This window comes from Scardinius erythrophthalmus (assembly GCF_964197995.2).
Source record: "Scardinius erythrophthalmus genome assembly, chromosome: 19".
Lineage (NCBI taxonomy): Eukaryota > Metazoa > Chordata > Actinopteri > Cypriniformes > Leuciscidae > Scardinius > Scardinius erythrophthalmus.
The window spans coordinates 36,256,531-36,328,619 of record NC_138239.1 but is presented as its reverse complement, the minus strand read 5'-3'; the positions used below and the strand labels follow the sequence as shown (position 1 = coordinate 36,328,619).

The 72,089-nt window shown below is 38.3% G+C and overlaps 1 protein-coding gene across 1 annotated transcript; it reads left to right on the top strand.

The window, feature by feature from the left end:
• The first annotated feature begins 38,586 nt into the window (after nt 1-38,586).
• bmp4 (bone morphogenetic protein 4) lies at nt 38,587-49,662 on the top strand. The gene is made up of 4 exons (XM_081394355.1): nt 38,587-38,813; nt 41,909-42,031; nt 43,514-43,869; nt 48,200-49,662. Exons 3-4 carry the CDS (start codon nt 43,521-43,523, stop codon nt 49,051-49,053), a joined length of 1,203 nt encoding a protein of 400 aa, XP_081250481.1. The 5' UTR covers nt 38,587-38,813; nt 41,909-42,031; nt 43,514-43,520; the 3' UTR covers nt 49,054-49,662.
• Nucleotides 49,663-72,089: the final 22,427 nt, after the last annotated feature.

Here is a 72,089-nt window from a genome sequence, read left to right as displayed (position 1 = left end):
AGCATATCATCCCAGACAGCAACATTGTGTCTGTCCAGATCCGGCCCACATTTGGGCCATGTGGAAACCACATGTATCAGATGTGGCCCGAATCTGAGCCGACACTATGTTGCTGTCTGGGATTAACTATGACCGCTCTGAAGCAATGAAGTCTCAAGAGAAGTTTTCTTTTTATATTTTTCTGTTGATATGAAAAATCGGCAATTTAGCAATATAGCGGGTGTATGATGTATGATGCAAGCTTCCAGTCTTTATTTAAAAATATACTTTTTTTCCTGAAAGTTTGAGTTAGAATAGTTTGCATGAGAATAAACACAATGAGGCTGTGAAAGCAACTAGTGAGTAGATGAGTTAATCTGTTCACCGTGATGACGTTTATCGTCCAACAATCTCTGTAGTCTCTTAATAGCAACTGCCATTTGCAAGACAAGTTAAAGCTTTAAAGAATCTCTTGGGTGATTCCCTAAAATACTAAAATACTGATGTATTTTATTTAATTAAATATGGTTGTAATGGGGTAACAGTATAGTGGCGCACTGTTGGCAGCCTTTCAAAGTATTGCCAGTGAAAAATATTATTCTGATCAAACAATCAATGCATCAATTTGCTTACAACTGTTATTCAGTATTAATTATTTCAGATTGGGAGTTGCATGCAATGTGTTTGCTCATTACCTGGCCAGCAGCAGATGAAGCCACACGCAGTTAATGCGACACAGGCCGTGGTGTTACACAGGACTGGCTGGTGACAGTGTGCAGCCCCCTTCCCAGATCATTTATCTGCCTTGGAAACAGACAGAATGCAATTTCCTGAGAGCGGGAAGCCAGGGGTGGGAGCAATGCACATCAAAGGCTCCCAAAAGATATCAGAAACTTGAGTACTGCCAGTGTTGTATACCAGCCATCATCTCTGCTTCTCATCACTAGCTGGCCAGATGGTTGGGCACAGAAATATGAAAACTTTCACTTCATACGCTAAAAACAGAAGAGCATCGATTAGAGATCAGCCGCCATATGAGAACGTTTGTGTAGACTAACTGGTTTATAACACCTGTAAAAAAAATGCCAGTCGATGGTGGCTGAAATGGTGGATGGTGGATGTTTGTTTATAACTATTAAGGTTGAATTTATCTAAGAGTGAGTGCTGCACCTTTTTCTAACTTTCATGATAACACCTGTAAAGAAATTTGAGTCAACCATTATTTTCAACAACTCAAAAATTGTAATGGGTCAAACTGACCTGCAACAAAATATTAGGGGTTACAAACATACCTGGTTATTTTCAATTTTTTTCCAAACTTAATTTATGCATGCCCATCTATAAGACTTGGTTTAATGAAATCATGTGCTGAATTCTTTTGAAAATCTAATAATTAAATTCCTCTTTCTGTCATTCCAATTAAAATAGCAATTAATCATTGTGTCCAGTCCGATTCAAATTTACACTTTAGGGAAGGGGAGCCAATTCTAAAATTCTGTTAAATTCTGAATTTGACCCAACCATAGTAGTCAGTGCTCTCGTGGTTAACATGCTAAAGCTAAAGATGATTGACCTTCTAGTTGAAACAAAGGTGTCAGTCTTGCGTATTCCTGAAATTCCACTCTGGACTTTTTCATTTTCCTGTTTGCTTTTGGAGATGTCTAGAATAACTTGTGTGCAGATTAATGTTTCAGTGAAGACCTCCACGTTCCCCCTCGGCTTTATGTCTGTCACTAATGGCTTTTAGAGGTGAGGTTAACTTTAAGCTAAGAGGGCATGTTTAAAGGATGGAAGCCCTTATCACATCTATCAGAAATATCTTGTCGGCAGCCATTCATTGCTCTTGGGATAAATAAACCAAAATAACTCTACACTGACTGAATGCCGGGCAGATAACAGTTGGCTGCTGGAATCACTCTCCCATTTCCCCCCCCCCCCCTCTGTGGTAACTCACTCTCCATCTCGCTCCTTTTTTCTCTTTTTGGTTTTATTTGGAGGAAACAGAAAGCCCCAGTGTGAGAAGCCACTTGTTATCTGAGAGTCTTGGGAATCAAGCCCTCTGCGGAGTCTTCACTCACCACACTAATGAAAGCTGGACAATTTGTGTGCGTTCGTTCCCAACATACTTAAACCCCCATCTCTAGTTCTCTTCCCTAACCACCCCCCCAACCCTCAAACACTTAAAGTTTCCCAACTTTTCTCAACTAATCCTAACAATACTTTAATAATGTGCGATTCCTTATAGTCTTTATGATGCTAATTCCTGTCACATCATCTACTCATATGCATCGGCCGCTGGTAGTGCTGACAGTGTAGGTTTGATTTTACAAAAAACTGAAGCAATTGTTGATGACCAATTAAATCTTATTGTCATTGCATTTTCAAGCAAAACAATTAAAGGGGTCATATAATGGTACATGCACTTTTACAAGTTGATTGTACTGAAATGTGTGTTGGCAATGCCTGTACACAACCATCATAAAATGATAAAAATCCATCCAGTGTTTTTTTTTATCTTCTTATATGTTTTCCCTTCTCTCAAATCAAGCCGTTCGATTTTGTGACGTCACCAAAACGACGCCCCTCCCGCGATTGTTGATTGACAGCAGCGTTTCAACACAGACCCGCCCTGAGCGAGCTGTCATCATAGTCCGCATTGTTGATACGCTGGAGCAGAATGGCGTCTAAGCGATTGTGGTGTTCTGTTCTTGGGTGTAATAACGAACACAGCATCATTTTGATGTTCCTAAATCCGAACCGCTGAAGACGCAGTGGCTGAGTTTGTTTTCGAAGGGAATATTCCCCACGATCAACAGCAATGCTTTCATGTTTGCGCGAATCATTTCACACACCAGACTGCTTTACAAACGAGGGTCAGTATAAAGCTGGTTTTGCTAAGAAGCTGCTCCTGAAAAAAGGATCGGTACCAACTACCAACTGCTCTTCTTCCAGAAGAAGAAGTGAGTGTAACGTTTTATTAACCTTTATATTAATCTTTATATTAATCTTTGCAAATCGCTAGCACGCTTCACGATGAATGCAGCTAAGGTTTACACTCAGGGTACATTACGGCACGTTTTCTATGTACGACGTTCTCAATCACGCTTGCACACTGTCTACGAAACTTTCGTCCGTAATAAAAAAAATCGGATCGGGTTCGATTTTCTGCGTTTTTCGCATCCACAGCCAGTATTTTGAGAGGTTTTTTGACAATTCAGAGCCACCGTACAAGCGAACGACAAAATCCAGAATGGATAAAATATAACCTGTATAGGCTACAGCTGTTCTGTCTGCCTAGCGCTTCCGCCGGCCGTGTGTGTGTGTGTGTGTGTCCATAGTCTCTGTTCAGGATCGATTGGTTCACGGAAATTGGTGGTCTTCTTTTTAATATGTGGCTCAAACTTTAGCAAAGCATCAAACTGTTCCACTGACATTCTGAGGTAAATTTTGAATCGCTCAGGATAATTTCGCAACTCCTTGATAAGGAGGTGAAACTCTCCTTCCTCTCGGCGCAATCTCAGGATTGGATGGACCCAATATTTCCTCTTCCTTTTTCTCTTTTTAAGAAGAAAGAGGGCAACAAAATCATCCTCATTGCTTGACGAATCCATTTAGTATTTTTTTGCGTTTTTTTACGCAAAGGTTTAATAAATACACATCAGACTCAGTGTGCAAGGTTTCTGTGCGTGACGAATTTTAAGACTGACGAACACGAAAAAACGCATATGAAAATTTCGGACTCGGTGTGCAATGGCCTTTATAATGAACAACGCGTTATGGTTATTGTGTACAGAGGGGCGGGGTGAGCAAAGCTCATTATCATTTAAAGACACATGCACTTAAACGGCGTGCTGAAAACAGAGCTGTTTTTGACCAGGTAAAATTAGTGTTTTCTTACAATACTAATGAGAATTTTTAATTAAAGTATATTACAAGCTTTTAATTTAGACCCTAAAGAATCATATTAGCTTGTACAAAAATGGCATTATATGACCTCTTTAACAGTTTTCTCAGTTAATGCGGTCACATTAGTGGTATTCCAGTGAAATTTCCCATCACAAAGGTCAATTGTCAATAGTGTACCGATGTATAAGACAGAAGTCAATTTAAAACCATGCAGCTTTTTGTCAAATTCTCGTGACCAACTTGATCATGAGCAAAATCTTTGTGGGAAACGCTGTCACCATCATGGAAAACTCCCAAACGCACAGATTCATTTTGAAATGACTGGATTACACCCATGAAATTTCATGAGCAACTGTAAATGTGACCACAACCTGAGGTAAAAAACATAAAAATCTGTGCCCATCATACACTACGCAGTTTTATTTAAAATTTTATTTTGTAAAGTGGCTCTGGCTTTTGGCAACTAGCGTTGACTGGACTGCAAATCTTGGGGAAAAATCTAAAGGAGGTACAACACTGGGCAAATCTTCTCCCCATTAATCTACCAACGACTCTCTCGCTTTCTTTGTGGGGAAACTGACAGGTAAAGACTTAGATGTCACTCCACTTCACTCGAAACCCTGGAACCGTGCGGGAGAGGAAGGCACATGAGTGGCCGTTGACAGTGGATGTTTTTTTTAGAGGAATTGGTGGCAATCTAGTGTCCCACAGAGGGAACGAGCTTCCCTGTTCTGAATATGGTAGTGACTTACATTGGTGTCCAGACATGAGCTCAATGAAGACAAAAGCCGTTGGTCAACGTGAAGGTCTTTGATCCCCCTGTGCGCCCCTCATGCATCAAAGACATTTTCTTAGGTCTTTTTTGTTTGTTTTACCATTTCTTCTCCTCGGTTAACTTTCTATTCTGTTCAGTCTGCCCCCACTGCTGGAGTCACTTACAAAGCATTGAGTGCTGTATAGTTAGGAAGCCACCAGGGGAAGCAGGTTCAAAGAGACTGCAGAGTGCTTCTGTATGGCTCAGTCCCCAGTGAACGGATAAATACATGCATTCAGCTCGCAGGTGCATGGGTCGTTGTTTGAACAGAACTTCAATAGACGCTACAGGAGATTCAAGGGACAGGAGAAGCCTATGTGAAGGTGGAGATACTATATAATGCATGAAATCCACACTGTCTCCTGGCATCATGTGGAAAGCTTTCAAAAGTAGACTGCATTAATATGTGCACAGATGTTTTTGTTTTTTAGGTGCTTAACCAATCTTGTTTGGTCACCCCAGGAGCTCAACCTTAATAATAATATAATGGTCAGTCCATCTCAGGTGGCCCAAAAATGGTAAAGTTGGTTGCTTGGCCATTTTTAATGTTCCAATTTTGTCTCTTCCCAGACAGCAACATAGTGTCGGCCCAGATCCGGACCACATTTGGTATGAGTACCAGACGTGGGCCGGATCTGGTCTGACTATGTTGCTGTCTGGGTTGGTATTGTGAAATCACAATTGTGTCATGGCGAACAACAAATATTGGTCATAGACTTTAGGTTATAGAATTAAGGTTCTTTATTGCCATTAATGGTTTCATGGATAACCTTTAACATCCATAGAAAAAACATCTCACTCTGTTTGGACACCAGTAATGGTCTTAAGTATTCCACTATGAAATAATACATTTCTGAAATCTTCAATGATTTCTGTTTGTTCATTTTCGGATTGCCTTCTCTACAAAGGATAAATGCAATGATGACTTTTTTGTTTAGTTTTTTTTTTTTTTGCAATAGCTGTTGCAATGCAATAATGTGCACACCATAATAAAAAGAGTGAGCGATGCCATTTTTGGATTCCCCCAAAAAACTTTCAGTGTGCAGTTCTTAAAATAACCACTTTTTTTTGTGTGATGAATATATTAAAAGTCTGACGAACCTATTTGTACTATAAAGAACATTTTGTGCAATGGATGAAAAGTTCTTAACTAAACCAACTGATGCAATAAAAAAACTTTATTTTTTGAACATGCATGATGCCTTAAAATGCCATCTAGGTAGGCAGCTCAGTAGGTTTAGGAACAGATCCATTAGTGTAGTCCTCCTTAAATCCACACAATGATTATCTGAGGATTGTCTGAGTCCAAAATCATCTTCTGTTTGGATGCAGATAATGTTAAGTAGAGATTCTGTGTGCAAGCAAGTGTATACTTTGGGAAAGAGGGGGCTTTTAAAATGTGAGGCTTGGACAGGCAGCCTCTGCAACACTAATGGATTAACAGCTTGACCTGGCATGCTAATGGATATTGTCTGTGATGTAATGAGCTTTTAATTAGGTCACCTCTGAGCTTGACCCTCGTGTAATGAGGGGGGACGAGAAGCTGAGCGTAAGAGAGTGGAAGACAGATGACAGCCCCCTGACCTGCATGTGTGAAGCGTCCCGGGCTGTAAACAGCAATGGACATTCCTTGCATTCTCCTCCCAGCATCCCTGTGGCCTTCCACCCTCAACCCTTCTTTGGCCAACTGAGGTTCTGCAATAAAGCTTATCCTTGCAACAGTTTGAGTCACATTTCCTTGACTGCAAATTTAAGCAAGACAGACCTGCTTTTACAGCAGGTGTTCTAGAAGCTTAGTTTCTTTTAACTTAAAGGGGTCATGGAATGCATTTTCAGATCTTTATGCTACTGGAGGTTAGATAATGACGGTTTTTCCGTCATTATCCGTTTTAGCTAATCCCCGGGTTAACATTCTTATTTGTATATTTGTCATGCAAATCAGTGACAATGTCATTGACTGGATGGACGTAGCACACAGCCTGTTTACAAAGGTTCTTGGCGTTGCACATCCTTATATTGTGTATTGCAGATTATCAAGTTTTTCCTGAATTAACTTTTCAGACTATAAAGGTAAGAATGAAATGGTCACTTCTTCGCTCCAATGGACAAGTTTCCATTTCCCCCCTCAAATCAAAACCAAACCATGCGAATATGATGCACGTGATTGGTTGTCGATAGCTAAGCTTCTAGTCGTAACATTCTAACACCGCACAAGTTTGGTCCTGCAATGTGGGATTAACAGCACAAAAGTGGTGCTAATCCTGCATAAGCCGGTTAAAAAGCAATGCTAACCCCACTTCTACATTACAAGTGTAAAGCGCTCCTCTACCTGGGGATAAAAGCAGGGTTTAAAACAAGGATAATCCGGGATTCAGCGCAGTGTGAAAAGCCCTACTGTCACAAACACTTCATTTAAAGTTGTGTGTTTTACTCTTGCAGTTTAGCTCAAAACATAAAAAATTGGTAATGTGAAAGCTGTCGTGTACTGGGGAGCACACCACGGTACCGAACCTAAGACTACCTGTAGGAGGTGGTCTGACTTTGATTGCAATGAAATGCATGATTCGGGTGAATGTGAAAGCATCTCAAACTCGGGTCCACGCTTGTTCAGGAAGCAAAGTTACATGAGCATGTGTTTTAACTGATGATGATGTCATTAGGTCAACAAAACACATCAGTGGTGATGATTTATCTTGGATATGAGCGAGAGTAAAGTAATAGTGCAATCAGAGCGGTAAATGAATGTCTTGCAGTCAGCCGTCTCCTCAAATGAGTCCGTTTGCAAGTAGCAAGGAGCTGCCTTCATGCGATACACATAGAGTAGACGCAAGTGACGTCAACTCTGCTGCACAAAATAGAACCAACTTAATAATTAAAATTACACTGGCCAGACCTGTAATAGATTAAAATTAACCAATGCAACCACAACGACTGCCTCAGAGGACAAAATACTTGGCACTGCGGTAACTTTCAATGCATGATATTTAGAAAAACTGGCACCAGGTTGAAAATAATATTACAAAAATTGTATGTTGTGAAATAAGATGAACAAATGAAAACATTCTCATTCAATTTCTCAGGCACATTGTTAAAATGCATTTTTAATAGTTTGATCTTTTTAGAAGGATACACACAATTTTAGGAGGTGCAGTTAGTCTACAGGGACATCAACAACAGTATCGCTCTTGTGATTGATGGACCAACATGAGTTATGAGCACACCTCCTTGATTTACATACGCAGAAGTGCAAATGGAAAAAACTGTTCCAGAGTCTACTAGTGCGACTGCAAATACACCTGTATTCACCAGATGGTAGTAGAGTGAAAAGACTAGGGTTGGGTGGGAGTTATTTCTCACTCTCTGTAGGCAGAGTTTGTGATACATGTCTTTGATGGAGGATAGCTAGACACCAGTGATATACTGGGCAGTTTTTACAACTCGCTGGAGGGCCTTCTAATCTGACACAGTGCAGTTGCTGTAGCACGCTGTGATGCTGTTTGTTAAGATGCTTTCAATGTTGCAGTGATAGAAGTTCAGCAGAATCCGGGAGGATAAATGAGCTTTCCTTATTTCCTGAGGAAGTAAAGGAACTGCTGCGTCTTTTTGATCAGGATGGAGGTGTTGAGGGTCCAGGAAAGGTCATCAGAGTTATGGACACTCACTGAAGCTGGTCATGCACTCAACTTCCACCTCTTTTGGTTATGATGCCTCTTTTGATGAAATTACCAGCTTAGACAAGGATTTCCATGTTGGTTCCGGCTAGTTAATGTTGATTTACTGCTGATCTTGGCAAAACTTCACATGCCAACCACCATTGTTTTTCTGATTATGCTGATAGACTAAGTAAGGCTTGCTTGTTAAGCTAGTTAACAGGCCTAACCCTAAGCACAACAGCAACTGACTCGGGTCAGCAAGCAAACGTTTAGCGTTAGCAAACATTCAGATGCTGATGAGCAGCGTTTTGATGAATATGCAAATATGAGCTGTGCCCTTTCCTCTTAATAAAATTTCATGTGCATTTGTAAAGCACGTTATACAATAGATTGCTTTAAAATAATCAGCTTTACAGTATTAAACATGAAAATGGTGTCAGTGTTGCTTTTGGATTAGAATTACAAGTTAAATATCTGACATGACAACTCTCTGCATGTTTGGCATGGTAATGGGTATGACGGTGTTGATGGGTTTGGTCTTGGCTTTATAAATCTGCTACGCTTCTGCTGCTTTTGCTGTTATTGCTGCTGCTACAGAGCAAGTACTGGACTTGCTATTGTCAATCCACACACAACACACTGCTGTGAGCAAGTAAGACATGCTGCTGCTGTACAATATAGCGTACATGAATTACCCGTAGCAGATCTATACAGGTGGAGCTGGGGAAGATGGAGGGTTTCTGAAAGCACACAGCAACTGCTTCAGCGAAACCTAACCATGTGAGCTCATTGGCTTCTGATACAGCAGGAACCAATCAGCTGCACCCTATAGAGGATGGTGTGATTGCAAGCAGTTTGAGTTAAGGACCTATCAGCCTGCGCCATCTGAGTTTCATGACAGAACTCTGTATTTCTGCTAATAATGCAGCTCTCCAGTGTGTTCATGTTTTTACTCATGTCTGACCTTGACGGACTGAACAGAAGAAATAAATGATTTCCTCGTCAAAAGACGGGGTCTCAGACCCATACCCACCCATTGCGTAATCGCTACTGACCAATCAAAGGTGATACTAGCCAGAGCAAGCTTTTCCAGAAAGTTCACTGTGGCAAGCTGTTTCAATATTCCGAAATTAACTCTAAACGAACTTTGTTTTGGCCTGGTTTTGCTCAAAATGACATCACACTAGTTTGTTCTTTGAATTCAGGGCCTTTAACAACCACCTAGCAACACAATTGCAATTGAAAACCTCAGCAAAGCTTGAAATAAGATGAGATCAAAAATTAGGTCTATACCCTGAATTTTCTAAACATCAACCACCACAATAGGCCTCTCATTTAGAAAATTTTAGGAAATTTCTTCAGGTTGAATGGATTCACACAGAATCCAGAGAAAAGATCATAAGTAATTTCACAAATGTTTACAACAATACCCTCAATACAATCCACTTTCCTACATTTCCATGTGAGGTTTTCAAAGCTGTTTACACTTTTCAACCTAGGAATGACTTAAACATAGTCTCTGTATCTGTACAACAGCTGGGATAGGAGAAACCTTAACATAAAACATATATCACCTTTAATATTTCATAATGAAATCAAACAATACACTACTATAGGTCATACTAGCAGAGGCTGAAGGCAATCATAAATCAGAGGAATATACCCAGACACCTGCAACATCTGCGAGGTCAGATCAATGATTTTAATGTCCATTTCAAGGCTGAAAACTGAAGTTTTCATCCAAGCTCTGGAGCCGGGAGATGTGTTTCAGTTCTCTCAAGGTCATGCACAGGACGAACCTCATTTCAGTAAAAGTTGGGACATTTTGTAAAAAGCAATAAAATCCCAACCTGTGATTTGTTAATTCTCTTTTTAAGTTTTTTTTTTTTATTTCTCTTTTTCCAATTTTCATAATTGTATTTTGTAAAGATCGACTATTTTTGACTGTGAAAATGCCGGCGGACACAGCTACAGTGAGTTGTTCAAAATCTTTCTTTTTAGTAAACTCTGTGTACACAAACAATGTTGTCAATGCTGGAGTTCATGTGTAGAGCCTCTGGTGATACTTCCAGCAAAGTTTCATGTTGTGTCGAGCCTTTTATTGTTTTAAAAATAGCGTTTTTTTGATGCTCTCATAGAAGTGCCCCAAGCACTCCCATTCACAAGGCAATTTGACCGAAAAACGGAAATACGATCAAACTTAAAAGTGCCATTTCCATTCTAATTATGCTTTTAAACAAAAGGTAGATTAACAAAAAGAGCCTAGATTGCATTTTGGCGAGAGTTACCCTTTAAACTGACTTAAACAGTTAGTTGAATCTTGTATAACATAAAAAAAGTTGAAGTTGAGTTGCTTAACTTATTCTGATGAGTTAAAACAATGCAAAAACATGTTGTCATAACTTATTGATCATATATATTTTTACAGTGAAGTAATGTCCCAAGAAAGCAGCATCCATTTAATACATTTTTAAAAATATAATCATGTATATAATACTGTTAATACACTGAGATGCAAATAGTATAAATAATACTCTTTAAACCTCTGTCACTAATGATTCTTATAATGATAAATGAGTAGTAGTGCGTTATTTATGATGATAAATGATAATAATGCTTTATTTATAATGAGAAACAAGTAATAATGTCTCACCTCACCCAGACTGGGATGGGTCAAGTTACTGATCGCGCAATAGGTGTCATTTACTTGTAAATATGGCTGGTCGTGCTGATGCATTCTTGTGTGTGACATCACAGGCTGCACAGCCCTAACTATTTAAAAAGTTTAGTTTCAATAAGCACTTGTTAGATCGGCAGGAACTCAAAAGAGCAAGAGAAATTAGGCTTCTTTCGATTTTACCCCTTTAAAGGCAAAAAAGAAAGAAAAAAAAAACATATAAATGCGTCTTGTCACTACTCGCTGCCCTCTTGGCCACTTCTGTTTTTTGACATCCACGATATAATTATACACATCATAGGATAATTATACATCTCCTCAGGAATCTGGACAGCTGCCTCTACTTTAGCATAGTCAAACCTATTATCAAAGAGCTTTCTCTTAAGAAACAACACAAAAATGCTTTTTGTTAGAGATGGGCAGATTGTAAAGTATCAATACTTTCATTGTATACTATTGTGCTGTAGAAGCTGGATCCTTGCCTAAATATATAACTCCTATGTGTTTTCTTGTGATTTTATTGCTTTTTTAGAATGAAAATGAATGTGTATTATAAACCAAAAAAAGGTTTTAATTGGAAAAAAATGCTCATCTGAGCAAATACAATGCTGAAAGACACGAGCAGCTTTTACTTGCACTATAAGCATTTTATAGTACATTTTATAGAAATAATGAGAGAAGGAAAGATGCAGATGCAGGATTCTTCAATGGCAGTTTACCATGAACATATATATATTATATATATATATAAGTTATATATTACAATAACTTGTTACCGAAACATAACAAAAATGACACAAAGTTGCAAGTTAACAATGTACAAAATGGGGATGGGAATGTATTTTATGTATTTTAAGAAGTACCTAAAATGGAGAGAAATAGTTAGAGAAAGAGGAGGATGCGGGCTTCCTCAGTGGCAGTTCAATTTGTAAAATAATTTAATATCTACAGAAATGTACAATTAATCTCATTAAAAACAGACAAATATGGAGTCAGAATGAGGAAGTATTACTTTCAGCTAATGTTCTGCCTGTCTTTAAGCATGTTGCAAGATTTATAACGCATAAGTTGTCCATGTTGGACGTGATCAAGCTCGACGTGAAGACACTTTATATGGCCTCAAACATATGGCCAGTATCTGTTTTTGATCATGATTTTTTTTTTGCTTGCAGAGCAGAACCAAACCACTTTATCAAGAGATTGTCTTACAACATGTGTACAAAGCAAAATGATTTGCAATTTTAAACTAATAATTTGGTCTCACTTTATATTGAAGTGGTAATTCACTTCTTGCAAAATAGACTTTCAATTAAATTTGGGTGCCTCTGTGGTTGAAAGGCAAAAATGTTTTGAAACTGGTGCTATCTGACCTGATTAGAGAAAACAGAGAAAAATGGTTGGTGTCTTTCCTTTTGTCAAATAGGTAAGGAAATACCCATAATGCACTGGGCATGTTGCCATCCAAAGCTACTCCCAGTCTGCTATTGATAAACTTGATCAGTCAAATACCACTGTGCTTTAGTATAGGAAATACTTCTCGTGACGGAAAATCTGAAAAGCCTCAGTGTTTTTGTTCAACATTTCAAACTGGATGACAATGAACATTTGAATGTTTTAGGCCAAATGGAGGCTGTCGCGTGCAGGAGAGAAAGCTGTTGCCATAGTATTTTTACCATAAAGCTGTTTAAAGAGTAGACAAAGTGTGAAACTATATTCAGTGATAAGCCTACTCTTACAATAGCGTTTTGTTAATAATCCTCTATCAATCCAAATAGATATACTGTAGCTGTAGTTAATAGAGAACTCCAAACCAAAATGGAGCATGAACTCCAAAAGTTAGGGGTTTCCCCAAAAGGGTCGGACGACAAATGATCCATTGCCCAGAGTTCAGTTACAGATAGCCTAAGGTGGGGGGAAGGGTTAGGGTTAGTATTTGTTGTAGCATTGTAGGAAATCAGCTCTGTGATTGTGTCACACTCCTCAGTCACCAGACCAGTCACCTCAGCACACTACGTTATCGGCCTCACCAGTTCCTCCATAAAAGTCAGCAACAAACACACATCTTGGACTGGTCTCGTTGTTTAACCCTGAACAACTACCCTACTACTCACCTGTGAATACTCTCCTGTGAATGGAATACTCACCAACCCGACTACTCACCTGTGGATACTCACCTGTGAATAGAACACTTACCTACCCAACTACACACCTGTGAATATTCACCTGTGGATAGAACACTTACCTACCCAACTACACACCTGTGAATATTCACCTGTGGATACTCACCTGTGAATAGAATACTCACCTGTGAATAGAATACTTACCTACCCGACTAATCACCTGCGACTACTCATCTGTGGATACTCACCTGTGAATAAAATACTCACCTGTGAATACTCACATGTGAATAGAATACACACCTGTGAATACTCACCTGTGAATAGAATACTCACCTGTGAATACTCACCTGTGAATAGAATACTCACCTGTGAATACTCACATGTGAATAGAATACACACCTGTGAATACTCACCTGTGAATAGAATACTCACCTGTGAATACTCACATGTGAATAGAATACTCACATGTGAATAGAATACTCACCTGTGAATGCTCACATGTGAATAGAATACTCACCTGTGAATACTCACATGTGAATAGAATACTCACCTGTGAATACTCACATGTGAATAGAATACACACCTGTGAATACTCACATGTGAATAGAATACACACCTGTGAATACTCACATGTGAATGGAATACACACCTGTGAATACTCACATGTGAATGGAATACACACCTGTGAATACTCACATGTGAATGGAATACACACCTGTGAATACTCACATGCGAATGGAATACACACCTGTGAATACTCACCTGCGAATAGAATACTCACCTGTGAATACTCACATGTGAATGGAATACACACCTGTGAATACTCACATGTGAATGGAATACACACCTGTGAATACTCACATGCGAATGGAATACACACCTGTGAATACTCACCTGCGAATAGAATACTCACCTGTGAATACTCACATGTGAATAGAATACACACCTGTGAATACTCACATGTGAATAGAATACACACCTGTGAATACTCACATGTGAATAGAATACTCACCTGTGAATACTCACATGTGAATAGAATACTCACCTGTGAATACTCACATGTGAATAGAATACTCACCTGTGAATACTCACATGTGAATAGAATACACACCTGTGAAAACTCACATGTGAATAGAATACTTACCTGTGAATACTCACATGTGAATAGAATACACACCTGTGAATACTCACATGTGAATAGAATACTCACCTGCGAATAGAATACTCACCTGCAAATAGAATACTCACCTGCGAATAGAATACTCACCTGCAAATAGAATACTCACCTGCGAATAGAATACTCACCTGTGTGTTCTCGTCTCGAGCTGTCCAGTCTTCTGTCTTCCTCAGTCTTCAGTGATCATCTCCTCTTTAAACCAGCCAGCCTTCCACTTACCCGTCATCTCCTTCTGCAGTCAGATGAGAACAATGCCAGTTTCACTACAGCGATCATCGTCCCAGTTACTCACCTGTTTTCATCCCGTGTGTGTTTCAATAAACTCTACTTGGATTTTACCTTTGTCTGCATTCTTCTGTTCCATGACAGATTGACATGACCAATGAAATCTTTAGAATCGAAGTAGTTTGGGAAATTATGCATGCGTGTCAAGTTTTTTTATTTTATTATTCCATTGTTTATTTACATAAACTACCAACAGCGTAACAATAAAAAGCATGTTGAAATCGTTTAAGTTACACTTTAAGTGTATTAACTACTATTTAAATGAATCATTAAATGCACTTATTGTGTACATGTTTTTACCCGTATCCCACCTCAATAGCAGCAAAACTGTTTTGCAATATTACATCAACAGAATAAGTAAATTGTCCCAAACAATTATTTTTTATGTAAGTACATAGTAGTTAAAGACACCCGATATAAAGTTATATAACTATTCTGTAAGCTGGAGTAATACACAAGATAAAGCGAAAGGGAAATGCATCAAGTAAATTAGTAAAGAGTAAGAGGTTTTGTGCTGAGTTCCTATGAAGTGAAAATTAAAGTTTTGCTGCTTTTAGCTTGCATATATTAGCCTTAAGATTATCTCTTTTTTCATGGTCTGGTTTTCTGCTCAACTGTATGCTTGGACAAAGCACAGCCAGCACTTTCATTTTCCAACAGATCTAGATAAATGCATACATCCCCAGGCGCCTTCTGGTTGTCCGTATAATGGCTGGTATCTTTTGTGTTTGGTTCCTGGGAGACTGATAAAAGCTCAGCCATAGTGTTGTTATCCATCTTGCTGAAAAGCTGCCATTGACACCATGCACTTTGGAGGAAGTACAACACATTGAGAAGACTTTAAATACCTCCACTTACTTTCTACCTCTTTTCTCTATCTATAGCACCTTCCATCCAACTCACTCCTATCAGGGATTATAATGTACCGTCGACGTACCCTAAGTTACATGCTGAGATGGACAAAAGTGTCTTGTAAAGAAGTAGATATGTGGATGAATGTCACAAAAAGACCTGAGTCACAAAATAAGAAATTTATTTAGTTTTAATTCAACTCTGCCTGAAGAGAATTTCTTAATGTTTTTGTAAAAAAAAAAAAAAAAAAAAAAAAAAAAAAAAAAATTGTAACACATTATTCTAAATAGTGCTTTTCTTTAATTGTCATTACAGTAATAGTCCATATTAAAGAAATTAAAAAAGCTGTAATATTTATAGGCCTGGTTTCACAGACAGGGCTTAGATTAAGCCAGGTTTTAGTTCAAGGACATTTACTGTAAGTAGCTTTTATAAACATTCCTTAGAAAAAAAACATTACTGATGTGCATCTTGAGAGGACACATTGGCACTGATATAAGATATGTCACTGTAAGTTGCTTTCAATTAAAACCGCTCAAACATGCATTTTAGTCTGAGACTAGACTTAAACCTTGTCTGTGAAACTGAGAATAATGATTTTTGATGATCTTAAATAAAGACAACAAACATACACTGCCATCACGTATGTTCAGTGTAGGCAGGGACGAGATGAGGTGAGAATCTAATTGCAGCAAAATTTATTGAAAACAACACAAAGATAAGCCAAACAGAGAATTAAAACCAGGAACATGAGCAAACCAGGAACATGAGCAAACCAGGAACATGAGCAAACCAGGAACATGAGCAAACCAGGAACATGAGCAAACCAGGAACATGAGCAAACCAGGAACATGAGCAAACCAGGAACATGAGCAAACCAGGAACATGAGCAAACCAGGAACATGAGCAAACCAGGAACATGAGCAAACCAGGAACATGAGCAAACCAGGAACATGAGCAAACCAGGAACATGAGCAAACCAGGAACATGAGCAAACCAGGAACATGAGCAAACCAGGAACATGAGCAAACCAGGAACATAATCCAAAGGGCAGGAGTGTAACAGCTTCAAAGAACATTTGAAGACAACAACCAACAAACCAAGACTGAAACACAGGGAAATATATACACAGGATAACTAGAGGTTAACAAGACACACCTGAAACTGATTAATCACTATGACAACTAATGAGGGTAACCATGACAACAAACAGGGTGGCATAGCAAATAGAAACCATGGGGAACAGAACACACTTCAAAACAAGAGTCCATAACCACAAAACCATGACAGGGGAACACAGACTGGGATCATGACAATTTATAAATAATTTAAAAATACAATATATAATATGTATTATTGATGTAATAATATATGTTTTTGTTTCTTTTCTTTTCTATTATATTAATGAATAATTAATGATTTTTTTTTCCGGCAACTTGTCACAAAATATAAAAAAATTATTTTGAGGTGATTATGACCCAGACATATTCTCAATTGTTTTCTATAATAATTCTATAGTCCTGAATCTTATGAGATATACAGTTTGTATTGTTTATGAAACAGCAATTTTTTTTTCCCACACTGGAAAAAAAAAAAGTTACTTTGAATCAACTTTTTTTTTTATACTCTAAAATTGTTACAGACAAATGTATTCGTTTTTCTCAAATTATATTTATGATATGTTTCAAAATGTGTTGGGGACAATATTGACCCTAGCAAAAAGTGGTGTGCACATGTCCCACCCACAAATCCCTCCTATGCAGGCAGGTAACTTTCCCCTGGCATCCGCCAAACCCAGACTGGCACATTAGACTGGTAAACAGAGTAGTGTGATTCACTACTCAACAGAACACATTTGCACTTCTCTATAGAGTCCAGTGGCCGTGTGCTCGACCATGGAAACCCATTGCAGGTAATATATTGGTACGTAGGAGAGAAGACCAAAAAAAGTCAAAAATCTTGATAGTGTGCAGGATTTTTTTATTAGATCAATATTGAAATGCACTTTAAATGGTCATATCTTTCTTGCCTACAAGACGTGCGGTCATCCTTCACCTATGGCTGTCAGAGCACATTCAATGAGGAGTATGGCAGCTACAAAAGCCTTAATGTCATGGGTGTCCCTTCAAGAAGTGTGTGTGTGGTGGGCTGGTCCTCTCCGCATACATTTGTGAGGTTCTATAACCCGGGTTTAGGCTACGTCTACATTAATCCGGATACATTTGAAAACAGTGTTTTCGTTTAAAAACGCTCTCCGTCCACACTGGCGTTTTCAGGCGTTTTTCAAAAGTTTCTCATCCACACTGAACACTAAATTCACCTTTACTGCGCATGCATAAAACCTCACAAAAACTCACTGAGATTATACAGATGGAAAAATAAATAATAAAGTTATCGCGTAATGACAGGATCGTTTTATTTAGCAAAATATCTCATCATTCACTGAAGCGTCCAGGTCGCTCTCACTCAGCATTATATGTTTGGTCTAAAACGCTAAAACTGCTCTCATGTTTAGCAAATGTGAGTGAATTCTGTCATCTTTGCATGACTGTGATATGAAGAGTGTGGAAGGGAACATGTTTTAGCAACAGCGTAAAAGTGAATAGCACATAACAGGCACAATACCGAGAGAGAAAAATATGCATTTTCAAATGAAAACGTATTAGAGTGGACAAGGCCCAAGGCTCCACACCGGGATCTCAGGTGCGGATATCCTATATTCCTGCTCACTATGATTCACACTAGGACAGGCACTAGTCAGTCTGGTGTAGGTATTAATGTTCCCATAGCATCAACTTCTGGCACACAGTGGAGTTCCCTTGAAAGGGAACATCTCGGTTACCTGAGAAGGGAACAAGATGCTGTGTCGCCCTGCTTTGGCCAATCAGAACCTGACATTGTTTGGTCCGGGTGTATTTTATTGATTAAATGCCATGATGTCACACGCTATGGGCTGATGTCCCGCCGTGCCAATGTATTTCACATGTGCTTCAATCACGCAGAGGCGTTCCCATAGCGCCAACTTCTGACGCAGCGTCTTCTTCCCTTCTAGCCGTATCATTACAGCAGTCTTCAGTGTCACATGATCCTTCAGAAATCATTCTCATTCTTGGTGATTTACGGCTTAAAATCATTTCTTATTATTGTCAATGTTGAAAACTGTTTTTAATGCTTAATATTTTTGTGGACATCATGATATAGTACCATTCAAAAGTTTGGGGTAAATAAGATAAAAAAGAGAAATGAAAACTTTCCTTCAGCAAGAATGCTTTAAATTGATCAAAATTGACAGTAAAGACATTTATAATGTTACAAAGGATTTCTATTTCAAATAAATGCTGCTCTTTTGACCCGAGTATTCATAGAAGAATCCTGACTTTCTACGAAAATATCAACTGTGTTTTCAACATTGATAATAATCAGAAATGTTTCTTGAGCATCAAATCATCATATTAGAGTGATTTCTGAAGGATCATGTGACACTGACTGGAGTGAACTGAAGACACTTTGATCACAGGAAAAAATACAGTTTACTATATATTTACACAGAAAACAATACTATCAAAGTGTAATAATATTTCAGAATTATTTTACTGTAATTTTGACTAAATAAAATTCAGCCTTGGAGCGACTTTAAAAAACATTACAAAATCTTACAGAGCCCAAACTTCTGAACAGTGTGTATTTCCAGATTTCGAATCCTAGATTTTCAAAGTGGTCTCAGTGTATATCTTAAGTTTTCCTCTCCGCTCGAGTGTGTCCGGCTGAGACGGGCCTCAGCACCTGCATGTGCTCACTTTGAAAGATGTTGCAGGCAGAAGAATGTGTGCGGTAAACACAAGGGAGCTGTGTCTATAATAAATCAGCATTATAGGCCTCCGATGGAGGTGATATCAGTTAGATTTATGTTGACAGATCTCTGCATCCTCAGCTGCAACATACCGCTGTCCTTCCATGGAACGGGGAACGGCCTGGATCAGTTTAGCAACAGTATGGGACTGCTGTATGAAGAGGATGTGTTATCGCTGTATGATTAAATGTCATTGGGTTTGTGTATGCATTTATCAGCTCAACGTATAGCTCTAAATTATCTGTTTTGTTTTGATTTTTTTTAACAAAACATGCCAATACCTCATTCAAAGGCAAACACCAATTATTCAGTGTGAACCTGAATTTGTTTGACATGTATTTAAAAAAAAAAGAAAAAAAAAGAGTTGTCCTCAACTATTTTGAATGTTAAGAATAGAAAGATACCAGCTAACCAGCCAGAAGGCCATGTGCTATTTTAGTATCATTCATATACTCGTATAGTTTTTGTTAATATTTTGAATTAGATTTTATTTTTCTAATTTTAATAATGTGGGTAACACTAAAAGCCTTTATGTATAATGCGTTATAAAGGTATTCACAATGTATGTTATTTTAAGATTCAGTTTGAGTTATTTTAGTACTTCAACTTAAACTAAACGAAAATGAGAAATGTTGCCTTGGCAACTATAGCTGAAATACAGCTATTTCTTGTTGATGTTTAGGGTTTTTTTGTAATAAAATGTTTGTTTTTTAAGTGGAGGAAGAGAGTGAGGGGAATGTGATTGCTATGTCAAACCCACAACCTTGTGCGCACGGCATCAAAAAATTGATAGAATATGTCACATAATATAATATGAATTGTTATTATGACCAGTTATGAGTTGCAGCAAAAACAGATTTCTGTAGGAAACACTGAAGATTAAAGGGATAGTTCACCCAAAAATTAAAATTCTGAATGTTTTTTTTTTTTTTTTTTCTGTAGAACACAAGAAGATATTTTGAAGAGTGTTAATAAACAGCTTCGGTTCCCATTGACATCCATTATGTACAAATAATACAATGAAAGTCAATGGGAAACAAAACTGTTTGATTATCAGCATTCTTCAAACTTTTGTGTTCAACAGGGAAAAATAAAATCATACATGTTTGGAACGACAGTAATTGTTGACAGAATTACATTTTTGGGTGAACTCTCCCTTTAACATGTCCACGCCGACTGAAGTGGAGGTTGTTGTTTGTAGCGAGTCTGTAGTTAGTAGTCCGTAACTAGGTGTGCCTTGGCTTTGCTCCCAACAGTGAATATGGGATGAGAGATAATTAGAAGGCACACTGTGGGTCGGGACTCAGGAATAGGTGTCTGGTCACCTTGAGACTGAACCTGGCAGCTCTAGCAGGACGCATGAGCAAAACTGCATGTGTTGTACATAAACCAGTGTGGTTCCTGAACTGGCTGCTAACAGCTCAAGCCCTGCTGAGAGAAACACTGTGTGGAATATCGGTGGTGGGAGAATCTGAGGCGTTTCCATATTGGTCTTATTGCATTATTTTACCTCCTTTTCCGGCTTCCAGCTGATCAGGCTGAGTGCCAGCAGGGAAACCGATGCAGTAATGCAACAAAACTGGCCTTGAAGCAAGTTTCAATCACATTTGTGTTTGTTCTGTTGCCATGCCAACAGTCTGGCCTCATGTTAGCACTTCCTGAGTGTTTTTTCTCCTGTGTGGGAAAACCAGTGAGTTGTTGGTGGGCAGAGGTCAGGAGGGAATGAGCTGGGGTGTTAATTAGTTCATTATATCTTCCAGAAAATGAAGCTCCTCTTCTGATCTTTATTAATATTACATATGTTTACTATTATATTAAAGTCCCCCTGTAGTCAATAATTGTATCCCTTAAAACTCATCTTTGATCTATGAAATTATATATTTAAACGGTTTTCCTTGATTTTTTTTTTCCATGCCTTAAAATAGCTTGAATGTAACTCTACACCCTTGCCTCATTTAGTATACGCGGTTCTATAAATATGCAAATGAGCCCCGCCTCCACTCACTCACTCAGCTCAGAGATCCACTGGTTGACGATCACACGTTGATCTGATTGGTTACAAGGTAGTTTGTGACGTCAGAAACACCAGCGATTTCAAAGCGTGTTTTTGAGACTGTCTTTGGTTCACTGCAGTTTTAAGGAGGAAATACTCAGCAGTGGTGTCGACTTATGAATTTACACATGGTTTGTCTTAAAGCATATTAAAAACACCACATGACATATAAACAACATTAAAAGCTGGATTTTCACCACAGTTGGACTTTAAGTTATATTAGGTCAGCTTAAAAACCACTTTATACACAATACTATTTTTATCTTTGGATAAAAGAATCTGCTAAATGACTAAATGTACTGTGTAATTTGATAATTTACTACAATTAATTTCACAGACTGTATGACACGCCTACTCTAATATCTGCAGTCGTCCCTAAAGTCTAATTTAATAAAACCACCATCAAAAGATCTCTGTTATAAGCGACCTTGCTTATTACTGTAATTTTTTATATATTCAGTTTTATAATATGCCACAGATGTATTCCATCTCAGAATTTAAGTTACGTGCATTGGTGGGCTGTGATGTTCTAATGATAGTACTTACACACATTAAAGGTGAGAGATCACCGTGGCCTTGATTCATGCATCCACTGTCATATTCAGTCACGCTGTGTTTCAGACTGTGAACTGCAGGTCAGTTTCCCCTTTTATATGTGTTACTGCAGCTCATTACCAGTGCAGTAACTCACATAAGGGAAAGGAGGTGATGGCAGGCCATGCTAAACCTGCTGCAGGGCAACAGTCAAGGGCCGACACTTCAACACAGTCTTACTGCCCTGATATGGAGGATTTTCAGCCTCGTCTACATAAGTACAGAAAATAAGCGAGGCTTAGCCAGGCAGAACCATTGAAAAAATCATCCAGAAAATGCCCTCATCACAAGCACAATAACCCAAAATACAAAGTTTGGTTGGTCGTCCAGGAGAAAGTTGTTGGATGCAAAATGGTTAGTAATGGGAATTTTAAAGGTGACATATTATGCCCCTTTTCACAAGATGTAATATAAATATATGGGGTCCCCAGAATGTGTCTGTAAAGTTCAAAATACCCCCCAGATCATTATAATATAGCTTGTCAAATTTGACCTTTTTTGGGTGTGAGCAAAAACGCGCCGTTTTTGTGTGTGTCCCTTTAAATGTAAATGAGCTTCTGCTCCGCCTCCGTTCAGAAGAGAGCCGATCCTTTACACAAGCTTCAGATACTCCAGCAATAACAAAACATGTGAATAATCTCATCCAAAATCTCAGAAATAACCAGTAGCGAGTGCAGCTTTACAGAGAAACTCAGGAAGAGGTTAAACTTTTAGATGCACCAGGATGTTTCTGAATGGTAAGTGGAGACATTGATGTAGTTGTTGTGGAGTTACATTGATTCATCTGTTTCTGTCTCATCTGAGGCTGGGACTCTAGTGTTCAGTGCTCGTCTGTACGACAGAACAGTTTACATGGTTTGCTCCAACTTTTGCCATTGTGTTAGAACTGGTTACACTGTTGTCGCTTGCGAAAACCAAATGGTGTCGCCGTGGGACGGGTGGAAACGTGCAGATTAAGGGCCGGTAATATTATAATAAGATCCCCTTCCTACGTCAGAAGGGGAGCGGAATCTGATCGGTTTATTTTTTGACATGCCTACAGAGAAACGCTTAACAAAACAAAGTTACTGGGTTTCACTCTTCATGTTTTCTGGGTTGGTAGATGCCAGGCACGGTGCCAGGATTCCAGTTTTGGATGGGCCAGACCAGGGTGGATGGGCCTTAAATTAAAAACGTTAAATTAAAAATGTTATCCAATCACTGTCTGTTTAACATAATAATAATTACTGACTAATATACTGTTATATTATCTGTGGGTATACATAATATAGATTTTAATTAATAGCTTGATGCACTTTAAATATTTTGAAATGTCTACTTTTTAACGAAAATATTCAAAACCAAAAGAAATAGGCTACTCTCTGATTATGTAATCAGAATACAGCAACACAGAAAACACCAGTTTATTAATAAACAATTAAATGTCTCCTTGCTATTTTAGACACATTCATAATCATACTTTTACTGGTTCTTTGTGGCAAGCTTTATGTGTGTGGTCGAGCGCTTGAGTGCGGCTACGTAAATGCTCATTATCCTGTAGGCTATATAGCCTATTTAAGTAATTAAATTAATATAAAGGGGCGATTTGTCCACTAATTGTTTAAATGAACAACTACTAGTCGACTAGAAAAAAAACTTTAGTCGGAGGCAGCCCTTATTCCACATATTTTCGAACCAGGGTTGAGCGAGCGACCCTCGGAATGAGCGAGCGGAGCGGAATATTCAGAAATCGGAACAAACCCGAACCACTGTCTGCTGAACTTGCGCAGAAACATCAAAATAGACATAACCAGCTTTTTAAAATTGTTTAAACATTTAGACTATTTTAGCACAAATTATGAGCTTATTAAAATTAAAATCACCCATAACGCTGTGCCTGGTAGATGCACAGGGGACCCGATTATAGCACTTAAACACGGAAACAGTCAGATTTTCATGATACAGTATGTCACCTTTAATGCCAACTTCCATTTAATGTCTACTGCAAGGTTATAACAGTTAAACTAAAAAACTAAACCAAAAAATGTGTTACTTGAAACAACTGTAAAATACAATTTTTATCCATAAATCAAATCAAATATAATAACCTTAAACTTACTTTCCGCTAGTTGTCAAGGAAACATCTATTTTTTTCATTTAGTTAAAATTTTTTGTACTAATATAACTAAAACTGAAATACAATTAGATAGTATATCAACATTAAAAATGACAAAAACGCACACAGAACTACTAAAACATTAACTAAAATGAAAACATAAAATATAAAAAATAGAATCTTAATGTAAAATATTAATAAAAACTATAATAGTATCTCAATTATACAACATATACAATCATATGTTGCTGTTTGAGCTTGAAGAAGCTCTGCAAAGGGAGTTATTCTCTATATCAGAGACACTGTTTCTGAATTCTCTGAAACACCTCCATTGTAGTCTTGAGTTTTCTTCCGGGAACGAACACGTCACGATATAGAGGGTTTGCATTGACGTCACTTTCCCGCGGGAACACACTCCCTCAGCCGTAGTGGCAGAAGAGCTGATGCGTGACTGGATTTAACAGGGGACACTGTGAAAACGCGAGTAAAACAAATGATTATCAGTTTAAACTAAAGGTTGGACTCGATATAGTGTTTCTTACAACTTACCAAAGATCCAGTGATCCGTGGATATCGGCATGCAGCAGGAATCGTGTTTCCTGATATTTATATGAGCTTGATTTCGACGCCGGGGAAATACATAAAGCAAATTTGTCTGCACGCTTTATATAAATACAATATAGGTCTAAATCCACGTGATCACTTATAATTCAATGTTATATAAATCATCATATCGTCCAGCCCTAAAAGTTTTTTTTTTTAAACATCTAATTATTTAATTGATAAGTTGTTAATACAATATATAACAATACAATATATAGGGTATGATTTTAACACTAAATTCAGTATATTGACACAAAAATGATAACCCCAAATCCACCTTTCTCTGCCTGGATCCAGTTGTTTCTGTGAATTGCAGCGATAAATGTGCTTCTCTGTTCTGTAGCTTTCAGCGGTCTGTGAAAATATACCAAAGAATTCTTGTCAAATCTAGTTGTAAAGCCAATCGCAAAGTTCTTTCTCATTTTAGTTCTTTTCAATTCAATTCAATTCAATTCAATTCAATTCAATTCTCTCAGTTTTGCCACTCAGTGGGGGTAACTGCAGTCACTCCGGCCGACGGTGACGTCACGCACATACTATCTATTACTTATAATTCATACGCAGGATAAAGGGGCGGGGCCTGGTTGAGTTGGTTAGTAGTGTGTTAAACTGTCGGTTATGGTAAGGGACGGGACATTTCCCAAACACACTCAAAGAACTCGACCAATCACAACACACTGCTCCAGCCGACCAATCAGAGCACAGTGTGCTTTTCAGAAGGAGGGGCTTCATAGAGACAGGAACTAAACAGAGCGTTACTGACAGACTGGGAAGAGAGGAGCCGCAACAATGGCGAATATGAGGAAAATAATCAAAATTCAAGCAGGAAAACCTGTTCTAGTAGAGCCTGAAACAGCATCAAGGGCCCTATCATACACCCGGTGCAATGCGGAGCCAGGCGCGATGCAAGTGTTATTTGGTAGTTTCAGCCCAAAGCAGTTTTCATTTTCATCATGCTGTTGTTTAAATAGCAAATGCATTTGCGCCCATTTGTGCACCTATGGGCTGCTGGTCTGAAAACGAAGTGTTATCGGGCGCATTGTTGCTATTTTGAGGAACTGAAATAGACTGAGCCATTGACTGACTGAAACCTGGTCTAAAGTCAATGATGCAGTAGATATATTTTTTTGTTATTTAAAGAGCGCGTTAGTAATGTGCGCCTTTAGGCAGGTCCACAACACTGCAGCACAAAAACATGCCAAATATTAAAAATAAAAGAATTAGAATGTAAAAGATTAATATTGTGTACATAAAGATATGGTGGAATGCGTCTTGTCCCGTAGATGGTCTCGCTTTAACCTCACACACACACACACACACACACACACACACACACACACAGCTTTAACCTCGTGCACGAGCAGATCCGTTTCCTCTCTGGAGAAGCGTTCAGTTTTTCTGCTTGCAGATCCCGTCATGTAAATAGCGAATCCGCCATGGCGCGAGCGCAACTGGCTTTTAAAGGGAATGAGAGATGAGACTCCATTACTCATTAAGAGAATTGGGACAACCCTTTTAGACCTTTTTTCCCATCGTTAAACTAGCAAAAGTGGATTCGGACGCCCTAAGTGCACTTGCGCCGTGCGCTTTTGATCATTAAAATAGGGCCCAAGACTATGTTAAAGAGGCATAATGTGGCATTTAATATAATCTAATGCTTCTGGAAATAGCACGTTTGTTGTGGGTCCGATAACATGTTTATGAGCAATTAATAATGAGTAAATGAGTTTCAGAATGAATACAGCAGTTGTGCAGCAGTATGAATTTTTACATTTTTAGTTCAAATCACAATTCTGCAACTCTATTTGTTAACTCTGCATTTTGCATGCCACACAACCTGGTTGTGGTAAAACTGTATTTTCCTATTACTGAACTAGTACACCCCAACAAGACCCAAAAGCACACTCAAAGAACTATGTTGCCTCAAGCCCTGCCAAGTTTTCTGACCACTCCCAGAGTTTAAGCAGCACTCAGTCTGGTAATAACATGCTAGCTGGAAAGAAACCTGGGAGGGACTTGCTTTAAGGAGCTGTCCTCCTTGTTTAATTATGTTTCTGGTGTTTGACCTAAAGGCTTCAGGTCTTGCTGGTTTGTTTTTTTCCCATAGTCCTTCACATAAAACACATTGTGTCCCACTGAGAAATGATAGCGTGGAAATGCTGTGAGCTTTAAACTGCTGTTTTTAATCTGACAGCTGGACAATGAGCGCACATACTGAAATTAAACACCCAAATCTCATGAATGCAAATAAAGTTCTGAAATTGCATGTTGTGTTGTTTTTTGGAAAATAAACTATTTTGTATATAAGAAAATAAAATATATAAATGGCACAGGTACACAGGGTTGACACCACAAACAATTGTATTACATTTCTTGGTGAAATGGGCCAGAAAATCTATTAAGCAATTGTATTATGTGTATTTAATAGCACTGTATAATATCATCATTAATCAAGAGCTGCTTGTTCAACAGATGTCAAGTGATTGCTTTTTAAAATCATAATTATTTACTTACAGAGTGCCATGGAGTATCCTTCTAATAGTCCTAAACCAAATGCAAATATCATCGTAAAACTAATTGGAAACATTTAACTTAAAGCCTTGATGTATAACGTATAAAGGCATTGATAATTTACATTATAATGCATTGTCTCTTTTCATAAATAACTGTAACCAAAGTTAAAATGCATTATAAAATTCTTGTTCCACCTGAAATTGGTTATTTGTCATGTGTTTCAATTAATTATACTTTTATAAAAGTGTAACAGTGAATAGATAAGTAATATAATATGTGAAGCACCATGACAGTTTAATTGCCCATTGGGGATTAATAAAGCTCTAAACTAAACTAAACTAAACTAAACTAAACTAAACTAAACTAAACTAACTAAACTAAACTAAACTAAACTAAACTAAACTAACTGAACTAAACTAAACTAAACTAAACTAAACTAACTGAACTAAACTAACTAAACTAAACTAAACTAAACTAAACTAAACTAAACTAATTGAACTAAACTAAACTAAACTAAACTAAACTAACTGAACTAAACTAACTAAACTAAACTAAACTAAACTAACTGAACTAAACTAACTGAACTAAACTAAACTAAACTAAACTAAACTAATTGAACTAAACTAAACTAAACTAACTAAACTAAACTAAACTAAACTGAACTAAACTAAACTAAACTAAACTAAACTAAACTAAACTAAACTAACTGAACTAAACTAACTAAACTAAACTAAACTAAACTAAACTAAACTAATTGAACTAAACTAAACTAAACTAACTAAACTAAACTGAACTAAACTAAACTAAACTAAACTAAACTAAACTAAACTAACTGAACTAAACTAAACTAAACTAAACTAAACTAAACTAAACTAAACTATAATGTATGGTTACAATTATTCATGAGAGCAATGCATTACAAGGCATAATTAATGCATTAAAAAATTATTTTATAATGCATTATACATAAAGGCTTTAAGTGAAAAGTATTACCGAGTTGTATCATTGCATTCTCTGTTGTGTTATGTTTTGTGTGGCAACTATAATTTTGGTGTGGTTTTAAGTGCACAACACACAGCTGTTGTAAATGAGGACGTACTTCTTCAGCTGTAAACATTCAAGCAGCATTTTCTTGTTAGTCAGCGTAAAGGCTACTTGAATCCGTCGTGGATTAATTGTCTCTTTATTTTGTATGTCTAGCGAGGTCTAAAGCGTCGACTGCTATGTTGTCCTGCCAAGGGCCCGTGGTTCACACACACTGAGATGTTAGCATATTCCGACTGCTTGGAATTCCTTCCCGCCGTCCAGAGAGCACACACTGTGTTTTAAAACTTGTTGGGCCCTTTCAAGTTTTATTTGAAAGTATGTAATTACATTCTTGAAAAAATAACAGGTCTCTGGAGAGATTTATATTGAGTATTAAATGTCAAGGTTTGAAAAGACACAGTTAACACTCGCTCATCCACTTAAGAGCTTCTCGATGGCCTGAAATGTTAGGAGGGCTTAAGGATATGGATGTGCAGTAAAAATAAATAAGCTGAGGAAAAAAGAAAGAAAGGTAGAGCAGACAAATATGGGTGCAAGGAAGTGCCTGACCTTCCTTAAAAGGTTCGGCGAGTTTTTTTTCTTCTTGGCTTGTAGGCCTAATGCTTGTTGTTCTGGAGTTTGTTCGAAGAGTTCAAGGATCTGGAGTTCAAGATGCACAGTGTTTATGTGAGTGATCTTTTATTACAAAATAGACTGTGATTGAATGAGCTGTAAAATGTAAAATGTTGATATGGGTACTTAAGTCCCAATTCAGAAATAATATTGGAGAGAGTTGTTCCTCCCGCCGCCTCCTCAGACTCTATGCTCGCGCGGGTTGCCAGATTGAGAACACGCAACAGGAACGAGCACAACTTAAAATGATTTAGATACAAGGATTTATATGTGTTTTAATATGCCTCTGTTGAGAGCATTTTAGATGGATGCTGAGACTTGTTAGGTCTGGCAGAATCTGCGATCTCTCACCCAGTTAATTTACTGGCTTCATGACTGCAGTGTGCTGTGTTTTCCGCCAACTGGCAACCCGAGGTGTCAAAATACTATTGGGTAAATTGGCAGTGAGTCGGGTCACTAAGTCCAAAACAGACATTCTGACACGGAGCGCAAATTTCATTTCAATGTAGAATAACTGGCTGTATCATTGTTTTTCGGAGAAACAAGTAGACTACGTGAACTTAGCATCCTAAATATCTGCAAATATGGTATTTTCATGCTTTAGTACAGTCAAAAACAATTACATAGACCACCTTTAAGTTATGAAAACGTTATTTCTGAATGTTCTCTGGACGTTCAAAAAAAAATGATTCTTGGTAATGCAAACGTTATAAGGAAACATTTTTTTTTTCAAACTGTCAGGATCACGCCAGGCTCTCCCTTAAAGCTGCAGTCCGTAACTTTTTTTGTGTTAAAAATGATCCATACCCAGTACATAACCAGCCAGTGTTCAACACTCTCTGCTTGCCTTAGCTCGACTCAAAACGGTAAGCTTGTAATAATGTTTTTAACTCCAGTGGTACTGGTGGATTTCTGTGGGAAATTTGAGCATGTCTTTGCATCATTACGTCACATCTGTACACACAAAGAAGAGTCTCGGCTAGTCGGCTATGAGTGTGAGGATGTTGGAGGTGGAGATTTATAACCTTTTCTCACAGCACAATTAAACTTATCAATTTGATGGCGGATCCAGAAAGGTTCAAACGACAATCACCAGTGACAACTGGACATTCACCCGTAGTAAAATGCAAAAGACTTCGGACTTCGGAGAAAAAAAGAGACTGCAACCGGCCCATGCAAAAACACGGATAAATATCAGAAGGGCATTTGACAGGTGGTGTGAACTCCGTGTTTTGAAGGGGTTCAAAACGGACGCAGAGACGGCTTTTTTTCTGCTACTTCCAAAAAGTAAAATCTGTGATTGTGAACGCCAGTATCCACACCGACTGACAGCCGCACATTCTCCTCAAAACACTGGATTCATCCGCTCTTTGCCGTGCCGAGGCACAACCCACGTAAAGTTGATAATTCTGCGAATAACTGCAATTGCAGATTTCGAACAGAGATGGCAACAAAGAGGAAAAACTGCGGACTGCAGCTTTAATCATCCGACTGTCACGTTCACCAGGGTACCGGACTACATTTCCCATGATCCTCCCTGGAACTCAATCACACACACCTGACACTCATCCAACCTCATCACCAGCACTATAGATAGAGCACACACACTATCAGTGTAATGTGTTTGTTCTGTTTGCAGTTTGTTAATTAGATCATATCCTCCTCAGTCTGATCCATGCCTGTTTGTCCCCTGTTTTACTCCTAGTTATTCTCCTGTTTGTGTTGATTAAATTAAACATCTATTTGAGGATTTCCTTCATCGTACTCTTCATATCAGCCACTTACCGTGACAGTCAGTCATTTTCTGATGCCACTACTTACCTGCAACTTACCTGCCTTATGTCCTGTTTGCCACAATCTCTATTCCTGTTACCTCATCCAAGTCAGTCTTCAGTCTTCTCAGTTATCTCCAGATCTGCAAGTACTCCAAGTTGTTCTCCATCTCCTGTCTCAACGTGTTTCCATTGTGTGTGTGCTCATCCAGATCTTTAAGTTAAAGACTTAATCACAAACTGCTATTCGCACCATCCAGAATCTCAAGTATCACCACTTACTGGTGTATTGATTGTTCCTGCCCAAATAAACACCTTGTTTGAGTTTTACCTTGTTTTCCTGGTCATTTCAGTCTGAGTCTGTACGTGACACAAACATTATGGGAGCATTACTTTTGATTGTTCTCTGAATGTTCTGAAAAATGTTTTGTGTGTGTGTGTGGTAATATTTTAAAGGGGCTGTTCAACCAGATCATGTTAATTCCATTCCACTGCACCACTTTTCCACTGTTTTTCTATGTAAATGTGCTAGACTGATGTGTTTGACCATTGCACGGTTAAAATTACAACTTTCAAAAAACGCGTCTTTAGATCTTGCGCTTTTTTTATTGTTCCACGGCCGTGTCGCATTTGACCACAAAAATGCGTTCTTTGCAGCACAATCTCATGCCAATTCATCATAACATTTTGGCAAATTGGTGGCTAATTTATATAAATTCATACATAGATCTGCTTACGCCTCAGTGTTTCAGGGTGTGGTTGGGGTGGGGTGGCCTTGGTGAAAAACAATATGTAATACTAATACAGTGATAATACTGACTAATTATCAGTATACTTCAAGTGTGTTAATGATTAGTTAACTTGAAGTGTGCTAATTTAAAACAACTCATTTTGTACTAAGCATATTTTAGTTGTAATTAAATTGTAGTAAAGCAAAACTTTAAGTGTATTTAGTGTACTAAATTTGACCAACTTCAAATATACTTGATATACTTTAAGTATATGCCTGTGTAGGGACTAACTACATGCTTAACTAGTGATATTAAAGTGTACTTTATTTATGTTACAAGTACATGACAAATTCATTACGATTGTCTTCGAAACATACAAGCAATATACCATAAGTGTATTTATGTATTTATTTATTTTTTGTGGCCATTTTCACCTTTTATTAGGATAGAACAGTAGCTAGACAGGAAGTGAGGTGGGAGAGAGAGAGGACGGGATCGGGAAAGGTCCACAAGTCGAGTCTCGAACTCAGGTCTCCTGAAGCACGTCGGCACACTTGCCCACGAGGCTATCGTGGTGTGAATTGCACACTTTGTCTTCAATAACAAATTTACATTATTAGACAAATAAAACTTAGCAATACTTTGTACAAAATACTATTGTATGTATACTATAATGAATTTTGAAATTATAACCTACTTTCAGTGCATTGTTACAATGATCATTTCCAGCACACAGTTAAAATATACCTAAATTATGGTGGTTCGCCTCATATTTGCAGGGGAGGACCTTCTCTGTAAATATCGGCTCATTCGCTTTACCCTCTACGTCGATCCATTGTGGCGTTCCACAGGGATCCATTTTGGCCCCCTTTTGTTTTCCATCTACATGTTACTTTTAGGCTCAATATTCAAGAAATATAACATAAATTATCACTGTTACGCTGACGACCTCCAATTATATCTCCCAATCAAACCAGGAAATGACTTTTCATTAGACAACCTCTTTACATGCCTTAACGAAGTCAAGACCTGGATGACAAATAACTCACTGCAACTGAATGAAAATAAAACTGAAGTACTTCTACTGGGTCCTGCTGCTACCAACAACTCCATTAAAACACAGTTAGGTCCCTTAAGTAACAACTTACACAATCATGCAAAAAATCTTGGAGTCTATTTTGACCCTCTTCTCCAATTTGACAAGCATGTAAATGCAGTTGTAAAGAGTAGCTTTTTTCAACTACGATCTATAGCAAAAGTGAAAAACTTTTTATCTAGTAAAGACCTTGAAATTTAGCCTAGAAATCTAGACGCACCCTAGCGGCAGCAAAATGTATTTCGCAGCCAGGGTAGACACTCTCAATAAACCTTCTAGCTACAAAAACCCAAATTGGGTCAGGCCAATCACGTCGTGTATAGAGTAGGCGGGGCGGGCTTAACATATGATGACAGAGTTGCGACGGTTACCTGGCTGCCACTTGAAAACAAAGAATGGCGGCTGCTGATGGAGAACAACGGTCTTTCGAATCTGCTTTGGCCGCGACTCTGGAGGACTTGGAGTTAAGTTTTTCTTTGAGAAAAGAGCAAAGAACGGCACTTAAGTCATTCTTAAAAAAAGGAAGATGTGTTCGTCGGTTTGCCGGCCAGATATGGCAAAAGTTGAATCCATCAACTAGCTCCGCTGTTGGGAAAACGCTCTGGTTGGTTGAAGCGCTGTCCTATTGCGTGCAGAGGGAATTCGAAAGACAGCCGTTTATCCCGCCCCTCGGATTGAGCCGTGACTATGGTGAGTTTCCAGACCTAACATCTTGATGTAGGTCTGGCTTGCCAGGCTACTTGAAATTGTGATTCATGCACTAATTTCCTCTCGATTGGACTACTGCAATTCTCTGTACCTCAAACTACACTGTCTCGGTTACAAATGGTTCAAAATTCAGCAGCCAGATTGCTAACAGGAACTAAGAAAAGGGATCATATCTCCCCTGTTCTTGCCTCATTGCATTGGCTACCAATAAAATTTAGAGTTGACTTTAAGATCCTCATTGTTGCATACAAGGCCCTACATAGTTCGGCCCCAGATTATATTTATGATCTTATTAGGTCATACACAGCCTCTAGGTCACTAAGATCTTGTGATCAGTCACTTTTAACTGTCCCACGCTCTCTGTGTAAATCAAAAGGTGATCAAGCTTTCTCTGTAGTTGCCCCAAAGCTCTGGAACAATTTACCTTTAAATATTAGGACCTCTCCATCTCTGGTTGCTTTTAAATCCAGCTTAAAGACCCATTTTTATTCTCTTGCATTTGAGTAATATTGTGTATGTATTTTAAAATAACTTGGTGTTCTACGTTATGTATGTACTGTATGTATATACACTGAATGGTTTTGATATTATCTCTCTTTTCTTTTTTCTTTTTTTCTACTAGCCTACTACTTTTTCTCTTATTTTGTTTTTATTCTGTTTTTTTGTATTATACTGTAAAGCACTTTGGATCAACTACGGTTGTGTTAAACTTGTGCTATATAAATAAACCTTGACTTGACTTGACGACTAATAAAGTGCAAATAAATACACTTTTAAAAAATAAACTGAATTTTCACTTCAAGTATATTTTTCTAAAATATAAAAATAAAATTTAAAGTGTGTTCAAAGTTGCATTGTGAAAATAGGTAAAAGCATGATGCTAATATACTTTTAATATATTTAAAGATAGTATCATTTTTGCTAGTATATTTGCAATGTACTATTGAAAAAGGGAATATATGTCAAATACAGTAAAGTATACTTTTTTTCACTTTATGCTTTTTTCTAATAATCATACATTATTGTCTGATTCACATCATATGAATTCATATGAAATCACCTCCTTGTAAAAGTGATATTTTCCTGTATGATTATGGTTGTTTTGTGTGAATGGCCCCTTAAAGCCCAGATAACTTTGAACGAATATTCTATTAATGTAAGTGGAAGAATGTTTGTTCATAACTTCAAGAGAGCATTGCCAGATCATTAGTTCTGAGAATTATCCCTGATATGGGGAGGTTTGGTCAAATCTGGAACAATCGCTGTAACTGTTTCCTCAGTTATTGCTTTATTAGTCTGCTACAATGACAACACTTTTGCCTTTCGTTTGGATGACATGTACATGCATAATTTCTTGTGCTAAATGTTTATTTATTTTACAAGGAAACATATAGTCTAAGCATTTGAATATCAACAAAAGTTTAAATAATATTGCTCTTCATGCAACATATACCTCTAGGTTTCAGCACCAACCGTGACGATTGCTTGCGAGTGTCAATGCATCCTCTTAGATTAAAGGAAGGTTCTCAAGTGCCGGTCCATCTTCTGATAAAAAGAAAAAAAAGCTTTTAAATCTTTAGAGAAATTTCTCCTTTGTGACCTCCGGTGGTCCAGCAGGCACTGCAGAACATTTCAGAAAGGGTCTGGACAATGTTGTGGCAAGAGTGTCTTCCAACACTTACAAAGCAAACTAAAAAAAGGTCTGGGGTCCAACACACTTCAGCAAGCAACTCTGATAAGTCCATCCACACATCTTCTGCCCAGCGGTCCCAGAGGAAGAGAGATAACCGTGTGTTGGACGGAGAGAGACACACATCTGGCTTCATGGATGTTTGACAGTCGCAAAGATGTGACCGCTTAGAAGGCCACAACACCAAGCAAGTTGAAGGCCTTAAATTAAAGAATTTCTTAATTAAAATTATGAAAAAAAAAAAAAAAAAAACTATGTACAATTTTTTTTAGCTTGTAATCATCTATTAAAGGCTTAGAACTGCAATATTTTTCAGTTGTTTAGAAAAAAAAAAAGGTAAAAAAATGGTTCACGCTCATTGTTGTGCTCTATATTGCACAAGGAAATTATATCCATATATTTGGAAGGACTTAATTTTTCTTGCAGTCAAAATGTTTGCACTGTTTGTCATCTTGGATGTTGTGTAACACACATCTCACAATACTGGCTGATGTTTACCTCTTTTTCCATATATCAGGTCATAGTTTGTCCAAGTCTGGCCACTTTTCAGCCAAAAACATGACATGCAACTTGTAAACTTGTAAAGGAGTGTGTTGCATTGGTGGGTTTAGACCAGTACAGATGCTGGGATGTTTCTGCTTCATTGAGAGAAGCTGGCCTAGTGAAAGTGCTGATCACTCATCAGCGAGCGTGTCTGCACTAGCGACTGGCTTCCAGCTCGTGTCCTGACCAGGGGAAGATGAGTGTTTGATGGTCTGTGTTTGAAGTCTTTGGTTATGAGCTGCTGTTATAGGTGAGTGTCATTAACCAGCCCTGCAATACCATTACAACTAAACCTGCACATCCAGTTCTCACAGCATTTACATAGCACACCTCAGTTACACACTAACACACACATAAACACACACTACGAGTGCTGAACGCCTTCCCAATGCCTTTTGTGCATCTTTTCTTTCAAACTGGGTTCATTAAATAGTTAAGCTTATAGTTGACAGCATTTGTGGTGTTATGTTCATTCACACAAACACACTAGAATTTCATCTCGTCCTCCTTTACTTCAAAAAAGCAAAAGTCTATGTAACGAGACACACTCAGAATAGAAGTGAATGCGGCCAGTTTATGGAGGATCTGAAAGCAGAAACGTAAATGTGTAAATGTAAATGTGGCCCAAATCTGATTTCTTTTGCTCATATGTGACTCAGATCTGTTTCTGATATAATAAAATGATTGGCTGTCCACATTATGTATCGCAACTGCACAGATCCGATTTGTGTGTCCATGCCGCTCTTTCTTTTTCCAGAATATCTGCATTGGTTTCTATGGCAATGACGTTGCGTAGGACTAGTTTACGAATATTAACTCTAAAACATAGCAATGCGATGCATAATTCAAAATACGGGTAAAACACCTGTGTGCAATCAATACGGAAAATTCCTTCATATTAATACAGTATTATTTTTACAGATTTCTCTTGGAGTGAAAAGTAAAGAGAAAGAGAGACCATGTTGGACTGAATTACTGTGGTATCAACATTATGCAAGAAGTGCTGTCGATTAAACTGAACTTGTATTGAACCTTCCTTTAAGTCAACATCTGACTGTAAAACACCAACTGTTGTCAAAGTGTGGCTTACAAAGAGATCTTTATATAATTGAAAAAGAAATGTCCTACAAGTAAACATGGAACTGAATGCATAGCCCATTTTATTTGTGTTTAGATGGGAACCAGATATTTGATGCAGAAAAATAAAAATAGTGGGATAAGTTTGGATTGATTGGGTCATCAAAAAGACAACATGAACAAGTCCATTCAAAAAGAGAGAGAGAGAGAGAGAGAGAGAGAGAGAGAGAGAGAGAGAGAGAGAGAGAGAGAGAGAGAGAGAGAGAGAGAGAGAGAGAGAGCTTAGGGATGTCCACTGAAAATGGAAGTGATTTCAGAGGTTCTGGATAAAGATTACGAAGACAAGCTCAGACGAATCTTGTAGAGATAAGACCAGGAATGTGTATTAAGAAAGTAAACAGGTTCCGTTTTGAATTACTAGCAAAGAATAACATCCAAAAGAGATGTTTCTCCAAACATGAAGACATTTCCTTCACTAAAGAACCAGAAGGTGGGTTTGAGGGCGGGACGGTGGCACTTTATTGCTGTGTGACTATAGCACTAGAGCCAGACAGGTAAATACTATGGTAATGAGGGTGTCTGCGAGTGCTTCTCCACACAGCGGGGGTTCAGGTAATATCACAAGGGCAGGAGGTCAACCGGAGACATAGGAAACAGTGACTGATCTCACTGCAACTATAAGGGTTAAATGACAGTGATCACACATTTAAGATTAGGCTTATCGCTGGAATGGTGTAAACATACTATTAGGTTTTTAATATTTTCAATATTATGACTTTATCTCAATCAACATCTTTTTAATTTTCACTTTTTAAGGGGAGTATACAAAGAAATCCTATTTTAAAGACTTTATTTTTTTATTTTTCACCCTATAGAAAAACATGTATTAAGCCAACAAACTGATCTTAGAACTTTTTAACAACAATTTCTATCGTGCTGAGAGCCAGAAAAAAATGTTGCACTTGAATTTAGTATTTTGTTCCATGTCATTACATTGTTAGAGCATAAGAAACAAATCGAGAGCATAATAAACAAATCCAGATTTAAAAATATATATTTATTATTATTATTATTATTGTATTTTATTCATATGCTATGTCCACTAGTCGACTCAGTTGTTTAAAAAATAAAACGACATAAAAATACCATGTATAGGAAAAAACAATGGGATTTTTTTTCATTCACCAATACATTTTTAGGTTTTAGGATTTTTATTTTTTTTTTACCAAACTTTGTATAAAGATGATTCTCAACTATGTTATGAAAAATATAACATATTGAATTGATATACCATTTTAATTAATGTGGGCCATAAATGTGTTGTGCCATTCAATATAATGTAGCTATAGCCTACATATCGTAACTAATTGCACGTTCTAGGGGCAACATGTAATGAAAAGAAGTGTAATAATGGGAGTAATAATTGGTGACATTTTCATAATAATATCTAATATTTCATAGGAATTTTGTATATAATTTCATCTGTTGTGTCTCCATAAACATGCTGTAAGTCCTGGTGTCTCTGCAGTGGACATGTATGAAATCAATGACATGTTTTGTAACAGAAAGTCATATTTTGATTGGAAACCCCATATCATTTTTCTGAGAAGTTGATTTATGACATTGTTTTTAATTATTCTGATTTAAATTATAATTATCATATTTCCATAAGACTGCTAATTGTAATCACTATATTAATGTCAGGCATTTTAAACACCAAGCAGAGGGGAGTTTTCATGTTGAAACCTCCAAACATGTGGTATCTCTGGAAAACACTGAATGTGCTCTTTTAAAACTGTGAGTGACATGTCCTATGCTCTCAGGGAAATGTAGGCTACTAAAATATAATGTTCATTACAGTGGACAAAAGTCTATTCCTGGGTCCCAGGAATATAAACACGCTGTTCCAGTCTCAATGCAAGTGTGTTGAACCCATGCGAATATATTGCATGCGTTTGCTAGCGCTCATTATACTCCATCAGATTTAGCAGTGCATGAATGTAACTTACAGAAGGAAATAGATCTCGTGTGTTTGCGTTCTCTGGGGTTTATCTGAGGTGTTGGGTGAAGTGCGGTGGGTTGAGAGAGTAGGGGAGGAGGCAAAGGAACTTCATTGGGCGGTCACATAAAAACTGCCAGGAGAACTGGATGCGGGATCAGTCGGTGATGTTCTCCGTTCTCGCATATTCCTGGAGCTACAGATCCACTGGACTTCTTCTGCTGGCTTCTTCTTCTTCTACATGACGCGGAACTAATGACCTAAACATTCCCTTCAGCCTCGGACTTTTGTTATGTGAGGCGAACTCCGTTGAAAACTCCGATTTACGTCTTCTCTTCAGGAATACCGTGCGCATCTCTACCAATGGTAAGTTGGCATGTCGTTGAAGTCAGCTTTCATTAAGATATGGTCACATAGTTAGAAGTGGTTAAATGACTTTATCTGAGGTATATGGTTATTTAAAACCCAATTATACACGTTCAATGCGCTTTTTGGACATTTTGTGTGTAGCTATATGGAAATCCTTTACTCCCCATCTTCTTTGCAGGCGAGACATCTAACTAGAATGCTCCCATTATAATCCACAAACCTGTCTGTACGTCGAGAGACGCAATTATTATAATCCACGGGAGCTTTCTGGATTGTCGCGTGCACGATAAGAGAATTGTACTGGGTGTACTGGGAATGTTACACAGCATTAAATATGTCAGTATGTTGCTCAGTCACTCTGGGGTGTTTATGGTAAATGTGTTTGCAAGTTTACCACCAACGCGTGCAAACACCTGACCGCACACACACACACACACACACACACACACACACTGGGCTGGATGTTTGGAATAGAGCTTATATGGCTTTTCAGAAAACAGAAAATATATTTTATGTTTAATTTATATTTTACGGTGGTGGCTAATACCATGTTACTACAAGTTTAATTGCTGTATGTTGTCACCTCTTAACAGTTATGGTCGTAGCTAACAAAAATGTAACGTTTTGCTAATGTTCCCATTATGAAAACGTCTAATGTTTTTTCTTTGTTATACGACATTTCATTTTAGAATTTTGCAAGCATTAGTGGAATTTTACTTTGGACACAAACGAGTAGTGACATTTATGTACAAAATGTTACATGCACATCCAACTAAGACGTATAAACAATGTATAAAATAACATTTTTGTGCTAATGTATTGAGAACATTATTAAAGACCAGATAAGTTTGAACATTACTGGAAGAACGTCTGTTACTAACATTGAGAGATCCTTGCCAGAATGTTAGCCAGAGCTCTGATAGCTGGGAAAGCAGCAACATATCAAGATTACTTCTGGAATCTACAACAAAATTCTAGATTCTACATGTTCCAAATCACTGTGACACCGGTTTCAGTGAAGAATCCAATTCAAACACATCCCTAGCTCAAGGATTACGCAGCATTTATGCTGTTGTTTTTATCTCAAGTTAGTGTTAAAGAAAATAGTCTTAATTTGAAAAGTGAAACCAGTCTCCAGTGTAAGAATGCACTAGTAAATTTGACCTCCACGAATGTGTTGAAGACTTGTACTTTGTCTTAAATGACTTGTAGTGAAGAGTGGTGGCACTCAGTCAAGCATAAGAACACGTCTGAAAGGTTTTATGAGGGACATTATGACATAAAGAGACACAGCAACCATGAGCCATTTGGCAGGGATCTTTGTCTTTAGTTCAAGGAGGTGGAAAGCAAAAGAAAAAATTAGATACTCTAAATATCTTTTCAGACCAAATACTTGACTTTAAAAGTAAACTGTTGCAAGAGTCAGACAGTCCACGACTGATTACAGATCAACAGATGTTGTCGTCTAGACTCTAGAGCAAGGGTCTTGAACCTTTCTTAGGCCAAGAAATGGCTTCTTGTGGAATTTGCTTATAGTACTTTAATACTGTACTTGCATACTTTGTTATTATGCTGATTATATTACAAAGCCATTAAAATCCTTGTTATTGGTGGACAGATGTGTACATTGTAATGTTTTATTTTAATGTGGGAGAGACAACGACACATTTAGATGAGTTGTTTTCTTAACTTTAACATCGTCATTCATTTTAATGCATGTTTTAATTTCATTCTTTTGTTTTCATAAAAATGAGTTTGGGATCAAACAATAAGATTACGTATGTACATGTCCTATGAACATGATAGCACAGAAGGCTATACGCTACTTTGCATTAGCTGCAATCAAGCTGTCTTGTTTTCTAAATGCACATGATGCTACTCAGGCTTCAAGATTTGATTTCTGAATAAAACTTGTCAGAGGTTAAATCCTAACATTGGCTGCTCAATATTGTCTGTTACTCCCCCATACCCTGTCCCACACATCTGAAGAACCATGTGCATAACCTAATCTCATTACGCAGGGTTAGGGTAGAGCAAAGTCGAGCACTGTGAGCTTTACACGGCTCTGCCAAATTAAAGGACTGTGAACCCACACTGTGCAAAAGCACATGCATTACTCTCCATCTTCAAACACATCAAAAAGGGATTCTGTAAATATTTAGGGCAGTATCTGTAGGCGTTTAAACAAGAGTAGGTGGTCTGAAGAAACCAATTGTTTGTGCTTTGTTACATGTTTTCTGGCATGGCTGATCAAAGTCTTTTAGTTACGCTCATTTTTATGGTTTGCTCTCGACATAATGAACTGTTTGAATAGCATAGTTGTTAAAACTGCAGACATTCTGAATCTTTTTAAAGGTATATCACTCTAGAATGACAAGCACTAGTATCACAGCCAGTGAAGACGGGGAGAGAGAAATAACACTCGTGACCACACACACACACACACACACACACGGTGTTCTTGTTAAAATGCATCATTCCTGCTGTAATGGTTGGACTTGGTCCAGTAGAACTAAGTCCAAGAAATGACAAAATACAACTATTGAGTTCAGCTGTGGTTTCAGTGATGACGTTGTTTTCTGAGACCTTTCCCAAGCACTTGTGATTGTTATTAGTGCATTTACTCTGTGCACGGATAATTTGTTGAAAATCACATTTGTGGAGTCGCACGGTTGCAACCAAGATATCTGTTAAACGCACTCTGCTTTTGGCACGTATTTGGATGTTACGGGTTAACAAACCAGGACGGTGCCGCTTGCATGCCCAGTCTGGGTTGGGGGATTTTTAAAGACTCTTTAAGAGGGACTTGTAAGAAGACCATCAATAAAAGAGGCAGTTCTGAGATCCCTTTGTTGACAGACAAACCTCTATTTGTATGTAAATTGGGAATTGCCGTCCTTTCAGGTGTTCACACCTGGTAGTCTTGTAAATGAGCGATGATAACGTGTTGCACAGGCAGCATTTTAGTTGCTTAAAGGTGTCTGGCCTAAACTTGCATTTTGCTCTTAGTGAAAATATACTCTTGCCTTGCAATCATGCCATGCTTATTCTGAAATGTTTCCTCTATTTACAAATAAACCCTTGTCTTTCAGGAAAAGGATCTCACCGCAGTTCTTAAACAGCCTTGCAGGACGACGTAACATTCGCTTGAGGAACTCGTCCTGCATCACCTCTCAACAAACATGGACTGTTTTCCCATGCTTTATTTTCTGTCGGTAAGTGGACTACGCCTATCCAGTCTTAATTGTGTGATGGGGTTGTTACATTTTTGCTGCAAATTAAAAGGCTTAGTCATTCTTCACAAAAAAACAGTGGTCAATCAGGAGTTTTGCTTTAAGCTGTTTTATCTTGCGGTTTGTGCACTTGAAAATTGTAGGCTGCCATCTTTGTTTGACATCAGTTGTGACTGCCAAACTGCTGTTTGGTTTGACCCTTAAAGGGATAGTTCACACAGAAAGAAATTCTGACATCATTTACTCACCCTCACATCAACTTTATCTCAGTGTCCATAAACTCTTTATTGAGGTTCTTTATTCGCATCGATGTTTCCATGAAGAACCTTTAACATCCATGCAGTTTTTTCTACTTTACTGGAAAAAGCTTCAGATTATTAAAACATTCTTTGGATTAAGACAAAATGGTTCTTTGGGGAACCAAAAATGGATCTTATATGGCATTGCTGCGAAAACTTTTGGAACCTTTAGTTTTAAAAGTGTACAATGAAAGTCAATGGGGTCCAAAGTTTTTTGAACCCCTTTGAATATATTTTCTTCTCTGAAGAAATGATGACATGAGGGTGAGTAAATGATGACAGAATTATATTTAATTGTTTGGTAAATGATCCCTTAAATTTCTCAGCTCATTTCATTATATTGTTGTAAACTATTGAATTATAAACAAGTTGTGAATAAGGTGTAAACATACTCTGTGCATGTAGATGATTTGAAACGCTTTTACAGTACTTTTAGAGAACTTTTTAGTACTATTATTGGAGTAGTTTTACGAATATACTATTTCTAGTCCCAAATTTTACGTTTAATTTAATATGTTACTTGCCAGTTCTTTGTAATTACTTGTGAAATTTACTAGCAACTTCTGTGTGAAATTTGTTTCCAAGTAAAATTTTCCAGTGTAGTTTTGTACATTGTTGCATTCTGAATCGGATGCATTTCAGACTATCATGATTGTTTTAGTTCAACTACTTTCATGGTTGAGCAAGAGTTTGAAGTGAATGTTGCTCAGTAAGTCAGTGGAAAGATGCGGAAAGATTTTGTACTCAAAATTTTGTACATCTAACACTGAAGTCACTTTACAATCAAGCAGATTTCTGTTGGTCAACGCGTCGAATCCAACTTGAACCATTGCGAAATCTTTGTGGGGAAATTGTTTGAACAATGGTAAATTAAGTCAAAATGTTCATAACAAGCTACTTGAATAAAAACACATAGTTATTTGAAGGAAACTTTGTCGCCCCCTTGAGTATGGAGGTCATGCTAAGCTTGTGTTCAACGAGACTCGCAACTCAGCCTTTGAATACTTGCATAAAGCCTGTTTCTGACCTAAATGATAAAATTGACTTGTTTTTGTTGTTTCTGGAAATGTTTTTGGTGTGCGGTTTCATCATTGAATGTGACAAAAAAGAGGCAAACATTCACTGAAGTCTTGCTTTTCTGTTTCCTTGTTCAACCGCCCACCAGAGACATCATGATTCCTGGTAATCGAATGCTGATGGTTATTTTATTATGCCAAGTCCTACTGGGAGAGAGCAGCTATGCTAGTCTAATACCTGAGGAAGGGAAGAAGAAAGTGTCGGCTCAGCACCTGGGTCAGAGTCATGAACTGCTGCGGGACTTTGAAGCCACGCTCCTGCACATGTTTGGGCTTCAGAGGCGACCGCGACCCAGCACCTCGACTGTCGTGCCCCAGTACCTGCTGGACCTGTATCGACTGCAGTCGGGGGAGGCGGACGAGGCCGGAGCCCACGACCTCAGCTTCCACTATCCCGAACGCTCCACCAGTCGGGCAAACACTGTGAGAGGATTCCATCATGAAGGTAAAACTGCAGAGATAGTTATGACTTATTCGTGCAGTAACAGTGGCCTTTTCAGCTGTGCAGTATGACGCTCTGCTCCACTGTATGGATTGTTTAGGTGAGATACACTACTGGTCAAATGTTTTAGATCGGTATGATTTTTTATGTTTCTTCTGCTCACCAAGGCTGCATTTATTTGATAAAAACAATTAAAAAAAACAGTATTATTGTGAAATATTATGACAATTTAAAATGACTGTTTTCTATTTTAATATATTTTAAAATGTAATTTATTCCTCAGATGAAAGATGAATTTTCAGCATCATTACTCCAGTATTCTAATATGCTAATTATTATTCTAATAATTCTTTGATGAATAGAAAGTTCAAAAGAACAGTGTTTATTTAAAATAGAATATTTTCTAACATTATAAATGTCTTTACTGTAACTTTTGACCAGTTTAACTCATCCTTGATGAATAAAAGTATTGATTTATTTTATTTATTTCCCCAAAAAATAAAATTAAAATTCTTACTGACCCCAAACTTTTGAACGGTAGTGTTTAATGTTACAAAAGCTTTCCATTTCAGATAAATGCTGTTCTTTTGAACTTTCTATTCATCAAAGCATCATGAAATAAAAATATAAAAAGCTCTTTTCAACATTGATAATAATCATAAATGTTTCTTGAGCATCAAATCATCATATTATACTGATTTCTGAAGGATCATGTGACACTGAAGACTGGAGTAATGATGCTGAACATCAGCTTTCATCACAGGAATAAATTACACTTTACTATATATTCACATAGACAACAGCTGTTTTAAATTGTAACAATATTTCACAATATTACTGTTTTTGTTTGTATTTTTAATCAAATAAATGCAGCCTTGGTGAGCAGAAGAGACTTTTAAAAACATTAAAAATCTTACCCGATCTAAAACTTTTGACCGGTAGTGTACATGTGACTGATTGATTTAGTTATTTGGAAATGCAGCATACACTGAGCCCAAGACAGATTTCCCTAAGGGGACAGTAAAGTATATTGTATTGTATGTATTGTACTTGCCCAGCCGACAAAAATAGGTTCTAAGAACGCTTTGTTTGTTTGTTTATGTTTCCATTCAGTTGTGAACGTTCAAAATGTTACATGAACGTTAAGAGGACATCATGTTTTATCATTTTGCAAACATCATGGGAACGTTAGTTTTGAATGCTCTCTGAATGCTCTGATGCATCCAACTAAAACATATCAGAAGAAAAGTTGTCAGACGTGTAAATGTTGTTGTGCCTACATTTTGATAACATTATTATAGACTAGATAACTTTGAACGAACATTCTATTAATGTTACTGGAGGAACGTTTGTTCATCACTAAGTTCTGAGAACGTTGGGATAGTTTAAACTCAACCCAGCATTTAGAAAGAATTTTAAAAAGTTTATACTTTTTCATGTGGATCCTGTTGAGGGACTTTCCTCAACATGTAATTATTTTTAATGCTATACTCTACAGATTTCTAAATAAACTCCTGTTGCCAACCATGTGGTCTGCTAGGCGGACAGGATTCCTAGAATAAAAACGTTCAGATTCAGGGTGACAGAAGGCCATCGGTATGCTTAAACAGTCTATTCTCGTTATTTTATGTGTTTTATAACCTTCGTACTTCCACTGTAAATGTGGTAACGTGCAGTTGTTCCCTTAAGTCAATTTTATTCCTGATTGAACCCATAAAAATGATTTTTGCTGGTATAAATTGATGTTTAAAGATTGATTCAGTGATGTTAAATCATATTTTTTTCTTGAATAAAACCAGTTAATTAAGATGATTTACCTTTTTTCAGTGTAAATGAATCAGAGTTAATTAAAAATTGCGGAGATTTGTGCACTTGTGCAAGATGATACTTTGTACCAAATTTAAATTGTTACATCTAAATGTTCTAAAGGTTTTTTTCTTATTATATATTTACCGATTACACCTTAAATTTATTTGATTTAATATCCAAATATTTATTTTCCCAAAGACAAAACATTCATACAAAGTAAAAAAAAATAATATATATATATATATATATATATATATATATATATATATATATATATATATATATTTATTATGAAGACTACACTTAATAAATACTATCCTTAGACACCAACCAAAAATACTTAATGTACAGTAGTTCAATGTATAGATAGATAGATAGATAGATAGATAGATAGATAGATAGATAGATAGATAGATAGATAGATAGATAGATAGATAGATAGATAGATAGATAGATAGATAGATAGATAGATAGGTTGTGTTAGTCAATTGTTTATTTAGTTTACTTACTGTAAATAAGAACAACTTCAAAATACCTTAAAGTTTATTATGTCTTTTGAAAATATGCCAAAAAAATCCTGTTTTTTTTTATCATTTTTTTTTTAAATAAATAATTGCTGCACTTCAACAACACTCTGTCAAGTGAAAATATTATTTAAACAAAAGTGTTTGTTTTATTTATTTTCTATGAGGAGTGTTATTTTGAATATCTGTTGATTACTATTGAAGAAAATTATTTTAAAAAAATAGCTGGATGACAATTAAGCCTCGTTCAGACTGTCAGTCCAAATCCGGATTGAAATCCGATCATATTTAGCAAGTGTGAACAGCAAAAAATCACATGAAATGCGATTTTACGAATCCGTTTTGAGCTACATTCATAAGGGATTTGAAATCCTATTCAAATCGCATTTCTGGATATCAGTTTCAGTCCGACCACTCTGATCGGATTACGCGTGGTTTATGTGACTTTCTCACGCTACATAAAACCTAAACATGTCAGACGTTGTTATAGAAAACATGCTGAAAGTCGATACACATTGTCATGTTGTAAATAAGACAGCATCTGTATCGCAAACCCCTCCATGTTGCTGTTGCTAATGTTGTTTTTGTAAACGAACGAGCGCCACGGGACACGCAAATCAGATCCGAACAGTTGCGATACTTTGTAGACAGGCAATAATTTTAGATCAGATTCCAATCGGATACACAAATAATCGGATTTGGATGGACAGTGTGAAGGCACTTCAAATCCTGTTCCCTGAGATCTGCCTTTCTACAAAGTTCAGTTCCAGCCCTGATCAAACACACCTGAACCAGCTAACCACCTGAACCAGTAAGATCCTCAGGAAAACTGGAACATTAGTTTGTTGGAGCAAGGTTGGTCTGAACTTTGCAGGAAGGCAGATCTCCGGGAACAGGATTGGACACCCCTGATGGATGGGATAATAAAGAGTTTGTCGTCTGTATAAAGAGTTTGTTGTCTGTATTATCACAAAATTAATCCCGATTGGGTGATTAGTTCCATGACTCGATTATCATACAGACCAATACCAATTAAGTGAATATTAAAAATTGGTGATTTTTGCCTTTATTGTGATAGGATAGTATAGAGTGGACAGGAAGCGAGGTGGGAGAGAGATGGGCAAAGGTCCACGAGCCGGGATTCGAACTCGGGTCACCCGGAGCGCAACGGCGGCCCATAAGGCTATCGGTGCCGACAATATTAAATTATTTTAAATATTTAAGAACAATCTTGAAAGCTTCTGCTGAGAAGAAATAAATAGGTTGGCCTAGCAACAAGACAAACATGGCAACAATATTACGTTATTAATTTTTATATCATTATTAATCTGAAAATCCAAATTACTCAGCTTCCTTTATTTTATGTTCTGTGAGTCTCTTGCCAGTTTCTTCTTCTTCTGAATGATGTGTTCAGTGGAGACTCTGGAGTTTCTAGCCGTCTATTCAATAAAGAAACACTGAAGTCTTTCTCTTAGTAAGCTGATATTTAAATGCTTAGTTTTATGATCAAAATGTTTTAAAACATGTAATGTAATGCAATACAATGATGATTGAGAGATGAACAAATAAACCTTCCTCAAAAGCCTGATGATCATATTTGATACGCATGATTTTTCTATAAATGATGTATGATAATCAAGTAAAGCGAAGCTGCTTCAGTCCAGCTGCAATATCACTAACAATATCAAAGTTATTCTTGCGTTTCCTTGATAAATCAGGGCAGATTTGACACAGAAAGACTCGTGAAGCTCGAGCTGAAGGAGGACGTTTGTACAATTATACTGAAAGACTTTTACTTGATAAAAGAGTCTAAACTATCAGTCAGAATTTTTTCTAAAAACGTATGTCTGGATAATCAAGTAAACCTCAGTTTTTCTCTAAGTTTTGATCATTTAGAGGCCTTTGAAATCTGCATATGAAACACTTTGCAGTGGATTTAATAGGGTTTGTAGGGTCATTCGCGTTTGGTCTTGAACTGTTCTCTGATGTCTCTCCTCTAGAGCACATGGAGGAGTTGCAGTCAGACGGCTCTCAGGAGACTCCGCTTCGCTTCATCTTCAATCTCAGCAGCATCCCAGAGGAGGAACTCATTTCCACCGCAGAGCTGCGTATCTACAGGCAACAAATAGATGATGCAACCTCAGATCCTGCGCACTCGGGAGACGAGGGTCTCCAGCGGATAAACATATACGAGGTGCTGAAGCCTCCGCGGGCCGGGCAGCTCATCACGCAGCTCCTGGACACGCGGCTAGTGCGCCACAACACGACCCGGTGGGAGAGTTTCGACGTGAGTCCCGCCGTGCTGCGCTGGACCCGTGACAAGAGCTCAAACCACGGGCTCGCCGTGGAGCTCGTGCCCCTGAACCCGAGCCGGCGTCACCAGGGACGCCACGTACGCGTGAGCCGTTCCCTGCATCCGATACCGGATGAAGACTGGGACCAGCTCCGCCCACTGCTAGTCACGTTCGGGCACGACGGAAAAGGTCATCCGCTAACGCGGAGAGCAAAGCGAAGCCCCAAGCAAAGAGGCCGAAAGCGCAACCGCAACTGTCGGAGACACGCGCTTTACGTGGACTTTAGCGACGTGGGCTGGAACGACTGGATCGTGGCTCCTCCGGGATACCAGGCGTACTACTGTCACGGCGAGTGTCCGTTTCCCTTGGCCGATCACCTGAACTCCACCAATCACGCTATCGTACAGACGCTGGTTAACTCGGTGAACACCAACATTCCCAAAGCCTGCTGTGTTCCCACCGAGCTCAGTGCGATTTCCATGCTGTACCTGGACGAGACGGACCGGGTGGTGCTGAAGAACTATCAGGAGATGGTGGTGGAGGGATGCGGATGCCGCTGAGACACGGGACACATTCACACCCGTATGTGGACACTTATTTATAACTTCTGTGTTGAGATGTGTGTTTGTCTCGATCATATATTTTGACAAAAAGTATATATAAATATATATTTATATCAACATAAGTAAAAAAAAAATGTTTTTAAAAGTGTCCTTATTTGAATTATAATTCAGCTGTACAGCTTTCCATAATGTATATCAGACTGTATAAGGGTTTTTCTATGTGCTAGAAGAATTAGAAGCCACTAAAATTTTATTTACTGCTAGTATTTATTTCTTTAATACAATATTCATTCACGAAAATAGAAATGCGTAGCCAACGAACCCCCTATTTGATCAGAACGCATCGTTTGTGTACTTAAAATAGAGCACTGTGTGAAATCCTAGGAAAACTGATTTTCTTCTGTATCAGTAAAAGGAATCAGATTTGTATTGATGTGAGTTAATGTTTTGCATCAGCATGTGATTTACATGTTCCCAAAATAACTTTGTTGTTAAATAAATTGTGAAACATTCCAACAACAATGTGAGATTATCAAAGGTAGTGTGCTGTTCTGTTTCAGAGGTTCAAGAACTAAAGGATGATATTGGCTTCTCACACACACTGGAAGGCAGCCAGATACATATATATATATATATATATATATATATATATATATATATATATATATATATATATATATATAACAAATTCAGTTTTAAAACCTTGTGTATCTGTCATCTTCAAACATATTTTGTGAACTCATGAACTGAAACGGCATTGCTTGCATTTTAGCAATTCAAACCTCTGCTATATGTTTGTCATTAAATTGCACACTTTTAAAGTATTTTCATTTGCATGGTTCAGTTACGCTTATCACAAACGGTTTATACATAGATATGATATAAGGGGAAAGGTAATAATTTATTTCATATTATACATGTCATTTGTTATGGATAGCCTAATGTGTGTGTGAGTGTGTGTGTGTGTGTGGGGGGGGTGTGCTTCTATAGATCAACATCCAAATATGTAAACAATTATCTGTTTTATCAAATATGCCATGATAAAGTTCTATAAAGTTTCATTATAGTAATATTAATTTGTGTTAATTATTTTGAACCAAGAAAGAAAGATATCCATTTGAAAAATCAAAAAATCTGTCAAGAACATTAAATCTGTTAATGACAATTAAGCACATTTTATGCCACACTTATTATTTTAATGGGGAAAAAACATGGTTACACTTTATTTTATGGTGATGTATAGTTACATTGTACTTCCTCAGATAAGTACTGAGTAATATTAATTAACTGCAACTATAGAGTTACGGTTAGGGTTAGAGTTTAGTTTAGGGTTAGTTACTTGCAATTATGCATAATTTACTGTTATTACTATAGTAAGTAAATGTAGTAACGTGTAAGTACGTCACCTAAAAATAAAAATGTTACCAAGGTTTTTTTTTTTTTTTACCATAATACAATAAAAAATGACTATGTTACAGTAATGATTAACTAATCACAATGATCACCTCTCATGAAAATAATGCTTCGGTGCAAAAAGTTATTAATTTTCAACTTTCATCTTGGGGTGAAATGTAATCCGGACGAGCATTTGACACTGTATGAAAACAAGTTGACTGGCTTCATCCAGCACTGAAGAGGAGATCACAGGGTTTAATGGGATTTGAGCTGTCAATCAACACACCTCTCTGAAAGTGGAAGGCATTTTAGTCTAGATTAAGAGAAGACAAGGTTTGCATACCAACAAAATTGTATTATTATTATTAATAATGAATATGCAGTCATTATATAATTAGACAAAGGCCTGCACTGCAGAAAGCTAAGAGGGAAATGTGATTAGATAGACATGACACTGCAAAGATCATACCTAAAGAAACTGTTAACATGACTCTGATTTTATAACTAATAGCCTAACAATATCAGCATGTTACCCGTGGATTCCAACAGAAGTAGCTCCACATTTCCACAGCAGTCATCTTCCAGGTGATTTCTCTTTTGGATACGTAACAATTTATTTAAAAAGCCCCTTTTGATTTATTTTATTTTGTAGGTTATTTATTTAGTTTGTTTTATTGTGATTTTTCTGTTTTGGTACTAGCTAAGCTCTACCTAAGGCTGAACAGTTGCGGTTATATTCAGAGATATGCTAATGTATCTTGTTTGTTTGTGTTGTTGAAGCATAGTGAAAATGAAAGCATAATAAAAGAGTCCTCCTCCAGGTGCGGCCTGCAGCTCCAGCCCGTCTGACCCGCACAATAGCGGCTAGACTGCGTGACGCACGCGCACCGCTGAGTCTGAATGGGAGTGACACTTGCGTGGATCTGGCGACGCGACGCGAGCGCAAATCAAAGGTGAGACGGCGTGTCTCCATCAGCAGATTGAATACAGACGCCTGTCAGGCTGTAATCACTCATTTACTGCCTGTATTCCAGCACTCCAACGGAAGCCCTTTGAACTGTCAATAAGCATCACTGTCCGATCATCTTTCACCCTTTTGTTAAATGCTTTTCTGCTTCAAGGCTTAAATTGACCAGATCCTCTCATGCTACTTACAGCTCGCGCGAAAATAAACACGTGTCAAAAATACTGTTAGATTTCCGTCATAATTGGATTCAGTCATAATTGGGTCTAAAAAGAATCTCTAAGAATAAAAAAAAATGTATCTAAGGATAAAGTGAAATGCCAATAGGATCCTTTTATTCGAAAGTTTCAGTGGATATTGTAGGCCTAATCATTACACTGGACATCTCCATTAGAATTCATTAGGAAATTATGATGGAATATCCTGACTGCTGTAAAAAAAAAACATTGATTTTGGTTTCTGAAAACATGTGGTTGTTAGTCCAGTCAAAACAATCCTGTCAGAAATTAATTGAATAATAAATCTAAAAAAATACAAAATAATAATAAATATTCTTTTGTCAGTAACGTTTCCTATGTGATTCACTACTTATGTAATTAACAAGATTTGACTCAAATAATTGTTACCAAAATTAACGAAATTCTATTAGAATGTTTGTAAACATTATTGAAAGATATGCCCATGTCCTTATTTTTATTTTATTTTCAATATTTTTATTTATTAATTAGTTTAGATTTGGTGAAAATACAACTTATGGAAGTGAGTACACCCCTCACATTTCAGCAAACATTTTAGTATATCTTCTCAAGGGACAATACTATAGAAATGCAACTTGGATTTATTTTAGAGTGGTCAATGCGCTGCTTGTATAGCAGTATATATTTACTGTCCTCTGAAAACTACTCAACACACAGCCATTATTGTCAAAATAGCTTGCAACAAAAGTGAGTACACCCTAAGTGATAATAGCTGTACGTCGTTTAACCATGCAAAGCCACATGTCCTATTCATCATGTTCATGTTTTTGTCTTGACAGGACCATACAAATTTGTGTATCTTGTATAAGAGCAGTTAAAATGTGTGCTTTGAGTACAATTCTCTAATACAGACCACTGGATGTTCAACATGGCTCCTCATGGCAAAGACCTCTCTAAGGATTTGAGAATTAGAATTGGTGCTCTCCACAAAGATGGCCTAGGCTATAAGAAGATTGGTAAAACCCTGAAACTGAGTTACAGTACAGGCCAGAGTCATACAGAGGTTTTCCAAGATGGGTTCCACTCGAAACAGGCCTCGCAAGGGTCAATTAAAGAAGATGAGTCCTCGTGCTGTGAACAGACGCATGATCGTGCCAGCATTGCTTTAGAGGTTGCAGAAGCGGAAGATCAGCTTGTCAGTGCTCAGACCATACACCGCACACTGCAACAAGTCGGTTTGCATGGCCGTCGTCCCAGAAGGAAGCCTCTTCTGAAGCTGGCTCACAAGACAACCTGTCCAAGAGCATGAATTACTGGAACCATGTCCTGTGGTCTGATGAGACTAAGATAAACTTGTTTGGCTAAAAAGGTGTCCAGCATGTGTGGCGATGCCCTGGTGAGGAGTACCAAGAACATTGTGCCTTGCCTACAGTCGAGCGTGGTGGTGGTAGCATCATGGTCTGGGGCTGCATGAGTGCTGCTGGTCCTGGGGAGCTGAGCTTCAGTGAGGAAAACATGGATTCCAACATGTACTGTGACATTCTGAAGCAGAACATGATGCCCTCCCTTCAGAAACTGGGCCGAGCGGCATGATAACAACCCCAAACACACCGCCGGGATGACGACTGCCTTGCTGAGGAAGCTGAAGGTGATGGAGTGGCCAAGTATGTCTCCAGACCTGAACCCTATTGAGCACCTGTGGGGCGTCCTCAAGCGGAAGGTGGAGAAGTGCCACGTGTCTAACATCCATCAGCTCCATGATGTCATTATGGAGGAGTGGAAGAGGATCCTGTGCAGCTCTGGTGAACTCCATGCCCAGGAGGATTAAGGCAGTGCTAGATAACAGTGGTGCTCACACAAAATATTGACACTTTGGACACAGTTTTGACATGTTCACTTAGGGTGTACTCACTTTTGTTGCCAGCTATTTTGACAATAATGGCTGTGTGTTGAGTAGTTTTCAGAAGACAGTAAATATACTGTATACTGCTATACAAGCAGCACATTCACTACTCTAAAATATATCCAAGTTTAATTTCTATAATATTGTGCCTTGAGAAGATATACTAAACTGTTTGCTGAAAAGTGAGGGGTGTACTCACTTTTTTGAGATACTGTATATATATATATATATATATATATAGTACATTATTAGCAGATTTTCTGAAACTGGATAATACAGTCTGTAGCGGGGTTGAAATGATGTACTTTACGTGGCTTTAACCTCATATTTAGAGCTGTTTCCTAAATATGATATTGAAAAATAAACTGTATTTGCTAACTTAAATATTGGTCTCGCAATGGCTCTCCCTCACCCTCTTGATGTGTGGAAAATATGACTTAAAAAAAAAATTCTCCAAAAAATGTAAAAATTTTCATGCATTTGTATGTTTCCTGAGATTACTCATTTACAGCGATTAACGTGTAAAAGAAGCAGCATCGTGTCTAATCTTTGAAGAGGAAAAAAGCCCAGAACATTTGTCTTCTCTCTTTGCTAAGCTTTAGTCAAATTACCTCAGCCTGGAGGTAGAGGCTTGCCACTTTTCCTTTGAAGACTATATCAGACACAGGTTTGTCAGATGAGGGAAGGTAGGAATTTCATTTTGAAGTGGCTTAGGGCAGAGGCCGAGATTTTCCAAAGTTTCTTGGAGCAGATGCACATCAACTGGCCTCCCTCCATCAAGATAACACTACTTATAATCACACCAAACTCTCAGAAAGATGCCGAGAGTCACCTGATACAGTTTAAACTAAACAAACAACAACTCTGGAGAAATCTTTGAAAGATTTTTAGTAAAAGACTGGCGAAAGAGCCATGAAAAGTCGGTGCCAAATAACACTTTAGTGCATAGTGGCAAAAATTATAACCAAGTAATAATTGTGGAAAAATTCTTACAAAATGCTTTTATTCATAGGCACAAAAAAGCTATTTTGTCAGTGCAAAGACTAAATGTTTTCGATTCACAACATCATCAGTATCACGCACATCTGAGTGCAAGTTTCTCCTCTTGTTGGAGGATTGGTTTAAAAGTTGTTAGTGTAGATAAAGTGCTGTCCGTCAGTAGATTGAATGCGTGTTGTTGAGTGAGAGGTTTCTCTCTGTGCGGTCCTCAGCTCAGACTTGTTTCATCATGCACCTTTGCAGCACCTCTTACTAAGAAGTGGATATGTGGCTTGTTTTGATGCGAGGATCAGTTGGCTAGTAACGGCTGATGTCAGTGCAGGTGGAGGTCAGATCCTCTTGTTTCACTCCCCCGCTCACTGTGCCGTATTCATACCCGGCCCCAAGTGTGTGGAGTGGGAGCCAAGTGGGTGATACACTAGAAGCGGCTGCTTTGCATCTTTGCAACTGCAGGGTTATTCATGTCACACAGCCTCAGCCTGGTCTTTTGCTCTGGGGTCTGAGTCAACTACACTGAACAAAATTATTTGAGATTATTATTGTTTGATACTGACCCCCCCGGACCCCCCAATACAGTAAAACTGCACATTTTAGAGTGGCCTTTTATTGTGGCCAGTCTAAGGCACACCTGTGCAATAATCATGCTGTCTAATCAGCATCTTGATATGCCACACCTGTGAGGTTGGATGGATTATCTCGGCAAAGGAGAAGTGCTCACTAACACAGATTTACGAACAATATTTGAGAGAAATAGGCCTTTTGTGTACATAGAAAAAGTCTTAGATCTTTAAGTTCAGCTCATGAAAAATGGGGGCAAAATCAAGTGTTGCGTTTATAAATTTGTTTAGGGTAATTCAACTGAAGACCCAGCTAACAGGGAATGCTATCAGAACTTTGGCTAACGATCTGTCAAGGTTCTCTTAGAAATGAACAAACGTTCTTCCAGTAACATTAATAAAACATTCATTCAAAGAAGATTATCTTTAATAATGTTCTTAAAACGTTAGCAAAATAACATTATATATACAGTATATAGGAAAGTTTTTACCTGAAACGTTTAGTTGGATGTTTGTCTTGTTTTAGAATGTTCAGAGAACATTCAAAAGTAACGTTCCCATAATGTTTGCAAAATTATCAAATGGAATGTTCTCTTAACGTTCGCTTAACCAAACATTAAAAAAAAATACGTTTTGAACATTCAGAAAACATTCAGAAATAAAAAATGAACTTAACGTTAGTAAAACCTTCTTAGAACATTTTTGTTAACAGGATAGTAGAACATTTTGGCTGTTGTAGACAGAATAATCTTTATTCTAATTCACAAAACCAAAACACAGGAGATCATGGGAGATTATAGTAAACGCAACCACTAAAAATTGACGGGCAAACAATATCGGACAAAGTAACTGAGGAATCTTAGGGTGTACTCACACTAGGTGAGCACGTTTGACCCTCCAAGTCTGGTTCGTTTGACTAGTGTAATCGCTTCGTTTAACCGCCCCTGGCTCGCTTGGAAGAGGTGGGCCAGAGCACGGTTCAGTTTGGATCGGGCGTGGTACGCATGTAGTGTAACAGTTACTACTTTTCTGTGCGCTACTGTCATCATTAGGACAGCAAACATCTATTATTATTACTTAGATAATTCAAGTGAATCAAGTGAAAATTGCTGCGTGACATAAATTATAAATCTATTAGGCAGTGTATTAGTGAAAGTGTATTTCTTCATGTTTTCTTCAAAACAAAATGTTACATCGTAAATGATGCAAGCGTGCTCTGACAAGGAAAGTTAAGTGTAATGTGAATTAAGGCCAGCGGGGGAGTGGGGAGGAGGGACAATCGTGCCAGGGCTCGGTACAAGGCAACCGTGCCTAGTGTTAGTACACCCTAAGGGTATAGCAGGGAGATAATTAGCAAGAATAGAAACAGGTGTGACTATAATTAAGAACCATAGGAACTAATGACAGCAAAAAAAGACAAAGAAACACAGGGAACAGAATGAAAACAAAACCAAAACAGAGCACACGTGGCATAACGACCACTGCAGATTTCTTGCAGAACGGGACCAGCGGGGGCACAGGAGACTTCATGCTGGACAGGACCAGAGGGGGCACAGGAGACTTCATGCTGGACAGGACCAGCGGGGGCACAGGAGACTTCATGCTGGACAGGCACAGGAGATTTCATGCTGGACAGGACCAGAGGGGCCACAGAAGATTTCATGCTGGACAGGACCAGCGGGAGCACAGGAGACTTCATGCTGGACAGGACCAGCGGGAGCACAGGAGACTACATGCTGGACAGGACCAGCGGGGGCACAGGAGACTTCATGCTGGACAGGACCAGCGGGGGCACAGAAGAATTCATGCTGGACAGGACCAGCGGGAGCACAGGAGACTTCATGCTGGACAGGACCAGCGGGGGCACAGGAGACTTCATGCTGGACAAGACCAGCGGGGGCACAGGAGACTTCATGATGGACAGGACCAGCAGGGGCACAGGAGACTTCATGCTGGACAGGCACAGGAGATTTCATGCTGGACAGGACCAGAGGGGACACAGAAGATTTCATGCTGGACAGGGCCAGAGGGGGCACAGAAGATTTCATGCTGGACAGGGCCAGCAGGGGAACAGGAGACTTCATGCTGGACAGGACCAGTGGGTGCACAGGAGATTTCATGCTGGACAGGACCAGCGGGAGCACAGGAGACTTCATGCTGGACAGGACCAGCGGAAGCACAGGAGACTTCATGCTGGACAGGGCCAGCAGGGGCACAGGAGACTTCATGCTGGACAGGGCCAGCAGGGGCACAGGAGACTTCATGCTGGACAGGACCAGCGGGAGCACAGGAGACTTCATGCTGGACAGGACCAGCAGGGGCACAGGAGACTTCATGCTGGACAGGACCAGCTGGAGCACAGGAGACTTCATGCTGGACAGGACCAGCGGGGGCACAGGAGACTTCATGCTGGACAGGACCAGCAGGGGCACATGAGACTTCATGCTGGACAGGACCAGTGGGGGCACAGGAGACTTCATGCTGGACAGGACCAGAGGGGGCACAGAAGATTTCATGCTGGACAGGGCCAGCAGGGGCATAGGAGACTTCATGCTGGACGGGACCAGTGGGGGCACAGGAGATTTCATGCTGGACAGGACAAGCGGGGGCACAGGAGACTTTTTGCTGGACGGAACTAGCGGGGACAGGAGAAACAGGAAATCATCCTCCTCCAAATCAAAAAAATTCTCAGAGGCCAGACACAACACATCCACAGCAGTGGGGATGTGAGCAGGGCTTCCCTCGATGCCCTTGAACTCCGCAAGCAACCCCAGGGGTACAGACGATGTAGCTGGCTCACGTACCTTGTCAGACGTTTTGCTGGGCTCGGGATCCGGGGTGATGGATGTCTCGGTCCTCCTTTCAGGCTCTGGCTCGTACATCGCTGCTCGCTTGAGCTCTCCATCTACGTTGTGCTCTGGCATCCGCTCTGTGCAGCAGGGTGATGGTTGGCTATGCTCTGGATCTAGGGGCGGGGCTTGTGACGGCCTCTTCAGCAGGACAGATGGTGTACGGGGACCCGCAGTTCACCAGCACCCACTCCACAAACTCGGCGAAATTCCCCTGAGGACCTTTAGTTTCCGCATTGAGGTTTGTGAGGTAGAACGTGCACAAGGAGCATCCGGGAAGGAGCATCCGACTGCTGGTAAGTCCATTATCTTTTACCCGCTTTGAGAGTCCGATATTCTGTAGCATTTTGGCTGTTGTAGAGACGCACATGACAAAGTAGTATACAGAATAATCTTTATTCTAATTTACAAAACCAAAACACAGGAGATCATTGGAGATTATGGTAAACACAACCACTAAACAATGATGGGCAAACAATATTGGACAAAGGAACTGAAGAAACTAAGGGTATATATATATATATATATATAACAGGGAGATAGAAACAGGTGTGACTATAATTAAGAATCATAGACAGCGAACACGGGCAAAAGAACAGAGGGAACATTACAAGACATTACAAGACTTACAACGAACATTTTCTACTTTTCCTCACTGAGAAGCACTACTGCTCAAACCTCATAGATACAACGCGGACTGTTGAGCAGACACGTCTCAAGCCTATTAGTGATCCAACGCTGGATACTCCTATAGGTTACGTCCGTGGATCATGGCTGAACGCGTCTTCTCCACACTCACTTACAAACAAACATTTTTTTTTTTCGCCTATCGTGCGTCTACTCTACACCCGTACCACTAAAAAGACGGATTATATCCAAGAGTTTAGTCATAAATTAGTATTAATACTGATAGCATCACTGGTAGCGTCGTTGCTAACTTACTGTCCATCTGTTAAAATGGCGAATATATCAGATGTAAGTAGTCTACCTTTTGGTGCAGGTGAAGACACATTTGAGCTGCACGCATTGCAGTCCGAGCTGGAAGCTGTTAAGAAACAGATCCACAACCTTTTAGTGAGACAAGCCGAGCTAAGAGACCGGCGGTTAGCTCTTGAAACATCACGCGCCGATGCACACAAATCAGAGATTAACCTTACTAACCCGCTGATTCCGACCTCGTCTACTCCGTGCGTTACTCAGCATCGGTCCCGTGCGCCGAGGTCGCGCTCAGCCATGGTCTCGTTCACTCCGGCTCCAACATGCCACCACGAAGCCTGGATGGTTCCGCAGCGGAAGACGCGAGTCAGGTCTAGACCAAGACTCTCTCCGACCCTCCCGGTTTTCGAGTTATCCACACAAAACCTCTTCTCCCCTCTTCGCGAAACAGAACGCAATGCTATGATCATCGGCGATTCCATCGTTCGACACGTACACGCTACATTAGGTTTTTGAAATCGCCGCTCGCGTTCCCGAGATTCTGAACAGTGACGAGCGCGTCGGAACTGTGGTCCTGCACGCAGGGGTGAACGACATCAGGCTGTGCCAGACGGAGGTTCTGAAGAAAGACTTCAGGAATCTGATCGATACGGTACACAGCACATCGCCCGAAACAACGATTATTGTGTCAGGACCGCTTCCCACGTACCGACTAGGACATGAAAAGTTTAGTAGACTATTCGCGCTAAATGAATGGTTAATGTCATGGTGCAATGAGCAGAAACTGCTCTTTGTAAATAATTGGAATCTGTTTTGGGAGCGTCCTAGGCTTTTCCGTGCCGATGGCTCACACCCAAACAGATTCGGATCGGATCTTCTGTCGGATAACATCAAAATGTTAAATACCGTTAGATGACTAGTTACCAAAAGTCCAAATCATAGTCTCTGCTGCACCAATTTAACTGATATAAATACTAGTTTAGAACATTGCATAGAAATTGTGTCTATTCCTCGTTTAGTGAGATCAAATAATAAATCTACTGCAGGATCTAGGAAAAATCTAATTGTTATTAAAACAGAAAATGTTGATATTAGTAAACAAAAACAATTTCTAAAGCTAGGTCTTCTAAACATTAGATCACTCACACCTAAGGCAGTTATTGTAAATGAAATAGTCACAGATAATAGCTTCGATGTACTTTGCCTTACTGAAACCTGGCTTAAACCAAATGATTATTTCGGCCTAAATGAGTCTACTCCATCTGGATACTCCTATAAGCATGAGCCCCGTCTGATTGGTCGTGGCGGCAGTGTTGCAACAATCTATAGAGATATTCTCAGAAAACGGGTTATAAGTTTATTTCGTTTGAAGTACTTGTAATAAATGTTACGCTCTTAGATGTTAGAAAAAAATCCCTATTATCTCTAGCCTTGGCTACCGTATATAGACCGCCTGGGCCTTACGCTGATTTCCTAAAAGAGTTTGCAGATATTCTCTCAGATCTATTGGTCAATGTCGATAAAGCATTAATTGTTGGAGATTTTAACATACACGTAGATAATCCAAATTATGCGTTAGGGGCTGCGTTTACAGATTTATTAAATTCCTTTGGGGTCAAGCAAAACGTCACCGGACCAACTCATCGTCTTAATCATACACTCGATTTAATTATATCATATGGAACCGATCCAACCGATATAGATATCATTCCACAAAGTGATGATGTCACTGACCATTATATGGTAACTTGCATATTACGTACTGCTGTAATATGTCATGCGGCGCCACGTTATCGACCAGGCAGAACAATCCTTCCATCCACCATAGATAATTTCTCAAATTGCTTATCTAATCTGTCTCAGCTGCTCAGTGAACCCAAACAAACAGATGAATTAGAAGAACTAACTAGCACTATGAGCTCCATTCTCTCTGGAACACTGGATATTGTTGCACCAATTAGATTAAAAAAGGTCAGAGAGAAAATTAAAGCACCATGGTACAACAATACTATGCGCGTTCTAAAGAGAGAAACCCGTAATTTAGAGCGTAAATGGAAACAAACTAATTTAGAGGTCTTTAGAATCGCGTGGAAAGACAGTATGTCACGTTATAAAAAGGCCCTAAAAGCGGCCAGGGTTGAGCACCTCCACAAACTAATAGAAAATAACCAAAATAATCCAAGGTTTTTATTTAACACCGTGGCTAGGCTAACAAATAAACAGACATCACCCGAACAAAATATCCCGTTACAGTTTAGTAGTAATGATTTCAACTTCTTCACTGAGAAAATAGAAAACATCAGAACCACAATTGTAAACGTTCAATCCTCAATCGCGCCTTATAACTCAGCCTCGATTATCACCCCGCAAGAACAATTACAGTGCTTTACAGCTATAGAACAAAAAGAGTTAAATAAACTTATTTCATCTAAAACAACAACATGTTTATTCGATCCTATACCAACTAAACTACTGAAAGAAGTGTTACCTATAGAGAGCCTCTCCTCAATATTATTAACTCGTCTTTATCTTTAGGTTATGTTCCAAGAACATTTAAACTGGCAGTTATGAAACCTCTCATTAAGAAACCACAATTAGATCATAATAATCTAGCAAATTATAGACCCATTTAAAATTTTCCATTTATGTCTAAAATACTAGAAAAAGTTGTATCCGCCCAACTGGGCTCTTTCTTGCAAGAAAATGACATCTATGAAAAGTTTCAGTTTGGATTCAGACCGCATCATAGCACTGAAACTGCGCTCGTTAAAATCACAAATGATTTACTTTTAGATTCTGACCAAGGCTGTATCTCAATACTAGTTTTACTTGATCTTAGTGCTGCGTTCGATACTATAGATCATACAATACTCTTAGATCGACTACAAAATTATACTGGTGTTCAAGGACAACAATTAAGCTGGTTCAGATCATACCTATCAGACCGCTACCATTTTGTCTATTTAAATGGAGAAAAATCGATCATAACTTCAGTAAACTATGGAGTGCCGCAGGGATCTGTGTTGGGCCCTCTATTATTCTCAATATATATGATGCCACTTGGAAATATTATAAGGAAACATGGAATTAGTTTCCATTGTTATGCTGATGACACTCAAATCTATATTTCATCACGGCCGGATGAAAACGCTAAATTATCCAAATTGACAGAGTGTGTTAAAGATATAAAAGATTGGATGACACGTAATTTTCTTTTATTAAATCCAGACAAGACAGAGGTAATACTTATCGGTTCAAAAAAAATGCCCACAAAACCTCTCACACTACAACTTTAACGTCGTAGGATGTCCTGTTACTTTATCCTCTACAGTAAAAGACCTGGGTGTTATACTCGACTGTAACCTGTCTTTTAAAAATCATATTTCATATGTTACAAAAACAGCCTTTTTCCACCCTAGAAACATTGCTAAGCTACTTAACATGCTATCAGTTTCTGATGCAGAAAAGTTAGTTCATGCATTCATGACCTCGAGACTAGATTACTGTAATGCTTTATTAGCTGGTTGTCCTGCATCCTCAATAAACAAGCTACAGTTAGTCCAAAATGCCGCCGCTAGAGTTCTTACTAGATCAAGAAAATATGATCATATAACACCGATTTTATCATCACTGCATTGGTTACCTATAAAGTTCCGTATTATTTACAAGGTATTGCTACTGACTTATAAAGCCCTAAACGGCTTAGCTCCAGTCTATTTAACGGATCTTCTATCGCCCTATAATCCATCGCGCTCTTTAAGATCACTAAATTCGAGGCTTTTGGTCATACCTAGGATATCCAGATCAACCAAAGGAGGGAGAGCATTTTCACATTTAGCTCCAAAACTCTGGAATAGCCTTCCTGATACTGTTCGTTGCTCAGACTCGCTCTCCCAGTTTAAAACTAGATTAAAGACGCATCTTTTCGGCCAGGCATTCATATAATATTTTTAATCTTACAGTTCAAACTACAATCCGGCCTCTAGTTCATAAATGCCAGAGGAGAACTGGCCCCTGACTGAGCCTGGGTTCTCCCAAGTTTTTTTTTCTCCATTAGGTCACCTGATGGAGTTTTAGGACACCATTAGGTCACTTGATGGCGTTTTTTGGTTCCTTGCCACTGTTGCCTTTGGCTTGCTCAGTTGGGGATATTTTGGGGATATTTTATTTTATTTTATCAATCAATAAATTCCACTAGAAACAAACCTTGTTGTATTATTTTAATTTAATACTGTGAAGCTGCTTTGATACAATCTGTATTGTGAGAAGCACTATACAAATATACTTGACTTGACTTGACTTGAACAGAATGAAAAAACAAAAACAAAACAGAGCATACATGTGTCAGATAGAGAATGAGGGAACTGAATGACCACTGCTAAAACTCAAAGGAACATCTAAACTAAAAAAAAAAAAAAAAACTAGTGTAAAAACACTTTCACTCTAAAATTGCTATTAAGTTTCACAAAAAATTACAAAGAACCTCAAGTAAAGCAATTTTTTTACACATATTATTCAGAAGAAAAAAAAAGAGAAAACCCTGTTTATTACTTAAGCTGTGAAGTTGTTGTCCTTTTTGAAATGGCATTGTGGATTGGAAAAACACAGAATTAGTAAGTGATTTTACAGCATGTATTTTAATGTTTATTACCTGCTCCTGTTTACTTTCAATGTAGGTGTGTTAGTATAACTGTAAGTGAAAAAATGAGGGATGAATGTAAATTATTTTCTCTGAAATCAAAATTAAAGCCACACTTTAATGTTGCTACACACCTTAACCCATACCGCACACATTAGGATAGACCTATAGAAAAAAATATTTGTCTCTTTTTCTTTTCTTAGAATGGCTTAATTTGAAGTGCTGTAAAAAAAAAAAAAGTTTTTGACAAAATATTATTTTAAGGTACTTTATGATGTATTTTATGAACAACTAAACATACAATAGTGGACATAAAAAAAAAAAAAAAAAAAGCCATTTAAAGGGGTCATATAATGGTACATGCACTTTTACAAGTTGATTGTACTGAAATGTGTGTTGGCAGTGCCTGTACACAACCATCATAAAATGATAAAAATCCATCTAGTGTTTTTTTTTTTTTTATCTCCTTATATGTTTTCCAATCTCTAAAATCGAGCCGTTCGACCTAGTGACGTCACACGGTCGGACGCCCCTCCCACGATTTGTGACTGACAGCAGCGTTTCAAATCAGACCCGCCCTCGCTCGTGAGCGAGCTGTCAATCATCATAGTCTGCGCGTCATTGTTGATACTGGAGCGCTGTCTATGAGCAGAATGGCGTCTAAGCGATTGTGGTGTTCTGTTCTTGGGTGTAATAACGAACACAGCATCATATTGATGTTCCTAAATCCGAACTGCTGAAGACGCAGTGGCTGAGTTTGTTTTCGAACGGAATATTCCCCACGATCAACGTCAAGCTTTCATGTTTGCGTGAATCATTTCACACACCAGACTGCTTTACAAACGAGGTCAGTATAAAGCTGGTTTTGCTAAGAAGCTGCTCCTGAAAAAGGATCGGTACCAACTTCATGTTCCTGCTGCACCTCCAGAAGAAGTGAGTGAAACGTTTTATTAACCTTTATATTAATCTTTATATTAATCTTTGCAAATAGCGAGCACGCTTCACGATGAATGCGGCTGTTTACACTCAGGGTACATTACGGCACGTTTTCTATGTACGACGTTATCAATATAATTCATAATCCCACGTTTATAATGAACAGTGTACGCACAGAACAGAGGGGCGGGGTGAGCAAAGCTCATTATCATTTAAAGACACATGCACTTAAACAGCGCTAGCGTGCTGAAAACAGAGCTGTTTTTGACCAGGTAAAATGAGTGTTTTCTTACAATACTAATGAGAATTTTTAATTAATATTACAAACTTTTAATTTAGACCCTAAAGAATCATATTAGCTTGTACAAAAATGGCATTATATGACCCCTTTAAATTAGATTTTTATCTATAATACAAATGCCTTGGCAGTCCTTAACATATGACTAATCAACATTATATCACTAGCATTAATGTAGTTATTGTTACAGCTCAACAGATTGCAGCTGACCTTTCTAGCTAGCTAACCTATTGCAATAATGCCATACCACTATTGCAAAGTTTTGCCGCTTGGCAACACAGATTGATAGGTTAATGATAGATTTACCAAAAACTAATTTCCTAAAAACTTTGATTGATGAATATGTCATCATAACTTACCTGAGGTGATGTTTCCACTTTTTTTGTGTATGTGATATGGGTTGGTCCTTGTTTGTTACTGACCTTTTAGTTTGCTTTCAGCAACTACCGACAAGAGACGGCAGTCTGTCAAAAATCGCGCACAGAAAAAAACTGCATGTCACGTGACTAAACCAAAACAGATCATTGGCTAAACTAAGGTCTTCTCATTCCAACAAAAAACACAAGAATGTTTTCTTAAAGAGACAGTGGCAAGGAAATTAACACAAAGAGTATGTTGCCATATGGCCACACCATGCGGTAGAGGGTTAACTTGCATTACACCCAGAATGTTCATTTAATACTGTCACAAAGATGAAGTGAGGATCTAATTGCAGGCATTATTTTCAAAAACATAAAGAAACAAAACACTCTGGCATAACCAGGAACAGAACAACCTAGCATCACGCAAGAACAACAGACCACTGAACAGGACAAAACACAGGGCTTAAATACACAAGGACTTAATTAAAGAAACAAAACACAGCTGACATGACTAACAGGATAATGAATTAACAGGTGACAGGAATACACACACAGGGAAACTTGAACTGAACACAGGGAAAACTAATCTAGAAACACAGACAGACCTCAAACCGTGACAAATACCAGCTTTATTAAGACTGTTGTTAGCATATTTGTACATTCCATAAGTTAGTTCATGAATGCCAGATTTGACTTTTTTGTCAAATTCAAGAGTGTCAATGCTGAACACATTCTGTATTTTCTGCTATAAGTTTCTCCGGTGTACAGTGAATTATTCAGAGAGACAATTTGATGAAAAAATGTGAGATCTTTGAGACGCATATGAGATTGCTTGAGTCCGATTGTCTGGAGAAACTGACCAAATAAGTCTCAATTTGGTCTCATGTCTAGGAGAAAGACTATTGAGATATTAAAGAGACCCCATAAACAAATTTCCTTTCTTATGGTTTAAAACCCCAGTCTTTCTTGGGGACATTCTTAGATCTCGGATGCAGGGAAAAGCTGCTCCATTGTCTGCTTTATGCACCTGTCAGCAGTGGGTTTGCCTGGAAAACTCAGACGAACTAATTAGAAGGGCTGTTCACATACTTTTGACATGTAATGTGTATATAAAACATTAATGATCTGAAAAGATTGATCTTGTGGCAGTGATCACGTTATGGTACCTTGCACTTTGTTTCTGATTGCTCTAAACGACCTGTCATTTCTCTTTCAGTGGAAACACTTTGATGTGAAGATGTAAAGGCCCTTTTGTTTTCAGCGTAATTTCAGAGCTGGAAGCGTGTCTCAGCGGTGGGGATCTCTTCCCTGTTGTTGTGCAGTTTCATTAGGTACAACTAATGAAAAGATGGCCCTCGGATATCCCCGCTGGTGACTGTCCACTGGTCTCTACTTATTTCCCATCATCCCTCTTAACCCTTCAAACAGGTGTGCTTCTCTCATATTTGAAGTCCCTGCCCGTGGCGCTTAAGACACTCAACCACCAGCAGTCAAAAATAGTCCTTGTTTTTAGGCATTTGGCATTTTGACTAATGGACATTTCTGTCTATTTACTCACCCTAGTGTTGTTTCAAACCTGTCGGATGTTTCTCGGTGCAACATGAAAGTGGATCCCCCACCCCACCACACACACACACACACACCTCATTCTACACAATGACAGATCATAGCGACCACATCTGTCAAGAATCAAAAAGCACCATAAAGCATCACAAAAAAAAAGTATGCACCACTTTGGAGCAAAACATGATATTAATCTCATAAATTGTTGTGTTTGACGCTATGCTAAGCAAACATACTAGCTTTCCCTGTTGCCAAGAGCAATTGTTTTCACGTCCAACAAAAGTCCACGTAAGATCATTTGAATGTTTTTTTACGAAGGTCAAAAGCAAAAAAGGGTAAGTGAGACACTAAATCAAATGGATTAAAACGGTGTGAATAGAAAGGTGCCAGTAAAAAAATAAAGTGTAGCTGTTGCTATAGTAACAAACTACACTTTTACGTGCACTTTAGACACTTATATTGTTCTTTCTTTGCCATACAATAACTGCGTCCTTGTTATGAGTCGAGTTTTCTAATTACTTCAACTGCTCAGTAATATCAATGGTATGACCAATTTCAGGAGCTGCCAAAATTACTATTTAAAATCAGAAAATGAGCATAGCTCACTTACATTCACTAAAATATTGAAACGTTATACCCCACCCCCCCACCACCACCACCACCACACACACACACACACACACACACACACACACACACCACTCCCGCCACCCCCAAAGTACAGTACTCAAGTACTGTAACAAAGTTGTGCTGCTTAACATTTTTGTGGAAACTGTGAATTTTTCAGGATTCCATGAAGGATATAAAGTCAAAACGAAATGCAATTATTTTAATATATAAGTCTTTACTGTCACTTTTATTCAAGTTAATATGGAAGCCAATTTCCACCACATAAGGAAAAACAGAAGGAAACAGTTTACAATGAGGTTTCGTTAAGGTTAACATTAGTTAACTACATTAGTTTACATGGACTAAGAATGAACAATACTTACAGCATTTATTAATCTTAGTTAATGTTAATTTAAACATTTACTAATACATTATTAAATTCCAAACTTACATTTGATAACATTAGTTGCGCTATGAACTAACATGAGTTACCAAAAAATCATAATTATGAGAAAAAAAGTTAATAGACATGATGTCAAAATTGAGATTAAAAAGTCAAAATTATAAAACAAAAAGTCATTATGAGAAAAAACTGCCATAATTATTTTTATTTTTCTAAGTATGGCTTTTATGTCAGAATTTCTCCCTTTAAATCTCATAATTATCATTTACCAAAGCATGATTTTTTTTTTCTTATGTGGTGGAAATGGTCCTCCATGATTTAATGTGTACTTGCTGAACAAAAGAATGAATTTCTTTCAAAAACAAACCAAAAAATCTCACTGACCACAACCGTTTGAATGATAGTTTAGAAGCAGAACGGCTAAGTGATCACATAAGGCCCGTTATAGCGTTGAGATTCAGTTAATACGTGTTTGAAAAAGCCTTGAATCGGTGCGCTTCTCAGAGATCCTCAGTGGATGTGTGTCTCCTCACAGACAGGTGAACGAGGCTTTGAACGCTGCCGTTTGAAAGCGCAGATGCGAAACGAGATCCGTAACTCAATCCCAGGGCAATTACAGCCACAATAGAATGCTTATTTATTTGACTTTCTTTGATTTTCAAATGATGCTTTAAGAAAACAAAAGCAAAACGAGCTTCACATATGGGCATGTCGCGTTTGTCATTTGAACACAGTTTCTCTTCTTGGAGTTGTGTCGCCTCATTGGTGTCACCATCCCTGAGCCGGGGTTAAAAGTGGTTTTGTTAGAGGAGGGTTGGAAGCGCACCGCAGTCAAGTTTTTCTCATGTTTGCAGACAGACGGGGAGGGCAGTCGGAGGAGGAGGGGGCAATTCCCACCCTTTTCCTTTTTTCTGCTAGTATTCTTCTCTGAAAGGAGTGTGACCACCGGATCCGCCTGGGATGAAATGTCATATCTCAGAGTGATCTTTATCGCTTAATTGCTTCCTTTGTCTCCCATGATTCCCCAGGCCCTACGGTGACTCTGTCTTTGAAGTGTCAGGGGAGGTTATAGGGATACAGACTGAGCCGGGATGCTGGACGAGACTGGGAGGTGCTGTGATGTGTCTGACAGCTCGCTGCTCCTGCTGCGCTAAAGTTACCTGACCAAGACAAACACACCGAATCATGCTAACAACACAGCTTTTACACTGCCAGCCACTGTCGTCCTAACGGAAGGAATAATTCACACGGAAATACTTACTATTTACCTCTCCTTAGGTTTTTCCAACCCCATATTCAATCTTTTTTATTGTATAATTGAGATAAAAAGTAAAAATCATGATATACTGAGATAAATAGTTAATTATGTGATAAAAAGTCATAATCATGACATCAAAAGTCATAATTATCAGATGGTCAAAATTAAATAAATGGCATCCAAAGTCAATAATTCACACAAAAATTCTTACTATTTACTCCCTCTCTTGTTGTTCCAAGCCCATATTATTGTCCTGTTTTGTTATAAATCTGAGATAAAAAGTCATAATTGTGAGATAAAGACTTTACATAGACTTTAAATGAGATAAAGTCCAAATTATGAAACAAAAGGTAATTATGACAAAAGATCAAAAAGGTCAAAGATATGACACGCTAAGTAATCATTTTGATATAAATAGTCAAATTATTTGATAAAAAACGTCATAATAATGACATAAAAAGTCCAAATTATAATATAGTCAAAATGAGAGAAAGTCGAAATTATGAGACAAAATGTGAAAATTGACAAAAAGTCAAAATTATGACATATTAAGTCATTAATTATGAGATAAAAAAAAAAATCAACATTACACTCTAAAAAATGCTGGGTTGTTTTAACCCAACTTTGGGTCAAATATGGACACACCCAAACGTTTAACGTAATTAAAATATTTAACCCAATGGCTGGGTTTGTCCATATTAGACCCAAAGTTCGGTTGAAACAACCCAGCATTTTTTAGAGTGTATGATAAAGTCATAATCATGACATAAAAAGTCAAAATTATAAGATAGCCAAAATGAGATAAAGTTGAAATTATGAGACAAAATATCATAATTGAGAGTCAAAATTAAGATATTCTAAGTCATAATTATGATATAAATAGTCAACATTATGATAAAAAGTAATAATTATGACATTAAAAGCAAATATTACGACATAAACTAAGTCAATAATTCACACAAAAATTTATTCCCTATCACGTTGTACCAACCCCATATTATTCAATCTCTTCGGCACAAAAAAAACAATTATAAATATATATATATATATTGAGAGAGAGAGACAGAGAGCGAGCGAGAGAGAGAGAGAGAGAGAGTGAGTGAGAGAGAGAGAGAGAGAGAGAGACAGAGAGCGAGCGAGAGAGAGAGAGAGAGACAGAGTGAGAGAGAGAGAGAGAGAGAGAGAGAGAGAGAGAGAGAGAGAGAGAGAGAGAGAGAGAGAGAGAGAGAGAGAGAGAGATTTTCTTACACAGAATTGTTGTCTTGTTTTCTCAGATGTTAGATCACGACACACGTGTCTGGTGTCAGTAACGTCACACCTGGAGCAGTGTGTTGGAGGAGCAGATTATCAGTGAATAAAGACCTGCATGTTGTTCTGTTTCTCACACTAAAGCCCTACTCAGGGAGTATCTCAGTCATTCACAGGCATTTCACTGCCATCCAAATCCTGAATGTTTTCTTCCACCACACGCATCAAAATTCCCTGCCGAATTAGCTACTGTTTCTTGACAAACACAGAGTGTAATATAACTGCTGTCTGAATCCACATCTCTGAGTTAATGAGATAAAGTCGTTATGTATAATGTTCTCTTTGACCACTGCCAAGCACTAACCCTTGAGCTTCAAATGCTGGGAACTGTTAAGAAGAAGAATATTACAGTGAATTGGCGCTGTTAAGAAGAGAAAGAGAAGAAAACCCCCCACATACATGAAACTTTTGAAATGGGCTTTTATTATTGGGTGCAATTTAAAGAAAAAAAATGTATACATGTATAAGCACAACCATATTGATGAACAAGTCAAATGTTTACCTTATGTAAATAAAAGTTTGCTTTAACTGATTTCTGCTGATTTCAGAGATAAAATGCATGACAGAAAACCATTTCAACTACAGCGCATCAGTTTTCCTATTTTCAAATAGATTGAAATAATCAAATAATAAATTGGGTTGCATAATAAACAAAATGTCATATGCTTGGTAATAATATATTATTCCAAGCATATGACATTTTGTTCACAGCTGAGCTGACAGTCCCGTGACTGACCGCGTGTTCGTGGATCACAGAACCTCCTGTGCGTAAAACAGTGCATTACTTTTGTCAGTGCGGTGCATGCAAATATACTTTTACAGGAATCTACATGAGAAACAATTACTGCTGTCCAAACAGGGCTCAAGCTGGCATTCGGCTTCAGAAGATCTGGCATTTAAGTTACCAGGACTTAATGATACTTTTATCATGCTTATATATGATGCTTACAGTATATGCACTTCTCAAGCACTGTGAACCAGGGCCCATTTTCAGCCCACAAACCCACCCACCACAACTACTGTGTGTGTGTGTGTGTGTGTGTGTGTGTGTGTGTGTGTGTGTGTGTGTGTGTGTGGGTGTGTGTGTGTGTGTGTGTGTGTGGGTGTGTGTGTGTGTGTGTGTGTGTGTGTGTGTGTGTGTGTGCGCGTGCGTGCGTGTGTGTGTGTGTGTGTGTGTGTGTGTGTGTGTGTGTATGTGTGTGTGTGTGAGAGAGAGAGAGAGAGAGAGAGAGAGAGAGAGAGAGAGAGAGAGAGAGAGAGAGAGAGAGAGAGAGAGAGAGAGAGAGAGAGCATGCAAGCTCTCTGCCAAGTGACACAACACTTTTTTAATGCACAGGGTAAAACTGATGCCCTGCTTTAAATCCAAAGTTAAGATGTGCGATTTGCCGCTTTCAGCGTGTCTCTTGAAAATGAACTAGACTCTTGTGTTTTCCGCATCCCGTGTGAAACTGCCTTTATGTCTTAAGTGGAAGCTACAGCCGCCCAATTTATGAGTAGCCCACCGGGAATTCTCCCGAATGCCCGTTTATGTTCCACAAAAAAGGAATGGCATGAGGGAGTGCATAAATGCTCAGGATAAGCGTTCAGGGGTATACTTTCCATGTTGTTACAGTACAGCTCAAACTAAAGGTCAGCCCAATCCCTCCACAGGGCCGAGAGCAGATGTTCACTTTGGTGTGGGAGCGAGCCAAATATGAAACAAATGTGAAAAATTTTACACGAGAAAAAAATCAAAGCAGGGAGGAGCGCTCTACTGCTTTCAAACATCAGTTGGGACGTGTTTAAGGAAAGACAGCTGTGATGAACACGTGACTGACGCAACCAGGCCTTCGAGCGCCATTAACAACCACTCGCATT

Bases quoted from the DNA above. Each gene is read 5' to 3' on its own strand.
- bmp4 (XM_081394355.1), top strand. From the start codon at position 43,521: ATGATTCCTGGTAATCGAATGCTGATGGTTATTTTATTATGCCAAGTC. The intron at 43,870-48,199 runs GTAAAACTGCAG...TCTCTCCTCTAG, and splicing joins GAGAGGATTCCATCATGAAG to AGCACATGGAGGAGTTGCAG.